The sequence below is a fragment of the Pyrus communis genome, chromosome 11 (assembly GCF_041283825.1).
Source record: "Pyrus communis isolate YQ-2024b chromosome 11, ASM4128382v1, whole genome shotgun sequence".
Classification (NCBI taxonomy): domain Eukaryota; kingdom Viridiplantae; phylum Streptophyta; class Magnoliopsida; order Rosales; family Rosaceae; genus Pyrus; species Pyrus communis.
Window position 1 is genome coordinate 7,639,828 of NC_142575.1, and position 72,089 is coordinate 7,711,916.

Below are 72,089 nucleotides of genomic sequence, written 5' to 3' on the forward strand. Positions count from 1 at the left end.
TAACCATGGCAATAGACAATAAAATATTAATATTTTTTATGTTCTAAAAAAAATTTTATTTTTTAATTCGGATAACTGATCTCGTCACGTCCATGTATCATTATCCGAAAGTACAATTTTTGAATATATTTCGATAAGATTTTTAACCAATTTTGTTGCATGACATGCCCTTCCATGTTTAGAATTGTTGAAAATATTGAAATGTGGTGTAAGGTAGGAGAAAATGGTAAGGTATTTATAGAAAAAAAAATTATAATTTTTTGAAATTTTTTTGAAATTTTTTCAGATTTTAATTATTTTTAAAATTTTATTAACTTAATTTAGCTAAATTGTTGGATTATAAAAAAATTTGAAATCCAACAGTGCAGATTATGACACGTGCCCCTCGAAATATTTATGTTTTTTCATATTTTTTAATTTTTTCAATGGAAAAATCTAGACCGTTGATCTAGAAATCAAACGGTGCAGATTCAACTGCTATTTAGTGGGCTGCAAAGTGGGCCCCACTGCCTGAAATCTTATCGGTAACGCGCCCCCCACTCGTGTGTGTTATACACACACCTGACGCAAAAATTTTTATACTTGCATCACTCTCCCTCAAGCGCTCGAGCCTTGGACTTGTGCCTGAGCTCTCCCACGGGCTCCCCCTTAATCCAATCGCCCAAATGGGTGGCGGGCACTTTGGTAGGGGATTGGATTGCAAATGGGGCCTGTCCACAGGACAAAAGAGCCCGGTAGAAGGGCTCTTAGGTGGATATGGAGGCAATCATATTCTATTTGGCGTTCTCCAACATATAGATATTGTAAGGCAAACATACTTTGTAGCATATTTGGGTAGGCATATTCATGCAATTAGATGTTGGGAATATAGAAATGAAACATATGAATGCTCCCCTACCATTAAACGAACAAGATTCTCATACAACAAGTACAACAACAAACGAACATAAGGTCAAATTTAAAACCACGTATACAACTTTAGAAACTCTAACAACAATCACTAAAATGACCACCAATCCAAGCACTTGAGTAGTTGTTGTGATAGATAGTTGCAACATACTCTATATACAGGCCAAACAACATCAACCTTTCTCACGCCACCCTTATAGGCTAGAATAACAACACATACTTTCTTATCAACAAAAACTTTTTTTCTCTTTTTTTGTTTTCCCTTTCGTTTTTTCTTTTCCCTTATCTCTTGTTTTTTTTTCTTCTGTGGGACAAAGTGGAATGGACTCGATGCGGGTAGAAATGAGGTGTCGCAGCATGCCTGGTGGGTGTGTTAATGCAAAATCAAATTCATGGGTTTATCAGATCACGACACAAGTTGGTCAGATCGCGACACATGTGAGTTTGGTAAGGCAAAAAATGACTGAAGTAGTTCGATGTCATCTCGTTTCGTGGTCTAGCAACAAGCAGTAGTGGTAATTGGGTTCGTCGGGAACGGAAGATGAATTTGCAGCAGCATTATCTAGGCAGCGTGACATGCACAACGACGAATATTGTGTGGGTCGATACGAATGCAGTAGTGCAACCCAAAGTTAGTGGGAACAGTGGGTGCAAGATTGCAATACCACCATATGAAAGCACTGGAGCAACAAAGAGTTCGTCGATCAGCGAATTGGACAAATTCATTAGCAACAGCACCCAAGAAAACCTAATACATAAAAATATCTAAAGGAAAAATTAGTATATAGTCCCTAGTTACTAATGTTCATTAGCTAAAACCTTATTGGTTTTCAAATTTTGATCGAAGTTCCTAACATTAATGTATTAATGAATTTACATGTAAGTTACATAGTTTTTTAAAATAAAATTAGTAATTGATTTAGGATTTTAATACTCACACCCTTATTAACTCCTAATTAATTTTCAATTCAAAACATTTCCAAAATAAAAAAATAAAAAATTAGAGTAAGTTTTACCCATTAATTTTTTTTTCATAAAAAAAGAACTTAATTCTTTAATCTTAAATCTACCCATTCGTATAATTTTTTTAATTTTTTTAATCATGAATGTACCCATTCTTAAATATATCAATTTGTTACATGTGAAATGTATTATTTTTTAATATTGTAACCATTTTTTAATGTAAAATCCATTCATTTTTTTTCCTAATCCATTTTCTAAACTTATATGGGTACACTATATTTCATTTGATTTGATAATATATCCATGTCAAGTTTAATTGAAGAAATTTAAAAATGTTATTAAGCCTAGTATCTTTTCTTTTCTTTTTTTCTTTTTTTGTAGTGTTGAAAATATGTACCATTGTTTATATATACATATAATGCAGTGGAGAGTATAATCTATCCTTTAATATTTCAAATCCCACTAATTATAGATTTTATTTAAAATCTCATTAATATAAACAACTACTGACACACCGCGATCCGGAACGTCCACTTGGACTCCGAATCAAGCTATGTTGGCCGACACCTGGAGGGTGAAGACTCCGTAAAGTGTAGTGAAGTGGAAAATATGATTAAATTTAAACCTAAAAGTGCCTAAATGTAAGAGTGCGCTAGTGAGCGGGAATGAACCCATTTCATGTGATGTCAGAGCATAAGTAAAGTACAATAAAGTAGGATGAGAATTATACCGTTGGGTGTAACAATGTTTGAATGTTTGAATTTGGAGAAACGGACGGCGGATTCGGAATTAGCTCATCGAAATACGTTAAGAAGGGTCTCGGGCAATGTTTGTAAAAAGTCAATGAAAGGTCAACGATCAACCCTAAAAAAAGTCAACCGAGATGCCCCGATGGTCAACCACGTTAGAACTTTGGAATTTCACTAAATGGGTGTCAAAAAGGGACTCGGGACGTCGAAATTAGCCTAGAAGGGTTTCCGGGAATTTTCCAGAAAGTCAATACAAATAATATTCCCTGAAATATTCCTTAGAATATTCCTTATTTTTGGAATTGGGCTAGGCCGGAACAGTGACCCAAAGGTTTGGGCTTAAGACTTGGGCCGGGTTTTGGGCTAAGTTTAGGCTTCGGCCTTCTTTTTTTTTTTTTTTTTTTTTTTTCTTCTCCAACCGGTTGCCACTGCAACCGTCGGATTATGGAAATCCCGCCTAAGAACAAAACGAGATCCAAATAGCTTGATTTTTCAACTATTTTTCACACTCTTCCTATCAAAATGAAGATAAACGAGTTTAGTTTAGGATTATACCTTCCCCTCCAGTCACCTGTGGTCGAAGTTGGCCTGAAAAGGTCTGCAACTCACGGCATACATCATCGGAAAACCGGGGAAGAGTATCTCTGCGTTCAAATGTCACCCAAAATCCTTAAGAGCACTAGAAACGTAAGGTAAAACATAATCCACGAAGATTTGGGTGGTTTTTTGAACCTACCCACATGGAAAATTTTCGAGGTTCTCACCGGGAAACATGGAGGTCATAGTCTGGGTTTGTGTTGGAAACTCGAGATCTGGGTATGCAGCTTCACGACTAAGAGATGATGTGGCTTCGGCTTTATGGTCGTTATGCTCGTTGGAGATGATGGTGGATGATGGACCTTGCCGGAGCAACGCCGTGTGTGGGGGTCTTGGGTTTCTTTGCATTTGCAGAGAGAGAGAAAGAGATAGAAAAAGAGACAGAGAACGGGAAAGGATGAGAGAAGGAGATAGTTTGAGGGAAGAGAGGGACAAAGTGAGGTGGCAGTGTGGGATAGGTCCGAGAAGACTGACAGGGAACACGGGTGTAAGGGAAGGAGTGGGGTGTGGGCCCTAAATGGCTCACAAAACAATACAAAATATCTTCTAAAATGAAATTACCAACTTGACCTCGGTATTCAATGTATCGTAAAATTTTAACCGTAACTCCGATCCCAATTCCGCTTTCGCCTACGCGTTCATCGCGTTTTCTCTCCTCCATCTTCCCTCCTCCACTGACCCCATCCCCGCCCAGTCCCTCTTCCAACAGTGGATTCCACCGTTGCAGTGAGATTGACGGCGACGAAATTTGTAGCTATGTGGGTTTGACGTACGTACATGCCGCCGACTTGCAGCGGCAAGGATTACGAATCGTCGATGGTAAAGGACTCAACGTCATCTTGGCAAGTGAGATCGAGCTTGGCATGGCTGTCGAGGACAAGGTTGGTGAAGTGAAGTCTATGACTTGTATCTTGAAGATGATAGCGGAGCCGACGAGGTCATGGTGGTTGGCTATGAGGATCTTCGCAGACTTGTTGGAAATGAAGAAGACTAGTGTTTGATCACGGGTTTAAAGCATGGATATGTGTTTGGTTACAGAAATGACAAAAGCACTCGGATTGACAAATGTTAAAAAAATTTTAGGCCACACGAATGATCAGTGAAATTGGGTACTGACCAGTATGTACTGACGTATTTTCCTTATTCACGTGCTAAAAAGAGAATACTAATGTTATTAATTAGGCACACAAACTGACCATACATTTTGCAACCGTTAGACCTACATGTGTTAGACAATGTATATTTTTTTTTTAACAAAAAAAAGATACTATTTACAAGAAGGGATGGGAAGTCGTTCTACCTTGAATAAATGATGTAGGTAAACTTCCTTACTTCTCGTTTGACTTCGACTCTCTCTTGTCCGTGGTGCTACAGTCTTATTTTTCGAGTTAAAGAACAAGTAAATAAAAGCATGATTAAATTGATAGAATCTCACTTAGTATTACGATTTAGTAATATTCCTCTTCATTTCTAAGTGAAAGGTCTTAGGTTTATTTCTCGCCAAAGGTGAATTTGAACTACATTATTGCTAACACATTGTGATACTAAGCTCACCCCTTCCTTCTTAGTGTAAATGATATCGTTTGTTAAAAAAAAGAAAAAAATAATAATAATAGAATCCGGTTTTGTTCAGCTGACACCGTACTCTTCTTTCTTTTTCTCGCTGGTCTAACCAATGTTCACCCAAAGAAGTAGATCTTCTTCTGATGCAAAATCTTACATAGGTTCCGATAGTAACCCCATTTTCTTATCTGCACAGTCTTCAAAGTTCACTACAACCCATAAAAACGGAGACCAATTTGATCAATTTCACATATCTCTACCAATCACAGCCACACAATGATGCAGACAAATCGACGAACACAATTCTACATCCATTTCGATCCCACCTATGATCGTGCGAGACTGGGAGTCTCATTGCCAAGAGAGTCCCCACTGTTTTCTCTTTTCTTTGCATTCAAATATAAATTTGTAATCAAAGAAATGTACTTATAAAAATCCATCAAAATCATAAGCCAAGTCCACAAAAATCCTTAAAAATCCATACAGAAATCTCTAAAAATCCATATGGAATTTGTAGAAGCTCTCAAATCCTATCATTTTTTTTAAGCAAATGATATTATTTATAGGGGGAGGGGAGCAAATTCTCACAATGTGCTAACCACAATATGATTCAAATTCGCCTTTGGCGAGAAACGAACCTACGAACTGTCACTTCTAAGTGATGAGGATACCACTATATCGTAGTAATAAATCTATTACTTTAAAGTTTTTTTTTTTTTTTTTTTTTTTAAAAATCATCCTAAATCCTAAATTGACTACACCCCCCTAAATTGGTTAAGGTGAATTTAATTACTATTTTTATGTAACAATAGTTTTCAGATAAAAGTAAATTAACGAATTAGCCATAAGTAATTAGCTTTATGACTCAAACTTGACCATTGATAAGGGCTAATTTCATGGTAAAAAATTTGTGTCTAAATTATGAGAATTGTAGAATTCAGATTCCCATTGTATACTAAAAGTTTTCTAGAATCAGAGTAAGAATAGTACTGATGTCAAATATGTTTTTTACCATTAGCCTTGTGATTCCTTCTCTAGAAAGCATTTCTACTAATAAGCGCTTAACTGTTCAAAACACCATTTTGCATTTTCATCTTTGATGTCGTTTCTAACCAGAGATAACTTTGAAAGTTAATACGTGCAAGAATTGGGAAGTTAATACATTTTAAAGAATTGGACAATCTTAATTAAATTCCATCCAACTAAATAAAATTTAATATGAAAATATTAACAATCGCCTACAAGAATGGAGTTTTGCTCTCAACATTATGCAAATGAAAATACACACTAAGAGAAGCCTTTGAAATTTTCGTTTTTCCCTAGATATGCAGTTCTGACAAAAATGCAGTTTTGCTTGTTTTTAATTGAAAAATTGGAAGGATTGATCGTGTAGAAAATTATGAAAGTTTGACATTATAATTTTCAGTATCTTAGCTTTCATGTCCAACTAGACTTGTGTCCAAATTCGTATGCAAAGTCGATTATCTATTAAAAATCATCCAAGAAAAAATGGTGTGATGTGTGTTATATCGTGAACCATTCTTGATGAATAGGCTATGGTGGGGTATTAAGGAGATAAGTTCTCCATGGAAGTATCTACACGCAGAGCTCAGCGAATATGACAGAATATGCGTGTGGCAGAGCATTATCTTTAGTTGTCATTGGTTAGAGTATTTATAGATGTCTTGAGAGCTCTTGTAGGGAAAGTAATCATAATTAAATTGGGAGACTATCTATGAGGAAATCTACTATAAGATATCCAATCTTCCTAGGATGATGTTGCCTATTTCCTAATATATCCTAATTTGACTTGAATTAGGGTTATCAAACTTGGTTGGCAAGTAATATCTTCAGTGGGCTTAAGCCTAGTATGTCGGACTAAGAATGTAGGACTATGCTTCATGGGCTATGAGCATTTTGATCATTTTTGCTACCCAGGTGCCATGTGTCACGGTTTCAGAAAATTATGGTCCCCCACATTTCAAATGTTTTTCGATGACTCACTTGCATTTTTACTAAAAATTGATTCCAAAAACATTTTCACTAGAAACGCTTTCAGCCATTTTAAACAATTCAAAATAAACCCTTAGTATATTTTGGTTAAGGAATCACTAGCTAGTATAATGTGGCCTAAGGCCATTGATTATCTATGCCAACTTTTTGGTCAAAGCCCACTAAGGGTAAGTGTACAGTTTAATTGAACACTCAACATTCAAAAACATTTATTTTCATAAATAGTACATTACATTCATATGGAATTCAACTGCGGAAGAGGCACTAGCCATAATGGCAACACAAATATAGAGAGACACACACTAAAAACATATACAACAAACTCATAACGAGTTGTTGCAGCTTATTCCAAATCAGAAGGAGTGAAGCTGAAAAAACTAAAAACAAGCCCCACAACATTCATCATTTGAAGTTACACTTGATAAAGAAAATCAGTGTCTCCAACATTATTGGCCAAAATATTTGAACTTCCTTTGCGCTTCTTGAGGAAATTTTTGAACCAATGGGTCGAAAGTTTTGGGTACCTTTGGAGCCCGTCAAAATCCACATAGTTAATACCAAATCGAACTGTGTAGCCTTCACTCCATTGAAAGTTGTCTAAAATTGCCCATGCAAAGTATCCTTTCACATTACTACCCTTCCTGCACCACAAAATAAATAAATAATGACTTGATATCACTGTAAAAATGCAATATAGTCCTAATTAGTATTTCAACAAGCACTTACTTGATTGCTGCTTGAAGGTAACAGAGGTGGCGATTGTAGTAGTCAGTCCTATTGGGATCATGGAGGGCTTCCTCTAGTGATAAGGTGGAATCATTGAACTCATCAACGCCTGCAATATAATTCATTACATATGTATTTAGTACTTTCTCTCAAAAAGAGAGATGTAGTTGGTTTTAAATTTAGATTTGGAATTACTCATCTGTATTTTACATCAATATATACATATATATGTCAAAAATTAAAAAGTGAAATTAAGTGAGGCTTAAAAGCGTCAATTACCATTCTCAGTAATGTAAATGATTGGATCACCATACTTATTCTTCGTGTAGAGTACAAAATCGTGAATTCCTTTTGGATAAACATATAACCAGTCTGAAGCAGCCTGTAATACCATTTGAAGATATTTGAGATGGTTAGGAATTGTATAAAATTAATCCTCCAAATACAAATAACTTAACCTGAAATTTGATGTGTACCTGAGGACCAATAGGAATGCCATCACGTTCAGCTGCCATAACATAAATGAATGCGATCAATATTAGAATGTAATAATTCTAAGATATTAAATAATTAGTCGATAAAAGGTTTTCATTTGTACTCACTCATTGTGATAACATGTGGATCGTATAAGTAACTTGCAGGTTTAGAATAATTCTTAGGTACATCAGTTGCATATAGAGCAGTATAATAGTTCAATCCAACAAAATCAAAGGACCCAGTTAACATCTTGGATTCTTCTTCCGTGAATTTTGGCAATCGTTCTCTAACAAGGTATTGCATGGTGTACGGGTAGTCACCTCTTGTAATTGGATCCATAAACCTACAAAGATGTGAAAATTCCAATAATCAACTTTATAAGTCATAAAAAAGAAACATAACCCACTTGATTTATAAATTAATAATACACTTGCCATCCAAACATAAAATCCATAGCTCGATTTGCAGCATCTATATCTTCCTTTGCATCTGAAGCAGGCTCAAACCAATGTGACAGTAGTGTTATTCCTATCACCCCATTTTGATATGCCTACAAAGAAAATTCAGAAAATGATTTGATGTAGTGCCATACAAACTCCAAACTGTTTACCTCGCTATACAAAAGGTTTCCTCTTGTGGTGGAACCTAATACTAGTCACTCGTGGAGATTTCAGACCAAAAAAAAAAAAGGGAACTAACTAGTTAATTCATTATACCTGAAATTTATCTTTGTACACTTTTACAGTAGCTGCATGAGCAAGGAGTTGGTAGTGTGTTACCAAATAGGGTTCAGTAGCCGAATCTCCACCAAGGCAGGTTGGGTCTTGCCAAGCAGAGCATCGTCCCGGTGCGTACATCCCGATTGTATATGCATGGTTACTGAAGGTGTATGGCTCATTCAACGTGATCCAGTGCTTCACCCGATCACCAAAAAGTGAAAAACAAAGTTCTGCGAAGTCTTTAAAGTCATCGCTGCGTGTCCAAATTTCAAAACATTTTTGTTAGATGTGGTACGTTTTATTTAATTAAGCAAATGACCAATATTACACTTAAGATAAAATTCGTTTACTTACACAATACGAGGGCTTAAGAAACCACCATAAGCATCTTCTAACGCTTGGGGAACATCCCAATGAAAGATTGTCACAAATGGCTGTATGCCTATATATAACATTATCAGAATGAAAAAAAAAAATTCAATACTTTGATTCAATATTGTTTTATGAGTGCACGGTATTAAAATTATATATTAATGGACGGGATGATATATGAGATTAGATGGGATGGATGATATGTGAGATTAAGTAGCTTTATCACCATTGCGAAGGAGTTCATTGATGAGATTGTCGTAGTATTCAATTCCTTTCCTGTTGACACCCCCACTTAGCGTGCCATCTAATAATTAGAACAAAATAGTCAAGTGAGTTAATATACCTATCTATATATCGAAATCGAATTAAGTAAAACAGGTTAATCGATGAAGTAATTGGTCCCAAATCAAGGATATGGAGGCGGATGTCAACATTACTTGGCAACAATCTGGACCATGAGATAGAGAACCTATAAGCATCCAACTTCATATCCTTCATAATTGCTACATCTTTCTGTAATGACAAGAAAGGCATACATAATTATAAGAAAGAAGCTAAAAATTAATTATGGATCTCATGTTCAATGTGCTCTTCAACTTCATAGTGGGAATTTAGGGTTTGGAGAATAATATTATTCCTTGATTGACAACCTTATAGAGGTGGTATTGATCAATGGCGACATCTCCATTGCTGTGATCATCGATTTTTTCTGTCATTAACCGTAGAAGATTTTATTATTTGGAGCATAAAGATGGTAGGACTCATAGAATGCGAACTATTATATATGTCCATGTAGTGCATGTATAGTCCATATGCATCGAAAATATACAGCATATACTGCATGCCCAAGGGTATTTGCTGATAATATGTAGAAGACTATAACCTGGATGGTCGTGGGTGAAGGTGTCCCATATGCTTGGTCCTCTACCATCAACGTTCCATGCACCTTCTACCTGAAATATGCATATGCGCATTTAAACTGAAGATGTCAATATTCATGCTTGGAATCAAACTGAAATGTGCATGTGCATATATATATATGCTATAGTTTTTTCTGACATTGAAATCAAATTAGACCTATGTGATTATATGAAACTCAAATTAATTAAAGGGTAATTAAATAGCTAAGCCCTAGCAGGGACTGGCCTGGTAAGCTGCTGTAGATCCACCAAAGACGAACCCTGGTTTTAGAGCATCAAACTTGGTCCTGTCAAGTGAGTTACAGACAATGGGTTTATCTGGCTTAGCAGCTTTGGTGTTTGTCAATGCAAAGCCATTGAGTAGCAAGACACACAAGAGCAAAGAGCCTAACTCATGCATTGCCATAGTTAACTGGAGGGGTTTTGGTGATCGAGATAGCTAGGTTGGTTCTTCCCTGCATATTGCATGGGGTTTATATAGAGGGCTACGTACCACGTCTAGACGTGAGAATAATTGATAAGCATTTATTTACTAAAATTTGATAAACACGTGCAGGCTTTAAAAAAGTGAAGACCACTGAAAAGTGCAAAGCAAAATATACTTTTGTAACAATAATAATTAAATATGAATACGGTTGGGATAATACATATTTATACAAAAAACTAAATATACTTTTGTAACAATAATAATTAAATATGAATACGTTTGCAATATTATATTTTTTTTTGTAAGTAAACAATTTCTCAAGCATGTATATAACGTAAAACTTTGGTGGATTGGTTATGGGAAATATATCAAGGAATGGAATTAGGTAAAGAGAAATATTTAAAAAAAAAAATTAAAAATTGAAAAGTGGAGAAACGCAGTTCAAGATACTGTAGGATATGACATTTTTTCATCCTTCGACTTTTTATCCAGTTGGGACCTCACTAGCAAGCAGTGGCGGTACGCACATGCATGGAATGGACCAGAAAAGTTAGAATCCGACCTCGCCGGATCTTCTTTATGAAAATAAAAGAGATTATATTTTCTTTTATGTAAAAGAGATTATATTTTTTTTTATATGTCAAAATTGACAGCACACAATCTATATGCTAAATCATGTAGAATTGACAAATCGATTAAAACTTACATCTGCTTTCAAATTTTCTTACATAACATTCTCCTTAGCATAGACATCTCCTTTGAAAATGCTCAAATTTAATAAATTATCATACAATTTATTTGACCAATACATAAATTAATACAATTTCAATATTTCAACGTGGTGTATGTGAGAATTGAAATTTCTTGATCTATTTTGAAAAATCAGCCCATATATGAGGTGTGGAAATGTAGTTTACTCAACATGCTTAAAGATATGGATTGAGGACACTCTCCGGATCCTCTTTGTGAGGATTCCGGAAATTCTTAAATGGCGTCCGTTCATTATATATTGTACAGTCATAAATCATTTTAAATATTTTTATTTAAAATTAAACAGAAACAGTACCTTAAGAAAACTGACCGCACAATATACGATAAACGAAGATGATGCGAGGATTCCCAGGATTCTCACAAAGAAGATTTGGAGAGAATCCTCACAAAGAGGATCTGGATAGGATCGTCATACAAAGATATGTACCAGCTGAAGAGTATTTTCTCTCTTTTTCCTTTCTTAAAGCATTCAAACCCCACTGCAAGTGACACCCATCCGAAGATGGGATTCCATCTAGATTCAAATTGTGGAGACCCTAGGGATGGAATCCCCTCACAAGACATAACCCTAACTCCTTAACGACAATGACAGCTTTGATGTGACTCCATTTTTCATGACAACAACTCATCAACTTTACCAAAAGAAAAGGAAGGGAAAGAGTGGGAATCTGATTCTTCATTCCACATGTGGAGTAATAGAGCTGAAATGCACGTTGAAGAAAAAAGTGTCGTGGCTAGTAATTTTGTGCCGGGGTTTTGTATACCCGGTGATTCGAATGGGTAGTGCGAGGTTTAGAGTTTGCTGGAAGAGGGAAGACTTCGATTGGGAACGGATTTTTCAATCTAAGGGCATCTTGTCTTTGTGCACACTAGATTTGGCCAGATTTTTTATTAAGAAACTGAAAATGGTAGGATAAAAATGTCAATATAGATGGCTCCAAGGGGGTTAGTTTTTAAAATTTCTCTAATAAGTATTGTTTGGAGTGTACGAGAAATGACACAACATGAGGAGGAGATAGAAGTTCCTTCCCAAACAAGAAGGCTAAAGAGAAGATTGCTAGCACCCTATAGAATTATTTACTTACCAAAACGATAACACTAATGCTATTAATTAGGCACACAAACTGAAAACATATATTTGCAATAGTTGGGCCTATATGTATTTTTTTGAACAAACGATATTGTCTACACTAAGGGGATTAGGGAGTGAACTAAGAGCCTAAGCCTCAAAATAGGCTAGTAATAGTATGGTTCAAATTTGTCTTTGACGAAAATCAAACCTAATACCTCTCAAATTCGCCTTTAGAGAGTGTGGTAGTAATGTTGTTAATTTTGTTTGTCTAAATAACTTAACTATTAAAAGAGCAAATGGTTTATTTCTCAAATATCCATGTTTTTAATGAAATACGTTAATTACTATATCGAGGAATACATAATGAGATAACATATCCTGAGAGTGCATAACTAACTTTTAAAATTCTAATTAATTAGGTATATACCATCAGAGCATAACTAACTTTTTTTTTTTTTTAACGGACGATAGTACTCACACTAAGGGGTGAGAGAATGAGTTAAGCCTTACAATGAGCTTGCCATAATAATGTAGTTCAACTTCGTTTTTGGCGACAATCGAACCAAGGACCTCTCACTTACTGGTAAAGATGAATAGTATTAGATCGTAGTACTATGTGGCAGAGTAGAACTAACTTTAACTTTAAAAAAGAAAAATACATAGTTTCTCTTTCCTTTTTTGAAACTCTTCTGACTTCATCTTCCACAAGCCACCAGAATAAAGAAAACCCCAGCAAAACTCTCCTCCCTTGCTTTTAAATTCCTAAGGATATCATTATCCCTCGTAAACTTGGGTTTGTTAATTGGTAGCTATTGGAAGGCTATTAATTTATTCTCGGATCGCCGTTGCATATGTAAAGTGGCCTGAAATGCTTTACTCGTACTTTCCAATAATAAGATTATTGTCTTTGAACAAGGGAAATAGGATTGAAGTTTTGAGTCTTGACAATTTATTAAGAAAAAAATTATTTATTGATACAAAACCCTCCATCCAAAATCTTCTTGGTCAGTACGAAAATAATTTATTTCTATAATTTCGGTTGGTTGGGGTTGGGGAAGATGGGAAGGGGTTAAAATAAAATCTGGTTCTTTCACTCGGTGTGAAAAATTAAAAATTAAGAACTGCAATGGTGAACTGAGGAAATTCGAGGGAAACAACGATGGGGAGTTTTTCTGTTGATAATTTATTTTATTTTTTTTGAACAAAAACTCGATAAACACGGGCAGGCTTTAAAAAAGTGAAGACCACTTAAAAGTCCAAAGCAAAATATGCTTTTGTCACAATAATAATTAAATATGAATACTGTTGGGATAATACATATTTATACGAAAAACAAAAATACACACGCACACACACAGATATATATATATATATATATATATATATATATATATATATGTGATACATTTTCATCTTTAGACTTTTAACCGAGTTGGGACCGTACTCCACTAGCAAGCAGTGGCGGTACGTGCATGCATGGAATGGGGAGATTTTTCAATGTGATCCGAATACGGAATGATACATCATGTGTCATTATACAAATGGTAGGATATGTATGTTAAAAATTTAATAATTCAAAAAATAAAATTTCTCACTACTTATATAAAAACACGTGGTGTACTATCCGTGTGCCAGTCACAATGAAATTTTTTTCCATGGAATAGACTAGAAAAGTTAAAAGTATTTCAATGAATTTATATTGATGAAACCCTTCAACAATATTTTTGGAACGTGGCCATTGATTCTTCTTGCGAAATGTTTTATACAATCTGTTAACACCAATCAACACCCGGTTATCCAACTCGCAATGAACTATATGTAAGCACATGAATGCTTTCTTTAATCAAATCACCTTCGAATAACTAATTAATAGTTTTACCTATTCAGGTTCAGTCTAGAAGTTTTAGAATTGAATTACCGATAAGGTTTTACAAATTTTAAACTGCAGACTGAATATTAAATTATTTTTCTAGTTCAATTGATTGCTTCAATCCGTCAACGGGCACAATTCGTGGTTACCTTACATTTGATAACGGACATAGCCCGTAATAGAATTTGAGACTTTTTATCATGTTCAGATTATTAACGGACATAATGCCCGTGATTGATTGTAATTTATCATGTTCATCGACCGTGGTAGATGAGTTTTTTTCTTCTAGTGTTCTAAGCTTAGATCTGTGTATGTTTTTATATATTTAACGTGCAAGTTGTGTGTTGTAATTGGAATGAACTTCTCTTAATTGTTTTACTATTTTATTCGTAAAGCTTATTTAGGAGAAGGATTTGCATAGAAACGGGGAGGTGTCTCAAAGCAATCATGCAATTGCATGTATAAAAGTTACAACGCATGACGGCCTGCTGGGTTTAGAAAACGGCAGTCGCATTGGGGCCTCTGTTTCACATACGTTCCTCTTCTTATTTTTGGCGGGGCTATGCTATATATAGACTATTTCTGATTATGGTGCTGGTAGCATGTAAGTTGCGAATCGCAGTGGCATAACAGAGTATGAAACTAAGGGTATTGTTTAATCAACCCAAATTTAGCAGAAGAAAAAGAGATTGTTGAGAGGACGACATACTAAGGAAAGCATCTTCGTTGACTCAGTTCTCGTATATATATATTGAGTTACAAGTTGTGTTTATAATAAGTGGCCCTATAAGACTTAATATGCAAAAATATAAAACACCCAAATAATAAAAGAAAGGGGATACTTGATATGAATCTAATTTTGTGAGTCATTTTTGAGATAAGTCCAATTCTATTCCATGACAGTTTTTTTTTTCATTTTCATACGAATTTACTCCTAAAATTACTTATAAGTAATCAACATTATCCCTTGATTTTAGGATTAGTATTTGTGATAAGTTTTACCTATTTGAGGTTTAAAGAATAAAATTCCCTTAATGACAGGATAATTGTTGGAATAAAATTACTTCCTATATATCTCCAAGTGAGGATACGCCTCTTCATTTCTTCTTCATTTATCTATTATTTCTTTTTAGTTTGTTATCTAAAACCTTTTTCTTAGTTAGGATTTATCATTTGCCTTGCAAATCTTCTCCTTCTTAATCATTGTTCAGTTTTCCTCTTCTCTTCTCAGGCTTCCACTATATATGAAATTTGATTCTGTTTGATCAAAGAATGGAGGTCGGTTGGCTTCTTTCATCAAATTGCTTGTTGTGTTAAATTAGTTAATTTCATGGTCAAAATTGGATCTTCATTTGAGTTGTATTTTTACTCAAATTAATTGATTTCATGGCCGATATTAATCTACCTATATCACAAGATTTTGTTATACAACCTACCTCTATTATAGGTAGATTATATTTTTCTGTTTATTATCTATCTCTATCATAGGTTGCTTCTATATGTTTTCCTATATTACGTAGTAATTTATCTTGCTTATGGGTAGGTAAATTGTGTATTTGTCTTGCTTCTATATGTCATCTAAACGACATGAGTTTGACAACAAACAAATGCGAATGCATGCTCCGTTAGAGCACTTCTAGTGTGCAAAGGCACCCATTGGCAATAGGTAATTCAATCCCCTCCAGTGAATAGTAACTGCCTTTAATGAATAGTAATTGTCTTTTGCATCTCTACCCTTAAACTGAATAACCATGGCAATAGACAATAAAATATTAATATTTTTTATGTTCTAAAAAAAATTTTATTTTTTAATTCGGATAACTGATCTCGTCACGTCCATGTATCATTATCCGAAAGTACAATTTTTGAATATATTTCGATAAGATTTTTAACCAATTTTGTTGCATGACATGCCCTTCCATGTTTAGAATTGTTGAAAATATTGAAATGTGGTGTAAGGTAGGAGAAAATGGTAAGGTATTTATAGAAAAAAAAATTATAATTTTTTGAAATTTTTTTGAAATTTTTTCAGATTTTAATTATTTTTAAAATTTTATTAACTTAATTTAGCTAAATTGTTGGATTATAAAAAAATTTGAAATCCAACAGTGCAGATTATGACACGTGCCCCTCGAAATATTTATGTTTTTTCATATTTTTTAATTTTTTCAATGGAAAAATCTAGACCGTTGATCTAGAAATCAAACGGTGCAGATTCAACTGCTATTTAGTGGGCTGCAACGTGGGCCCCACTGCCTGAAATCTTATCGGTAACGCGCCCCCCACTCGTGTGTGTTATACACACACCTGACGCAAAAATTTTTATACTTGCATCACTCTCCCTCAAGCGCTCGAGCCTTGGACTTGTGCCTGAGCTCTCCCACGGGCTCCCCCTTAATCCAATCGCCCAAATGGGTGGCGGGCACTTTGGTAGGGGATTGGATTGCAAATGGGGCCTGTCCACAGGACAAAAGAGCCCGGTAGAAGGGCTCTTAGGTGGATATGGAGGCAATCATATTCTATTTGGCGTTCTCCAACATATAGATATTGTAAGGCAAACATACTTTGTAGCATATTTGGGTAGGCATATTCATGCAATTAGATGTTGGGAATATAGAAATGAAACATATGAATGCTCCCCTACCATTAAACGAACAAGATTCTCATACAACAAGTACAACAACAAACGAACATAAGGTCAAATTTAAAACCACGTATACAACTTTAGAAACTCTAACAACAATCACTAAAATGACCACCAATCCAAGCACTTGAGTAGTTGTTGTGATAGATAGTTGCAACATACTCTATATACAGGCCAAACAACATCAACCTTTCTCACGCCACCCTTATAGGCTAGAATAACAACACATACTTTCTTATCAACAAAAACTTTTTTTCTCTTTTTTTGTTTTCCCTTTCGTTTTTTCTTTTCCCTTATCTCTTGTTTTTTTTTCTTCTGTGGGACAAAGTGGAATGGACTCGATGCGGGTAGAAATGAGGTGTCGCAGCATGCCTGGTGGGTGTGTTAATGCAAAATCAAATTCATGGGTTTATCAGATCACGACACAAGTTGGTCAGATCGCGACACATGTGAGTTTGGTAAGGCAAAAAATGACTGAAGTAGTTCGATGTCATCTCGTTTCGTGGTCTAGCAACAAGCAGTAGTGGTAATTGGGTTCGTCGGGAACGGAAGATGAATTTGCAGCAGCATTATCTAGGCAGCGTGACATGCACAACGACGAATATTGTGTGGGTCGATACGAATGCAGTAGTGCAACCCAAAGTTAGTGGGAACAGTGGGTGCAAGATTGCAATACCACCATATGAAAGCACTGGAGCAACAAAGAGTTCGTCGATCAGCGAATTGGACAAATTCATTAGCAACAGCACCCAAGAAAACCTAATACATAAAAATATCTAAAGGAAAAATTAGTATATAGTCCCTAGTTACTAATGTTCATTAGCTAAAACCTTATTGGTTTTCAAATTTTGATCGAAGTTCCTAACATTAATGTATTAATGAATTTACATGTAAGTTACATAGTTTTTTAAAATAAAATTAGTAATTGATTTAGGATTTTAATACTCACACCCTTATTAACTCCTAATTAATTTTCAATTCAAAACATTTCCAAAATAAAAAAATAAAAAATTAGAGTAAGTTTTACCCATTAATTTTTTTTTCATAAAAAAAGAACTTAATTCTTTAATCTTAAATCTACCCATTCGTATAATTTTTTTAATTTTTTTAATCATGAATGTACCCATTCTTAAATATATCAATTTGTTACATGTGAAATGTATTATTTTTTAATATTGTAACCATTTTTTAATGTAAAATCCATTCATTTTTTTTCCTAATCCATTTTCTAAACTTATATGGGTACACTATATTTCATTTGATTTGATAATATATCCATGTCAAGTTTAATTGAAGAAATTTAAAAATGTTATTAAGCCTAGTATCTTTTCTTTTCTTTTTTTCTTTTTTTGTAGTGTTGAAAATATGTACCATTGTTTATATATACATATAATGCAGTGGAGAGTATAATCTATCCTTTAATATTTCAAATCCCACTAATTATAGATTTTATTTAAAATCTCATTAATATAAACAACTACTGACACACCGCGATCCGGAACGTCCACTTGGACTCCGAATCAAGCTATGTTGGCCGACACCTGGAGGGTGAAGACTCCGTAAAGTGTAGTGAAGTGGAAAATATGATTAAATTTAAACCTAAAAGTGCCTAAATGTAAGAGTGCGCTAGTGAGCGGGAATGAACCCATTTCATGTGATGTCAGAGCATAAGTAAAGTACAATAAAGTAGGATGAGAATTATACCGTTGGGTGTAACAATGTTTGAATGTTTGAATTTGGAGAAACGGACGGCGGATTCGGAATTAGCTCATCGAAATACGTTAAGAAGGGTCTCGGGCAATTTTTGTAAAAAGTCAATGAAAGGTCAACGATCAACCCTAAAAAAAGTCAACCGAGATGCCCCGATGGTCAACCACGTTAGAACTTTGGAATTTCACTAAATGGGTGTCAAAAAGGGACTCGGGACGTCGAAATTAGCCTAGAAGGGTTTCCGGGAATTTTCCAGAAAGTCAATACAAATAATATTCCCTGAAATATTCCTTAGAATATTCCTTATTTTTGGAATTGGGCTAGGCCGGAACAGTGACCCAAAGGTTTGGGCTTAAGACTTGGGCCGGGTTTTGGGCTAAGTTTAGGCTTCGGCCTTCTTTTTTTTTTTTTTTTTTTTTTTTCTTCTCCAACCGGTTGCCACTGCAACCGTCGGATTATGGAAATCCCGCCTAAGAACAAAACGAGATCCAAATAGCTTGATTTTTCAACTATTTTTCACACTCTTCCTATCAAAATGAAGATAAACGAGTTTAGTTTAGGATTATACCTTCCCCTCCAGTCACCTGTGGTCGAAGTTGGCCTGAAAAGGTCTGCAACTCACGGCATACATCATCGGAAAACCGGGGAAGAGTATCTCTGCGTTCAAATGTCACCCAAAATCCTTAAGAGCACTAGAAACGTAAGGTAAAACATAATCCACGAAGATTTGGGTGGTTTTTTGAACCTACCCACATGGAAAATTTTCGAGGTTCTCACCGGGAAACATGGAGGTCATAGTCTGGGTTTGTGTTGGAAACTCGAGATCTGGGTATGCAGCTTCACGACTAAGAGATGATGTGGCTTCGGGTTTATGGTCGTTATGCTCGTTGGAGATGATGGTGGATGATGGACCTTGCCGGAGCAACGCCGTGTGTGGGGGTCTTGGGTTTCTTTGCATTTGCAGAGAGAGAGAAAGAGATAGAAAAAGAGACAGAGAACGGGAAAGGATGAGAGAAGGAGATAGTTTGAGGGAAGAGAGGGACAAAGTGAGGTGGCAGTGTGGGATAGGTCCGAGAAGACTGACAGGGAACACGGGTGTAAGGGAAGGAGTGGGGTGTGGGCCCTAAATGGCTCACAAAACAATACAAAATATCTTCTAAAATGAAATTACCAACTTGACCTCGGTATTCAATGTATCGTAAAATTTTAACCGTAACTCCGATCCCAATTCCGCTTTCGCCTACGCGTTCATCGCGTTTTCTCTCCTCCATCTTCCCTCCTCCACTGACCCCATCCCCGCCCAGTCCCTCTTCCAACAGTGGATTCCACCGTTGCAGTGAGATTGACGGCGACGAAATTTGTAGCTATGTGGGTTTGACGTACGTACATGCCGCCGACTTGCAGCGGCAAGGATTACGAATCGTCGATGGTAAAGGACTCAACGTCATCTTGGCAAGTGAGATCGAGCTTGGCATGGCTGTCGAGGACAAGGTTGGTGAAGTGAAGTCTATGACTTGTATCTTGAAGATGATAGCGGAGCCGACGAGGTCATGGTGGTTGGCTATGAGGATCTTCGCAGACTTGTTGGAAATGAAGAAGACTAGTGTTTGATCACGGGTTTAAAGCATGGATATGTGTTTGGTTACAGAAATGACAAAAGCACTCGGATTGACAAATGTTAAAAAAATTTTAGGCCACACGAATGATCAGTGAAATTGGGTACTGACCAGTATGTACTGACGTATTTTCCTTATTCACGTGCTAAAAAGAGAATACTAATGTTATTAATTAGGCACACAAACTGACCATACATTTTGCAACCGTTAGACCTACATGTGTTAGACAATGTATATTTTTTTTTTAACAAAAAAAAGATACTATTTACAAGAAGGGATGGGAAGTCGTTCTACCTTGAATAAATGATGTAGGTAAACTTCCTTACTTCTCGTTTGACTTCGACTCTCTCTTGTCCGTGGTGCTACAGTCTTATTTTTCGAGTTAAAGAACAAGTAAATAAAAGCATGATTAAATTGATAGAATCTCACTTAGTATTACGATTTAGTAATATTCCTCTTCATTTCTAAGTGAAAGGTCTTAGGTTTATTTCTCGCCAAAGGTGAATTTGAACTACATTATTGCTAACACATTGTGATACTAAGCTCACCCCTTCCTTCTTAGTGTAAATGATATCGTTTGTTAAAAAAAAGAAAAAAATAATAATAATAGAATCCGGTTTTGTTCAGCTGACACCGTACTCTTCTTTCTTTTTCTCGCTGGTCTAACCAATGTTCACCCAAAGAAGTAGATCTTCTTCTGATGCAAAATCTTACATAGGTTCCGATAGTAACCCCATTTTCTTATCTGCACAGTCTTCAAAGTTCACTACAACCCATAAAAACGGAGACCAATTTGATCAATTTCACATATCTCTACCAATCACAGCCACACAATGACGCAGACAAATCGACGAACACAATTCTACATCCATTTCGATCCCACCTATGATCGTGCGAGACTGGGAGTCTCATTGCCAAGAGAGTCCCCACTGTTTTCTCTTTTCTTTGCATTCAAATATAAATTTGTAATCAAAGAAATGTACTTATAAAAATCCATCAAAATCATAAGCCAAGTCCACAAAAATCCTTAAAAATCCATACAGAAATCTCTAAAAATCCATATGGAATTTGTAGAAGCTCTCAAATCCTATCATTTTTTTTAAGCAAATGATATTATTTATAGGGGGAGGGGAGCAAATTCTCACAATGTGCTAACCACAATATGATTCAAATTCGCCTTTGGCGAGAAACGAACCTACGAACTGTCACTTCTAAGTGATGAGGATACCACTATATCGTAGTAATAAATCTATTACTTTAAAGTTTTTTTTTTTTTTTTTTTTTTTTTTTAAAATCATCCTAAATCCTAAATTGACTACACCCCCCTAAATTGGTTAAGGTGAATTTAATTACTATTTTTATGTAACAATAGTTTTCAGATAAAAGTAAATTAACGAATTAGCCATAAGTAATTAGCTTTATGACTCAAACTTGACCATTGATAAGGGCTAATTTCATGGTAAAAAATTTGTGTCTAAATTATGAGAATTGTAGAATTCAGATTCCCATTGTATACTAAAAGTTTTCTAGAATCAGAGTAAGAATAGTACTGATGTCAAATATGTTTTTTACCATTAGCCTTGTGATTCCTTCTCTAGAAAGCATTTCTACTAATAAGCGCTTAACTGTTCAAAACACCATTTTGCATTTTCATCTTTGATGTCGTTTCTAACCAGAGATAACTTTGAAAGTTAATACGTGCAAGAATTGGGAAGTTAATACATTTTAAAGAATTGGACAATCTTAATTAAATTCCATCCAACTAAATAAAATTTAATATGAAAATATTAACAATCGCCTACAAGAATGGAGTTTTGCTCTCAACATTATGCAAATGAAAATACACACTAAGAGAAGCCTTTGAAATTTTCGTTTTTCCCTAGATATGCAGTTCTGACAAAAATGCAGTTTTGCTTGTTTTTAATTGAAAAATTGGAAGGATTGATCGTGTAGAAAATTATGAAAGTTTGACATTATAATTTTCAGTATCTTAGCTTTCATGTCCAACTAGACTTGTGTCCAAATTCGTATGCAAAGTCGATTATCTATTAAAAATCATCCAAGAAAAAATGGTGTGATGTGTGTTATATCGTGAACCATTCTTGATGAATAGGCTATGGTGGGGTATTAAGGAGATAAGTTCTCCATGGAAGTATCTACACGCAGAGCTCAGCGAATATGACAGAATATGCGTGTGGCAGAGCATTATCTTTAGTTGTCATTGGTTAGAGTATTTATAGATGTCTTGAGAGCTCTTGTAGGGAAAGTAATCATAATTAAATTGGGAGACTATCTATGAGGAAATCTACTATAAGATATCCAATCTTCCTAGGATGATGTTGCCTATTTCCTAATATATCCTAATTTGACTTGAATTAGGGTTATCAAACTTGGTTGGCAAGTAATATCTTCAGTGGGCTTAAGCCTAGTATGTCGGACTAAGAATGTAGGACTATGCTTCATGGGCTATGAGCATTTTGATCATTTTTGCTACCCAGGTGCCATGTGTCACGGTTTCAGAAAATTATGGTCCCCCACATTTCAAATGTTTTTCGATGACTCACTTGCATTTTTACTAAAAATTGATTCCAAAAACATTTTCACTAGAAACGCTTTCAGCCATTTTAAACAGTTCAAAATAAACCCTTAGTATATTTTGGTTAAGGAATCACTAGCTAGTATAATGTGGCCTAAGGCCATTGATTATCTATGCCAACTTTTTGGTCAAAGCCCACTAAGGGTAAGTGTACAGTTTAATTGAACACTCAACATTCAAAAACATTTATTTTCATAAATAGTACATTACATTCATATGGAATTCAACTGCGGAAGAGGCACTAGCCATAATGGCAACACAAATATAGAGAGACACACACTAAAAACATATACAACAAACTCATAACGAGTTGTTGCAGCTTATTCCAAATCAGAAGGAGTGAAGCTGAAAAAACTAAAAACAAGCCCCACAACATTCATCATTTGAAGTTACACTTGATAAAGAAAATCAGTGTCTCCAACATTATTGGCCAAAATATTTGAACTTCCTTTGCGCTTCTTGAGGAAATTTTTGAACCAATGGGTCGAAAGTTTTGGGTACCTTTGGAGCCCGTCAAAATCCACATAGTTAATACCAAATCGAACTGTGTAGCCTTCACTCCATTGAAAGTTGTCTAAAATTGCCCATGCAAAGTATCCTTTCACATTACTACCCTTCCTGCACCACAAAATAAATAAATAATGACTTGATATCACTGTAAAAATGCAATATAGTCCTAATTAGTATTTCAACAAGCACTTACTTGATTGCTGCTTGAAGGTAACAGAGGTGGCGATTGTAGTAGTCAGTCCTATTGGGATCATGGAGGGCTTCCTCTAGTGATAAGGTGGAATCATTGAACTCATCAACGCCTGCAATATAATTCATTACATATGTATTTAGTACTTTCTCTCAAAAAGAGAGATGTAGTTGGTTTTAAATTTAGATTTGGAATTACTCATCTGTATTTTACATCAATATATACATATATATGTCAAAAATTAAAAAGTGAAATTAAGTGAGGCTTAAAAGCGTCAATTACCATTCTCAGTAATGTAAATGATTGGATCACCATACTTATTCTTCGTGTAGAGTACAAAATCGTGAATTCCTTTTGGATAAACATATAACCAGTCTGAAGCAGCCTGTAATACCATTTGAAGATATTTGAGATGGTTAGGAATTGTATAAAATTAATCCTCCAAATACAAATAACTTAACCTGAAATTTGATGTGTACCTGAGGACCAATAGGAATGCCATCACGTTCAGCTGCCATAACATAAATGAATGCGATCAATATTAGAATGTAATAATTCTAAGATATTAAATAATTAGTCGATAAAAGGTTTTCATTTGTACTCACTCATTGTGATAACATGTGGATCGTATAAGTAACTTGCAGGTTTAGAATAATTCTTAGGTACATCAGTTGCATATAGAGCAGTATAATAGTTCAATCCAACAAAATCAAAGGACCCAGTTAACATCTTGGATTCTTCTTCCGTGAATTTTGGCAATCGTTCTCTAACAAGGTATTGCATGGTGTACGGGTAGTCACCTCTTGTAATTGGATCCATAAACCTACAAAGATGTGAAAATTCCAATAATCAACTTTATAAGTCATAAAAAAGAAACATAACCCACTTGATTTATAAATTAATAATACACTTGCCATCCAAACATAAAATCCATAGCTCGATTTGCAGCATCTATATCTTCCTTTGCATCTGAAGCAGGCTCAAACCAATGTGACAGTAGTGTTATTCCTATCACCCCATTTTGATATGCCTACAAAGAAAATTCAGAAAATGATTTGATGTAGTGCCATACAAACTCCAAACTGTTTACCTCGCTATACAAAAGGTTTCCTCTTGTGGTGGAACCTAATACTAGTCACTCGTGGAGATTTCAGACCAAAAAAAAAAAAGGGAACTAACTAGTTAATTCATTATACCTGAAATTTATCTTTGTACACTTTTACAGTAGCTGCATGAGCAAGGAGTTGGTAGTGTGTTACCAAATAGGGTTCAGTAGCCGAATCTCCACCAAGGCAGGTTGGGTCTTGCCAAGCAGAGCATCGTCCCGGTGCGTACATCCCGATTGTATATGCATGGTTACTGAAGGTGTATGGCTCATTCAACGTGATCCAGTGCTTCACCCGATCACCAAAAAGTGAAAAACAAAGTTCTGCGAAGTCTTTAAAGTCATCGCTGCGTGTCCAAATTTCAAAACATTTTTGTTAGATGTGGTACGTTTTATTTAATTAAGCAAATGACCAATATTACACTTAAGATAAAATTCGTTTACTTACACAATACGAGGGCTTAAGAAACCACCATAAGCATCTTCTAACGCTTGGGGAACATCCCAATGAAAGATTGTCACAAATGGCTGTATGCCTATATATAACATTATCAGAATGAAAAAAAAAAATTCAATACTTTGATTCAATATTGTTTTATGAGTGCACGGTATTAAAATTATATATTAATGGACGGGATGATATATGAGATTAGATGGGATGGATGATATGTGAGATTAAGTAGCTTTATCACCATTGCGAAGGAGTTCATTGATGAGATTGTCGTAGTATTCAATTCCTTTCCTGTTGACACCCCCACTTAGCGTGCCATCTAATAATTAGAACAAAATAGTCAAGTGAGTTAATATACCTATCTATATATCGAAATCGAATTAAGTAAAACAGGTTAATCGATGAAGTAATTGGTCCCAAATCAAGGATATGGAGGCGGATGTCAACATTACTTGGCAACAATCTGGACCATGAGATAGAGAACCTATAAGCATCCAACTTCATATCCTTCATAATTGCTACATCTTTCTGTAATGACAAGAAAGGCATACATAATTATAAGAAAGAAGCTAAAAATTAATTATGGATCTCATGTTCAATGTGCTCTTCAACTTCATAGTGGGAATTTAGGGTTTGGAGAATAATATTATTCCTTGATTGACAACCTTATAGAGGTGGTATTGATCAATGGCGACATCTCCATTGCTGTGATCATCGATTTTTTCTGTCATTAACCGTAGAAGATTTTATTATTTGGAGCATAAAGATGGTAGGACTCATAGAATGCGAACTATTATATATGTCCATGTAGTGCATGTATAGTCCATATGCATCGAAAATATACAGCATATACTGCATGCCCAAGGGTATTTGCTGATAATATGTAGAAGACTATAACCTGGATGGTCGTGGGTGAAGGTGTCCCATATGCTTGGTCCTCTACCATCAACGTTCCATGCACCTTCTACCTGAAATATGCATATGCGCATTTAAACTGAAGATGTCAATATTCATGCTTGGAATCAAACTGAAATGTGCATGTGCATATATATATATGCTATAGTTTTTTCTGACATTGAAATCAAATTAGACCTATGTGATTATATGAAACTCAAATTAATTAAAGGGTAATTAAATAGCTAAGCCCTAGCAGGGACTGGCCTGGTAAGCTGCTGTAGATCCACCAAAGACGAACCCTGGTTTTAGAGCATCAAACTTGGTCCTGTCAAGTGAGTTACAGACAATGGGTTTATCTGGCTTAGCAGCTTTGGTGTTTGTCAATGCAAAGCCATTGAGTAGCAAGACACACAAGAGCAAAGAGCCTAACTCATGCATTGCCATAGTTAACTGGAGGGGTTTTGGTGATCGAGATAGCTAGGTTGGTTCTTCCCTGCATATTGCATGGGGTTTATATAGAGGGCTACGTACCACGTCTAGACGTGAGAATAATTGATAAGCATTTATTTACTAAAATTTGATAAACACGTGCAGGCTTTAAAAAAGTGAAGACCACTGAAAAGTGCAAAGCAAAATATACTTTTGTAACAATAATAATTAAATATGAATACGGTTGGGATAATACATATTTATACAAAAAACTAAATATACTTTTGTAACAATAATAATTAAATATGAATACGTTTGCAATATTATATTTTTTTTTGTAAGTAAACAATTTCTCAAGCATGTATATAACGTAAAACTTTGGTGGATTGGTTATGGGAAATATATCAAGGAATGGAATTAGGTAAAGAGAAATATTTAAAAAAAAAAATTAAAAATTGAAAAGTGGAGAAACGCAGTTCAAGATACTGTAGGATATGACATTTTTTCATCCTTCGACTTTTTATCCAGTTGGGACCTCACTAGCAAGCAGTGGCGGTACGCACATGCATGGAATGGACCAGAAAAGTTAGAATCCGACCTCGCCGGATCTTCTTTATGAAAATAAAAGAGATTATATTTTCTTTTATGTAAAAGAGATTATATTTTTTTTTATATGTCAAAATTGACAGCACACAATCTATATGCTAAATCATGTAGAATTGACAAATCGATTAAAACTTACATCTGCTTTCAAATTTTCTTACATAACATTCTCCTTAGCATAGACATCTCCTTTGAAAATGATCAAATTTAATAAATTATCATACAATTTATTTGACCAATACATAAATTAATACAATTTCAATATTTCAACGTGGTGTATGTGAGAATTGAAATTTCTTGATCTATTTTGAAAAATCAGCCCATATATGAGGTGTGGAAATGTAGTTTACTCAACATGATTAAAGATATGGATTGAGGATACTCTCCGGATCCTCTTTGTGAGTATTCCGGAAATTCTTAAATGGTGTCCGTTCATTATATATTGTACAGTCATAAATCATTTTAAATATTTTTATTTAAAATTAAACAGAAACAGTACCTTAAGAAAACTGACCGCACAATATACGATAAACGAAGATGATGCGAGGATTCCCAGGATTCTCACAAAGAAGATTTGGAGAGAATCCTCACAAAGAGGATCTGGATAGGATCGTCATACAAAGATATGTACCAGCTGAAGAGTATTTTCTCTCTTTTTCCTTTCTTAAAGCATTCAAACCCCACTGCAAGTGACACCCATCCGAAGATGGGATTCCATCTAGATTCAAATTGTGGAGACCCTAGGGATGGAATCCCCTCACAAGACATAACCCTAACTCCTTAACGACAATGACAGCTTTGATGTGACTCCATTTTTCATGACAACAACTCATCAACTTTACCAAAAGAAAAGGAAGGGAAAGAGTGGGAATCTGATTCTTCATTCCACACGTGGAGTAATAGAGCTGAAATGCACGTTGAAGAAAAAAGTGTCGTGGCTAGTAATTTTGTGCCGGGGTTTTGTATACCCGGTGATTCGAATGGGTAGTGCGAGGTTTAGAGTTTGCTGGAAGAGGGAAGACTTCGATTGGGAACGGATTTTTCAATCTAAGGGCATCTTGTCTTTGTGCACACTAGATTTGGCCAGATTTTTTATTAAGAAACTGAAAATGGTAGGATAAAAATGTCAATATAGATGGCTCCAAGGGGGTTAGTTTTTAAAATTTCTCTAATAAGTATTGTTTGGAGTGTACGAGAAATGACACAACATGAGGAGGAGATAGAAGTTCCTTCCCAAACAAGAAGGCTAAAGAGAAGATTGCTAGCACCCTATAGAATTATTTACTTACCAAAACGATAACACTAATGCTATTAATTAGGCACACAAACTGACCACATATATTTGCAATAGTTGGGCCTATATGTATTTTTTTGAACAAACGATATTGTCTACACTAAGGGGATTAGGGAGTGAACTAAGAGCCTAAGCCTCAAAATAGGCTAGTAATAGTATGGTTCAAATTTGTCTTTGACGAAAATCAAACCTAATACCTCTCAAATTCGCCTTTAGAGAGTGTGGTAGTAATGTTGTTAATTTTGTTTGTCTAAATAACTTAACTATTAAAAGTGCAAATGGTTTATTTCTCAAATATCCATGTTTTTAATGAAATACGATAATTACTATATCGAGGAATACATAATGAGATAACATATCCTGAGAGTGCATAACTAACTTTTAAAATTCTAATTAATTAGGTATATACCATCAGAGCATAACTAACTTTTTTTTTTTTTTAACGGACGATAGTACTCACACTAAGGGGTGAGAGAATGAGTTAAGCCTTACAATGAGCTTGCCATAATAATGTAGTTCAACTTCGTTTTTGGCGACAATCGAACCAAAGACCTCTCACTTACTGGTAAAGATGAATAGTATTAGATCGTAGTACTATGTGGCAGAGTAGAACTAACTTTAACTTTAAAAAAGAAAAATACATAGTTTCTCTTTCCTTTTTTGAAACTCTTCTGACTTCATCTTCCACAAGCCACCAGAATAAAGAAAACCCCAGCAAAACTCTCCTCCCTTACTTTTAAATTCCTAAAGATATCATTATCCCTCGTAAACTTGGGTTTGTTAATTGGTAGCTATTGGAAGGCTAATAATTTATTCTCGGATCGCCGTTGCATATGTAAAGTGGCCTGAAATGCTTTACTCGTACTTTCCAATAATAAGATTATTGTCTTTGAACAAGGGAAATAGGATTGAAGTTTTGAGTCTTGACAATTTATTAAGAAAAAAATTATTTATTGATACAAAACCCTCCATCCAAAATCTTCTTGGTCAGTACGAAAATAATTTATTTCTATAATTTCGGTTGGTTGGGGTTGGGGAAGATGGGAAGGGGTTAAAATAAAATCTGGTTCTTTCACTCGGTGTGAAAAATTAAAAATTAAGAACTGCAATGGTGAACTGAGGAAATTCGAGGGAAACAACGATGGGGAGTTTTTCTGTTGATAATTTATTTTATTTTTTTTGAACAAAAACTCGATAAACACGGGCAGGCTTTAAAAAAGTGAAGACCACTTAAAAGTCCAAAGCAAAATATGCTTTTGTCACAATAATAATTAAATATGAATACTGTTGGGATAATACATATTTATATGAAAAACAAAAATACACACGCGCACACACAGATATATATATATATATATATATATATATATATATATATATATATATATATATATATATGTGATACATTTTCATCTTTAGACTTTTAATCGAGTTGGGACCGTACTCCACTAGCAAGCAGTGGCGGTACGTGCATGCATGGAATGGGGAGATTTTTCAATGTGATCCGAATACGGAATGATACATCATGTGTCATTATACAAATGGTAGGATATGTATGTTAAAAATTTAATAACTCAAAAAATAAAATTTCTCACTACTTATATAAAAACACGTGGTGTACTATCCGTGTGCCAGTCACAATGAAATTTTTTTCCATGGAATAGACTAGAAAAGTTAAAAGTATTTCAATGAATTTATATTGATGAAACCCTTCAACAATATTTTTGGAACGTGGCCATTGATTCTTCTTGCCAAATGTTTTATACAATCTGTTAACACCAATCAACACCCGGTTATCCAACTCGCAATGAACTATATGTAAGCACATGAATGCTTTCTTTAATCAAATCACCTTCGAATAACTAATTAATAGTTTTACCTATTCAGGTTCAGTCTAGAAGTTTTAGAATTGAATTACCAATAAGGTTTTACAAATTTTAAACTGCAGGCTGAATATTAAATTATTTTTCTAGTTCAATTGATTGCTTCAATCCGTCAACGGGCACAATTCGTGGTTACCTTACATTTGATAACGGACATAGCCCGTAGTAAAATTTGAGACTTTTTATCATGTTCAGATTATTAACGGACATAATGCCCGTGATTGATTGTAATTTATCATGTTCATCGACCGTGGTAGATGAGTTTTTTTCTTCTAGTGTTCTAAGCTTAGATCTGTGTATGTTTTTATATATTTAACGTGCAAGTTGTGTGTTGTAATTGGAATGAACTTCTCTTAATTGTTTTACTATTTTATTCGTAAAGCTTATTTAGGAGAAGGATTTGCATAGAAACGGGGAGGTGTCTCAAAGCAATCATGCAATTGCATGTATAAAAGTTACAACGCATGACGGCCTGCTGGGTTTAGAAAACGGCAGTCGCATTGGGGCCTCTGTTTCACATACGTTCCTCTTCTTATTTTTGGCAGGGCTATGCTATATATAGACTATTTCTGATTATGGTGCTGGTAGCATGTAAGTTGCGAAAATCAAACCTAATACCTCTCAAAATAGACTATTAATGGATGGGATGATATAGGAGATTAGATGGGATGGATGGTATATGAGATTAGGTAGCTTTATCACCATTTCGAAGGAGTTCATTGATGAGATTGTCGTGATATTCAATTCCTTTCCTGTTGACACCCCCACTTAGCGTGCCATCTAATAATTAGAACAAAATAATCAAGTGAGTTAATACCTATCTATATATGAAAATCGAATTAAGTAAAACAGGTTAATCGATGAAGTAATTGGTCCCAAATCATGTATATGGACGCGGATGTCAAGATCACTTGGTAACAATCTAGGCCATGAGATAGAGAACCTATAAGCATCTAACTTATAGGTTTACTTACACAATACGAGCGCCTAAGAAACCACCATATGCATCTTCTAATGCTTGGGGAACATCCCAGTGAAAGATTGTCACAAATAACTGTATGCCTATATATAACGATATCGGAACGAAAAAAAAAATTAATAGTTTGATTCAATTATGGGTGCACGTTATTAAACTCTAATTATATATTAATGGATGGGATGATATATGAGATTAGATGAGATGGATGGTATATGAGATTAGGTAGCTTTATCACCATTTCGAAGGAGTTCATTGATGAGATTGTCGTAATATTCAATTCCTTTCCTGTTGACACCCCCACTTAGCGTGCCCTCTAATAATTAGAACAAAATAATCAAGTGAGTTAATACCTATCTATATATAGAAATCGAATTAAGTAAAACAGGTTAATCGATGAAGTAATTGGTCCCAAATCAAGTATATGGACGCAAATGTCAACATTACTTGGTAACAATCTAGGCCATGAGATAGAGAACCTATAAGCATCCAACTTCATATCCTTCATAATTGCAACATCTTTCTGTAATGACAAGAAAGGCATAAATAATTATAAGAAAGAAGCTAAAAATTAATTAAGGATCTCATATTCAATGTGCTCTTCAACTTCATAGTGGGAATTTAGGGTTTGGAGAATAATATTATTCCTTGATTGCCAACCTTACAGAGGTAGTATTGATCAATGGCGACATCTCCATTGCTGCGATCATCGATTTTTTCTATCATTAATCATTGAAGTTTTTATTATTTAGAGCATAAAAATGGTAGGAATCATAGAATGAGAACTATTATCTATGTCCATGTAGTGCATTTATAGTCCATATGTATCGGAAAATATACAGACATATACTACATGCAGAAGGGTATTTGATGATAATATGTAGAAGACTATAACCTGGATTAGGGCTGGAAAAATTTCCCACCAATCCCAAACCAAACCGAAAAAATCCCAAACCCAAACCGAAAAATCCCAAACCGAAATTATCCCGAACTTTGGTAATCCCATACCGAAAAATACCGAAATATTCGGTATGTGATTGGTTTTCAGATTTTATTTTTCGGTAATCCTGAAATCCCGAAATCTTCTTTTCCTTTTGCTTTTGGTTCGTACTTCCCACGCTACCAAAGAACAAAGTGTGCAAAAAAGCAAACTGCAATATCAATTATATATTGTTAAAATAATCAAAGTGTGCAGAAAAGCACATGACTGTTGTGTGCTGTCTAAATTACTATCAAGTAAACTGCAAACATAGCCTATTGTATAATATTAAAATAAGGAAAGATTGCAGAAAGATGTCTAAAGACTCAAGACTCTTTAGACAAAGTGTCTCTCCCATCTCTGCCTTCGCCAAAGTCTCCATCTCTGCCTTTGCCAAAATCTCAGGCTCTTCTGTGTCTCCTCTCAAATTCGAAGACCCACCCATCCTCTCACAATCAGACTTCGACAAACTCTCTCCACTTCGGCCACCATCACGCCTCACTGCTTCATCCCCACCTCTGATTCTCTCCAGTGATTCTTTATATGTGTGGGGTTTCAAATCAAGGTTAGGGTTTCAAATTGGGGCTGAGGGTTTCGAATTGGGGGCTCGGGTCAGGAGAAAGACAAAGGTCTGACTATCTCTGCACTCTGTCTCTCTCTCTTGACCTTCAATTTTAATCGATTCACCACTGTTTATGATTTTAAATTGGGGTTTTCAATTTTAAAATTTTAATGTAGGTTTGGATGATTTCAGGTTCGGTTTCGGGAAATCCCGAAATACTGAAAATATTTCGGGAATCCCGAACTTTGAGAATACCGAAATTTTGGTTTGGGATCAATCCTCAGATTTCCATCCAGAAAATAGTCGGTTTGGGACTTGATATGCCGTTTTCGGTTCAGTATCCCATACCGAACTAGCCCTAACTTGGATGGTTGTGGGTGAAGGTGTCCCATATGCTTGGTCCTCTACCATCTTCGTTCCAAGCACCTTCTACTTGAAATATGCATATGCACATTCAAACTGAAGATGTCAATATTCATGCTTGGAATCAAACTGAAACGTGCATGTGCATATATATATGATATAGTATTTCTCACATTGAAATCAAATTAGACCTATGTGATTATATGAAACTCAAATTAATTAAAGGGTAATTAAATAGCTAAGCCCTAGCAGGGACTGGCCTGGTAAGCTGCTGAAGCTGCACCAAAGACGAACCCTGGTTTTAGAGCATCAAACTTGGTCCTGTCGAATGAGTTACAGACAATGGGTCGATTTGGCCTAGCAGCTTTGGTGTTTGCCATTTCAAAGCCATTGAGTAGCAAGACACACAAGACCAAAGAGCCTAACTCATGCTTGCCATAGTTAACTGGAGGGGTTTTGGCGGTCGAGATAGCTAGGTTGGTTCTTCCCTGCATATTGCATGGGCTTTATATAGAGGGCTACGTACCACGTCTAAACGTGAGAATAATTGATAAGCATTTATTTACTAAAATTTGATAAACACGGGCAGTCTTTAAAAAAGTGAAGACCACTTAAAAGTCCAAAGAAAAATATGCTTTTGTCACAATAATAATTAAATATGAATACTGTTGGGATAATACATATTTATAACAAAAACAAAAACACACACACACACACACACACATTTGCAATATTATATATATTTTTTATAGGTAAATAAATATTTCGCAAGCATGTATATAACGTAAAACCTTGGTAGATTGGTTTTGGTCAAGGAATGGAATTAAGTAAAGAGAAGTATTAAAAAAAATCAAAAATTGAAAAGTGGAGAAACGAAGTTGAAGATATTGTAGGATATCATACTTTTTCATCTTTAGACTTTTAATCCAGTTGGGACCGTACTCCACTAGCAAGCAGTGGCAGTACGTGCATGCATGGAAGGGAGAGATTTTTCAATGTGATCGGAACACGAAGTGATACACTATGTGTCATTATATGAATGGTGAGATATGTGTTAAAAATTTAATAACTCAAAAAATAAAATTTCTCACTACTTATATATAAAAACACGTGGTGTACTATCCGTGTGTCAGTCACAATGAAATTTTTTTTCCATGAAATAGACCAGAAAAGCAAAAGTATTTCAATGAATTTATATTGATAAAACTCTTCAACAATATTTTTGGAACGTGGCCCTTGATTCTTCTTGCCGAATGTTTTATACAATATGTTAACACCAATCAACACCCAGTTATCCAACTTGCAATGAACTATATGTAAGCACATGAATGCTTTCTTTAATCAAATCACCTTCGAATAACGAATTAATAGTTTTACCTATTCAAGTTCTATCTAGAAGTTTTATAATTGAATTACCAATAAGGTTTTACAAATTTTCAGCAGCAGGCTGAATATTAAATTATATTTCTATTTTAATTGATTGCTTCAATCCATCAACGGGCACAATTCGTGGTTACCTTACATTTGATAACGGACATAGCCCGCAGTAGAATTTGAGACTTTTTTCATTTTCAGATTATTAACGGACATAGTGCCCGTGATTGATTGTAATTTATCGTGGACATCGACCGTGGTAGATGAGTTTGTTTCTTCTAGTGTTCTAAGCTTAGATTTGTGTATGTTTTTATATATTTAACATGCAACTTGTGTGTTGTAATTGGAATGAACTTCTCTTAATTGTTTTACTATTTTATTCATAACGCTTATTTAGGAAAAGGATTTGCATAGAAACGGAGGTGTCTCAAAGCAATCATGCAATTGCATGTATAAAATAAAAGTTACAATGCATGACGGCCTGCTGGGTTTAGAAAACGGTAGTCACGTTGGGGCCTCCGTTTCACATACGTTGCTCTTCTTATTTTTGGCGGGGCTATGCTATATATAGACTATATCTGATTATGGTGCTGGTAGCATGTAAGTTGAGAATCACAGTAGCATAACAGAGTATGAAACTAAGGGTATCGTTTAATCAACCCAAATTTAGAAGAAGAAAAAGAGATTGTTGAGATGACGACATACTAAGGAATGCATCTTCATTGACTCGGTTCTCGTATATATATTGAGTTACAAGTTGTGTTTATAATAAGTGACCCTATAAGACTTAATATGCTAAAATATAAAACACCCAAATAATAAAATAAAGGGAAAACTTGATATGAATCCAATTTTGTGAGTCATTTTTGAGATAAGTCCAATTATATTCCATGTCAGTTTTTTTTTCATTTTCATACAAATTTACTCCTAAAATTACTTATAAGTAATCAATATTATCCCTTGATTTTAGGATTAGTTATATAACCCACCTCTATTATAGGTAGATTATATTTTTCTATTTTTATTATCTATCTCTATCACATATTGCTTCTATATGTTTTCCTATATTACATAGTAATTTATCTTGCTTATAGGTAGGTAAATTGTGTATTTGTACCCTTCAGTTCGTTTATCTCCCTATTGATTAAATATATTTTCTTCGTTTGATATCTTACTTATAGGTATATGTACATTTATGTTTTAGTACCTTTTAATTAGGTTGTATATTTTTGCAACTTAATCTATGATAAAAATATTTTATTTTATTAAAGGGTAAAGAATTGAAACGTTTTTTTAAATGTTTAGTGGGTTGCAGATGTTTAAATATTCAAAATTTGAAAACAAGGGGTAAAATAGGTTTAAAAAATAGTTAAGTGGACCTAAATCAGAAATTTCAAAAAAATGGACTAAAGCCAATACTACATCAAAAATACTAATATTTTCAACAATCTAAAAGTAAATCTAAAATACTAATATTTTCAACAATCCCATTACTCATGGTGGTAAACGACATGAGTTTGACAACAAACAAATGCGAATGCATACTCCATTAGAGCACTTCTAGTGTGCAGAGGCTCCCAGCAATAGGTAATTCAATCCCCTCCAGTGAATAGTAACGGTCTTTAATGAATATTAATTGTCTTTTGCATCTCCACCGCTAAACTGAATAACCATGACAATAGACAATAAAATTTTAGTATTTTTTATGTTCTAAAAAAACGATTTATTTTTAATTTCGGATAACTGATCTCGTCACATCCATGTATCATTATCTGAAAGTACAATTTTTGAATAGATTTCGATAAGATTTTTAACCAATTTTGTTGCGTGACATGTCCTTCCATGTTGAGAATTGTTGAAAATATTGAAATGTGGTGTAAGGTAGGAGAAAATGGTAAGGTATTTAAAGAAAAAAAATTATTATTTTTTGAATTTTTTTTCGAAATTTTTCAGATTTTAATTATTTTTAAAATTTTTATTAACTTAATTAAGCTAAATTGTTGGATTATAAAAAAAAAATTGAAATCCAACAATACAGATTATGACACGTGCCCCCCAAAATATTTCCCTTTTTTCATATTTTTTAATTTTTTAAATGGAAAAATCTAGACCGTTGATCTAGAAATCAAACGGTACAGATTCAACTGCTATTTAGTGGGCTGCAACGCGGGCCTCACTGCCTGAAATCTTATCGATAATGTGCCCCTACTCGTGTGTGTTATACACGCACCTGACGAAAAAAAATTTATACTTGCATCACTCCCCCTTAAAATTTTATACTTCCTTATCAACAAAACTTTTGTTCTTTTTTTTTTTTTTTTCCCTTTCCTTTTTTTCTTTTCCCTTATCTCTTTTTTTTTCTTTTGTGGGACAAAGTGGAATGGACTTTATGTGGGTAGAAATGAGGTGTCGCAGCATGCCTGGTGGGTGTACTAATGCAAAATCAAATTCATGGGTTCAGCAGATCACGACACAAGTGGTCAGATTGGGACACATGTGAGTTTGGTAAGGCAAAAAATGACTGAAGTGGTTCGATGTGATCTCGTTTTGTGGTCCAGCAACAAGCAATAGTGGTAATTGGGTTCGTTGGGAACAGAAGATGAATTTGCATCAGCATTATGTAGGCAGCGTGACATGGACAATGACGAATATTGTGCAGGTCGATACGAATGCAGTAGTGCAACCCAAAGTTAGTAGGAACGGTGGGTGCAAGATTGCAATACCACCATATCAAAGCACAATAGCGACAAAGAGTTCGTCGATCAGCGGATTGGACAAATGCATTAGCAACAGTACCCAAGAAAACCTAATCCTGAAAAATATCTAAAGGAAATATTAGCATATAGTCCCTAGTTACTAATGTTCATTGGCTAAAACCTTATGGGTTTTCAGATTTTGATCGAAGTTCCTTACATTAATATATTAATGAATTTACACGTAAGTTACATAGTTTTTAATGTAAAATCCATTCATTTTTTTTCCTAATCCATTTTCTAAACTTATATGGGTACATTATATTTCATTTGATTTGATAATGCAGCCATGTCAAGTATAATTGAATAAATTTAATAATGTTATTAAGCCTAGTATCTTTTTTTTTTTTTTTTTTTTTGTAGTGTTGAAAATATGGACCCTTGTTTATATATACACACAATGTAGTGGAGAGTATAATCTATCTTTTAATATTTCAAATCCCACAAATTATGGATTTTATTTAAAATCTCATTATTATTATTATTTTTTTGTAGTGTTGAAAATATGTACCCTTGTTTATATATATATATATATATATATATATATATATATATATAGATACACACACACACACACACACATATATATACATATATATACATACAATGTAGTGGAGAGTATAAATCTATCCCTTAATATTTCAAATCCCACAAATTATGGATTTTATTTAAAATCTCATTAATATAAACAACTACTGATGCACCCCAACTTGGAATGTCCACTTGGACTCCAAATCGAGCTATGTTGGCCGACACCTGCAAGGTGAAGAAGCCATAAAGTGTAATGATGTGGAAAATGTGATTAAATTTAAACCTAAAAGTGCCTAAATGTAACAGTGCGCTAGTGAGCGGGAATGAACTCATTTCATACATGATGTCAGAGCATAAGTAAAGTACAATAAAGTAAGATGAGAATTATACCGTTGAAGGTAATCTGCAATACCGATGTTTGCCAAGAATCCTCATCGATGCGAAAGCTCAGCTTCTAAAACCTAGAGGGGTGAAAAACAAGGGTAAGTGGGCCTGAACATAAAGTTTTAATAAAACCTTTCTGAAAACATTATAACCCCTCACCGTAAAACAAGTATAGTTTTCAAAATATACGTACTATGTATAGTAAGAAAATACTTACCGTAGCCTGCAAAATCTTAAGAATTCAATACGGCACAATAATTCATAAATAAGTGCATGACGTCAATAATCGTATAATCTCACATAAGCAAACATCTCATATTGAGTGCTTATTGACACGTGTTCATGCAAAGGTATTCTAACATGAATAGGATTGGATGTAACAATGATATACGCTCTAGTACTACAATCACATGAAGACTAGCGCTATGCGCAACACATATGAGTCGGAGTTGGCTATTGCAACCTGTACGACATGACTAGCACCTACAATGGATCCAAAGTAAGCGTACGGTGCGATGTGCACATACACGTGAAAGCCTGGCCCTGACCCGAACAAGTACTAACACCGGTGCAGCAAACGATGAGTAGATAACATAAATATAATCACGCCATAGTGATTCGATAATTCTAATCAGCATATAATATTTGCGGTCGTAAATATAATGAAGGCATCCCATGGATACCTGTGCATCCTGCAGGATTCGAAATAATTTTGTAAATTTCGTCATTTCATTAATTCTTGTAAACATTAGTCTAATCTAGACATACGTAGTAAATTCTTTTTCAAATGTATAAATGGAAATTAACAAATACGTATATACTATATAAAAGAAAAGACCCACTCACAGTTACTTGCAAGGTTGCAATCGTTCGAACTAGGCTAGCCAGAGTCTTCGATAGTAATCGTACTTAAGCATAATATTGGAACCCATTAGTAAAACTATATCAAAATGTTTGAATTTGGAGAAACGGATGGTGGATTCAGAATCAGCTTGTCAAAATATGTTAAGAAGGTCCCAGGCAATTTTTGTAAAAAGTCAATGAAAGGTCAACGGTGAACCCTAAAAAAAGTCAACCGAGACGCCCCGATAGTCAACCACATTAAAACTTTGGAATTTCACTAAATGGGTTTCAAAAAAGGACTCGGGACGTCGAAATTAGCTTAGGAGGGTTTTCAAGAATTTTCCGAAAAGTCAACACAAAGAATATTCCCTAAAATATTCCTTAGAATATTCCTTAGTTTTGGAATTGGGCTGGGCCGGATCAGTGGCCCAAAGGTTTGGGCTTAAGACTTGGGTTGGATCAGTGGCCCAAAGGTTTGGGCTTCGGCCGTCTTTTTTTTTTTCTTTTCTTATTCTTCCTCACCGACCGGTTGCCACTACAACTGCCAGATTATGGAAATCCCGCCAAAGAACAAAACGAGATCCAAATAGCTTGATTTCTCAACTATTTTTCACACTCTTCCTATCAAAGTGAAGATAAACGAGTGTAGTTTAGGATTATACCTTCCCCTCGAGTCACCCGTGGCCAGAGTTGACATGAAAAGGTCTGCAACTCACGGCATACATCATCGGAAAACTGGGGAATAGTATCTCTGCATTCAAATGTCACCCAAAATCCTTAAGAACACTAGAAATGTAAGGCAAAAAATGATCCACGAAGATTTGCGTGGTTTTTCGAACTTACACACATGGAAAATTTTCGAGGTTCTCACCAGGAAACATGGAGGTCATAGTCTGGGTTTGTGTTGGCAGCTCGAGATCTAGGTATGCAACTTCACGGCTAAGAGATGATGTGGCTTCGGGTTTATGGCCGTTATGCTTGTCAGAGATGATGGTGGATGATGGACCTTGCTGAAGCAACGCCATGTGTGGGGGTCTCGGGTTTCTCTGCATTTGCCAAGAGAGAGAGAGAGATAAAAAGAGAGACAGAGGACGGGAAAGAAAGAGAGAATGAGAGAGTTTGAGGGAAGTGAGGTGGCAGCGTGGGATAGGTCCCAGAGGACTGACAGGGAACACGGGTGTAAGGGAAGGAGTGGGGCATGGGCCCTAAGTGGCTCACAAAACAATACAAAATATCTTCTAAAATGAAATTACCAACTTGACCTCGGTATTCAATGTTTCGTAAAATTTTAGCCGTAACTCCAATCCCGATTCCATTTGCGCCTACGTGTTTGTATTGTTGAGGACTTTGAGGATACGCTAAAATAGTAGCTTGTACATGTCCCAAAAAGACGGTCAAGGAAAATCAACAATCTCTATTGTAGGGGCATTTTCGTGAATTCACACTTTTAAAATTAATAAAATCGTAGAATTAGGGACGGGTTATCACAACTACAAATTTCAATTTTTCCTTCTTTACACTTTTAATCCAATTGGGACCGTACGTGCATGCATGAATGGAAGGGACCAGAAATGCTAAAAACCTTCAACAATATTTTGCCATTGATTATCTTCTTGCCAAATGTTTTCTACAATATGTTAACACCAAGCAACACCCAGTTATTGAACTCCCAGTGAACTACATATATGCGCATGAATGCTTTCTTAATCATATCGCCTGACGAATGACTAATAGTTTTAACTTTTCAAGTTCAGTTTAGAAGTTTTAGAATTAAATTACCAATAAAGTTTTCAAAATTTTAAACTGCAACCTGAATATTAAATATTTTTTCCATTCCCATGGATTGCTTCAATTTGTGAAACTGGCACAATCCGGACAATGGGTATAGTGAATGGTAGAAACTAAGATTTTTTATCACGTTCAAATTACTAATGGGTATAGTGCCTGTGATTGATTGCAATTTACCATGGACATCAACCGTGGTAGATGAGCTTTTTCTTCTAGTATTCTAAGCTTAGATCGGTGTATGTTTTTACATATTTATTGTGTAACTTTTGTGTTGTATTGATTGGAAATAATTTTCTCTTGATTGTTTTAGTATTTTATTCAGAACACTTATTTGGGAGAAGGATTTGCATAAAAATGGAGGTGTCTCAAAGCAATCATGCAATTGAATGTACAAAAGATACAAGGCATGGTGGCCTGCTAGGTTGAGAAAACGGTAGTCACATTGGGGCGTCCGTTTCATATATGCTTCTCTTCTTATTTGGCGGGGTAATGCTATACATGAACCATTTCTAATTATGGCACTGCTAGCATACAAGTTGAGTCATACTAGCATCACAAAGTATGAAATTACGAATATTGTTTAATTAACCAAAAAAATAAAAAATAAAATAAAATTGTCGAGACAACTACGAACTAAGGAATACATTTTCATTGACTCGTTTCTGATATATATTGAGTTAAAAGTTGTGTTTATCATAAGTGACCCTATAAGCCCTAATACTTAAAAATCTAAAACACGCAAATAAAAAAAATAGATCTAAAATACTAATATTTTTCAACACTCCTATTGAACTCATGGTGATAACGACATGAGTTCGACAACAAGCAAATGTGAATGCATACTTTATTAGGCGGATATCGAGGCAGGCATATTCTATTTGGCGCACTTCAACATATAGATTTTGTAATGTGAACATATACTTTGCAGCATCTTCAAGCAGGCATATTCACGCAGATAGATGTTGGGAGTGTAGAAATGAAACATATGAATGTTCTCGGCCACTAAACGAACAAGATCTCATATCACAAGTACAACAACAAACGATTATAAATCAAAGGTCAAATAGGACAAATGGTCGATGTGGTCTTAAGGTATTCGGAACATAGCCTATGTGGTAAAAAAATTTAGATTTAAACCCATATGGTATAGTCCGTTAGCAAATTTAGTTCAAAAGTATTAGTTCCGTTAAGTATCCGTTAAATACATGGATAGAATTGTATTTTAACAAAACCTTCTTCCTCATGCTTTCTTTGGAATGTGTATTTTCACAAAACCATGTCTGAGATCAACCGCATCACTGATCTTGATGCCATCCCACTCAGAGCCCTGAATACAACAAATGCAGACATTTCTTTTTCTGAGTCTTACCCACTTCAACTTTCCCACTCTCCTAACCATATATGATATATACTCTCTCTCTCTCTCTCTCTCTCTCTCTCTCTCTCTCTCTCTCTGTCATCCCTCTGTTCATCTTTTCAGGATGCATTAAATTTGCATCAAAGTTTGCTTATCTCATTTTTTTCCAGAAAGAAAAAAAGATGAATACCAAAGTACGGACTAATCTTCAGACCATGAAAGCTGCTGCTGTTATGAACCATGATATTAATAAAGTAAGTTGCTTTTCTTTTTTCATTTTTGGGTTGTAATTCTTCTTCTTTCTTTAAAGCTGAGAGGTCATATCATTGACAAATTTCGAGGCTAGTGTGTTTGTTTCTCGAGAAAAAAAGTAAAAAGAAAATTATGGGTTCTCTTCTTGTTGGGTTGTTACCATTCAATGTACCGGATCGTTCACTACTAAGATCAAATAGACAAATTAGGTACTCACAGGTTTTGTCTGGTGAGTTTAATATGCCCAGTAGCGATAGCAAGATGTGTTGCGATTGCAATACAAACACCAACAGTATTGGTCCTAGGTATCCCTGCCAAAGTTGTAGCAGATGGATTTGTGGAAAGTGTGTTCAGGGCTTTGAGTGGGATCGAGATCAGTGATGAGGTTGATCTCAGACATGGTTTTGTGAAAATACACATTCCAGAGAAAGAATGAGGAAGAAGGTTTTGTGAAAATACAATTCTATCCATGTATTTAATGGACACTTAAGGGAACTAATACTTTTGGACTAAATTTACTAATAGACTATACCACATGGATTTAAATCCGAATTTTTTTACCACATATAATATGTTCCGAATACCTTAGGATTAGAGAGACCATTTGTCCGATTTGGCGTAAATCAAATGTATCACCACATATACAACGTTGAAAATTCTAACAACCATTACTAAAGCGTCACCACTCCAAGCAGTTAAGTAATTGTGATAAACAGTTGCAATAGACTCTATATACAGACCCAACAACATCAATCCTTCTCACGTCACCCTTATAGACCCCAATAACAACAAATACTTTTTTTTATCATCAAAACTTTTACTGTTTTTTTTTTTTTTTTCATTTCCTTTTTTCTACTTTTTTTTCTTTTTCTTTTGTGGGAACGAGTGGAATGGACTTTATGTGGGTACAGCTAGAATATAATAATGGGTACAAATGAGGTGTGTCAGCATCCCTGGTGGTTGTGACAATGCAAAATCGAATTCATGCCAGGAGGATCCTTGCTGGATCCTCTTTGTGAAGATTTTGGGGATCCTCTAATCACATTCGTTCATCATACATCGTGCGGTCAGATCATTGTAAATTTTTTATTTTAAATTGAATATAAATAGTATCTGACAAAAACTGGCTGCTTGATGTACAATGAATGGATGTGATTGAAGGATCGGGCGAGGATCCTCTCTCAATTTCATGGGTTCATCAGATCACGACACAGGTGGTTAGATTGTGACACATATGTGTGTTTGATTAGGCAAAAATGACTGCAATGGTTCAATGTGATCTCATTCCGTGGTCTAGAAACAAGCAGTAACGGTAATTGGGTTCATCAAAAACCGGTTGCTATTTGGGTTTCTGGTTGCAACAATAATGTGCAGATGGATTTGCATTAGCAATATCTAGGCAGCACGACATGGACTACGACAAATATAGTGGGCATTGAGCAGTGCAACCCTAAGTTAGTGGGAACGGTGGGTGAAACATGTTGAAATCCCACGTCGGTGTGGGTGAAAAGAAAATGGGAGTTTAAATATGATTGCCCCACTCTAACTAATATCGAGACTTTTTTGTGATAAAACCACACATATGACGGATTGGACAAGTGATAAAGTTGGGATAGTATTGCTGTTGTTAGAGTGGGGTGTCTGCCGAAACAAAAATCCAACATGGTATTAGAGCCAAGGTTCGGGCCCCATGCAAGCCAATGAGCTTGTCCCCAAGAAGAAACAAGCCATGATTCTTAACATAGAATGAAGGAAACAAAACCAGGATTCCTAATATAGAGCCGGCCTCTGAGTTCTATTGAAAACAAGTATGAACTCTTAACATAGAGCCAACCTCTGAGTTTCAATTGCTTATGTGTGGATCTCCACGTGTGAACAACCAAATGAGGTTACACGTGAGGGAAAGTGTTGGAATCCCCCATCAGTGGGTGAAAAGAATAATGGGGATTTAAATATGATTGCCCCACTTTAATTAATATCGAGGCCTTTTTGTGATAAAACCTCACACCTGACAAATTGGGCTCGTGGTAAAGTTGGGGACAATATCGGTGTTGTTAGAGTAGAGCCTCACGGGCCTGTCGATCCCAAAATCCAATAATACCCTAGAAAACCTAATACTTGAATTATGTAAAATACCCAAACAATAAAATATACCTAAAATTAATGCTAATATTTTCCAACAATGTTTTCTCTAAACAGTCGGGACTCGAACAACTTTAATATTATGACTAACTACATTTTACACCCTACAAGTTTGAGGTGATTTGCAAACTTAACCATGATGTTTCAATCTTCTCATATTGCACCATGATGTTTTCAAATCGCATTAAATTTACACCTTTTGTTTCTCTGAACATCTAATCCTTTATTGAATTGATGAGTGTTTTTTTCTTTTTTCTTTTTTGGGTCAATGTGGTGCAAATGTGTCTTAGAGCATCGATCTCCAATGGAGATGTCAAAAGAAAATTGACAAATGTAAATTTGAAGGCCTATGTGCTAATGTCTCCTATTAACAAAAATGCAGAAAGAGCATGTATCGAAGAATAAGAGAGATAAGGGAACAACAGAGAGAGAGAGAGAGAGAGAGACGAAATCTTGTGTACTGATAATTCTGAATCCAAAAAAAAAACAATTGTATAGCTGAGGTTGCTATATATATTCCTTCAATACTTAACAGTTAAGCAACTACTCTAACTATATAACCGACTCTTAACAATCTTTCTAGCAGCCTTGCTTACATGGCACTCCAATCACTAACAAACATATACTAACATGGCATATTACATTCAACATCCCCCCTCAATCTCAACTAGGGTTGCCTAGTTTAAGATTGTGAAAATGTTTAACAAAAGAAGGACTATGCAATCCTTTGGTCAATGTGTCTGCGATTTGATCTTCTGTGGGAACATACAACACCTCCAAATCTCCTTGTTGTACTCGTTCCCTAACAAAGTGAAAATCTGTATCTAGATTTTTAATACGGGAATGAAAAACAAGATTGGCACTAAGGGCAATAGCAGACATGTTATCACAGTGAAGCCTAGGTGGATGACATAAGAACACTCTTAGATCCTTGAGTATGTTCCTGACCCAAGCTATATCAGCTGCAGTATGAGCTAAGGCTTTATACTCAGCTTTTGTTGAACTCCGAGACACTGAAGTTTGCTTTTTAGACTACCATGAAATAGGATTATTGCCTAAAAATAAGACATAACCAGTAATAGACCTCTTTGTATTCAAATTGGCTGCCCAATCAGAATCTGAAAATGCATTTAACTGTGGACTTGTAGTTGTAGAATACATGATGCCAGTATGTATTGTCCCTTGCAGGTAATGTAAAATTATTTTCACAGCCCCAAAATGAATCTCAGTTGGTAAGGACATAAATTGACAAACTGTATTAACTGCATAAGCAATGTCTGGCCTAGTAAAGGTCAAATATTGCACTGAGCCTACTACACTCCTATACAAAGTAGAATCTGTCAACAATGTACCTTCTGAATTTAAAAGTTGATGATGAGGAATGCAGGGAGTTGGAGTTGGTTTACATGTCTCTATACCAGCTTTATGAATCAAATCTTTGATGTATTTTGATTGATTAACAAAGATATCCCCATTATCCTTATACTAGATTTGTAGCCCCAAGAAATAAGTGAGCTTACCCATGTCTTTTAAATCAAAAACTTCAGACAATTCTTGTATTACCCCTTGTATCTTCACAGAACTGGATCCAATGAGGATTATGTCATCAACATACAACAACAATATGATGAGATCAGATTCATCTTGTTTCACAAATAGACTAGTATTAGATGCAAAAGCATAGAATCCCAAAGCACCTAGATAAGCTGTAAACTTCGAATTCCAAGCTCTTGGAGCTTGTTTTAAACCGTACAAAGATTTAACAAGCTTGCAGACATGTGTTGGATAAGAAACATCAACAAAACCCTGAGGTTGCTGCTTGTAAACCTCCTCTTGTAGATCTCCATGAAGAAAAGCATTTTTAATATCTAATTGTCTCAAATTCCAGTGATGAATAGCAACCAAGGCTAAGACAATTCGAACTGTAGTGTGACGAACAACCGGGCTAAATGTGTCCATATAATCAATGTCGTGTGCTTGAAAAAACCCTAAGCTACAAGTCGTGCTTTATATCTTGAGATTGTACCATCTGGATTCTTTTTCATTTTATACACCCACTTACTGCCAACTATAGCTCTATCTGGTGGTAAAGGAACTAAAACCCAAGTGCCTTGAGCCCTCAATGAATCATATTCTTCCTACATAGCGGTCTGCCATTGCGGAATTGTAGATGTTTTTCGAAAAGAAGAAGGCTCTTCTACATCAGCTATCTCAGAAATGAAGGAATAACCTCCCGTGAATGGATCTTCTTCAGTAATGTGTAAAGATTGAAGCTCAGGAAATGAAGCAACTAAAGCAGCATAATTCTTTTTCTCAAGCACTCCACTTTTTAGCCTTGTAGTCATAGAATGTGTATTGATCCCTGTATCACACTGAGTTGATTCACAATTAGAAGATAGAGGAAGGATTACCTCAAGCTGATTGGAGGAGTAGACATGCAACATTGATGTTGTACCAGAATGATGACTTGGGGAAGAAGCTTGGACATTGTTGGACCCGGACTGAATCAACTGTGAATCACAGGTATAAGGAATAACCCTATTCCTGCCTGAAGCAACAAAATTATGACTATCACTGAAATCAGAAGATTGAATTGCGCTGTCATTTGACCCTGAACACTGACTTCTTCCATATTAAGAGATATTACTCCCTTCTGGAACCATATTAAAAAAAGGAGACAATAGTTGAGACCCTGCACTTGGTATATTAAGATGCATAATCACAGGAGAATGTGACTGCTGATGTGCAGTTTTAGAGCCATTTGTATCACACAATTGCTTGAAAGGATAAACCTCTTCATCATGGATGACACTTCTGGAAATGATAAACTTCTTTGTATGAATATTATAACACAATACTCCTTTGTAACTGTTGGAAAAACCCAAAAACACACATTGCACTGATCATGGTTGAAGCTTATGGTCATTAAAAGGTCTAAAAAAAGGATATACTGCAGTTCCAAAAATCTTAAGAGAAGTAATATCAGGAGCACTTTTAAACAACACTTGATAAGTAGACTGCATATCCAAATTCTTGCAGGGCATTCTATTTATCAGAAAAACGGCATATGCACAACTGTGGTACCAAAATTGAGTTGGTAACTTGGCATCTGTCATCAAGGTAATTGATGTTTCCACAACATGCCTACGATTTCTTTCAGCTAGACCATTTTGTTGAGGTGTATGAGGACAAGAAGTCTGATGTACAATTCTTTTACTTGCAAAAAACTGATGAAACATATTGCTCATATACTCACCACCACCATTTGATTGAAAATACTTGACATGTGCATTGAATTAAGTAACAATAAAAGCATAGAATTTGCAAAAGATGGAAAAGGTGTCTGATTTATTCAATATTGGGAAAATCCAAACAAATCTGGAACAATCATCAACAAAACTTACGTAATATCTAAAACCCTCAACAGAGTTCACAGGTGCAGGTCCCCACACATCTGAATGGATCTTCTCAAAGACTACATGTGATCTAACTTGTTTTATAGGGAAAGGAAACCTACTCATCTTGCCATGAATACATGCAGTACATAAGAATGGACTAGAATCTGAAGCGACAGACAATTGAGCAACATTCAAAATTTTATTTAATATCTCCTCAGAAGGATGACCCAATCGTTTATGCCAGATTGAGCTCTTTATCTTCTTTCCAACAAAAGCAGTACTACGCCCAAGTTGTGCAGCAAACGATCTTGAAAACACATTAACCGGAATCTGGAATAACTCCCCATTATCACTCTTTCCGTGGTACAACACCATCCGAGTTGCCTTGTCCTGTATAAAGAAAACCAAATTATCACAAATGAACCAGCATCCATTATCTTTACATAATTTCTTGACAGATAACAGATTCATGGCAATCTTTGGAATATGCAAAACATTTAAAACTAGAGTGTGCTGAGGTGTTTTAAGAAGTGAAGAGCCAATATTTGAAAATGGCAAACCTTCTCCACTACCAATAGTGCTCTTTGCATCACCATTATAAGGAGTAATATTAGTTAAGACATCAAGAACTGAGGAAATTCGAGGGAAACAACGATGGGGATTTTTTCTATTGATAAATTTTTTTTTTCTTTGAACAAACGATATTATCTGCATTAAGGGAGTAAAGGAGTGGATTAAACCTCACAATGGGACAGCAATAATGTGATTCAAATTCACATTTAGCGAGAATCAAACCTAAGACCTCTCACTTACAGCAAGTGAAGAGGAATATCACTAAATCCTAATTCTAAGTGACTTCTATCGATATAACTTAAACTCACACCTTTAAATTAGTTAAGGTTCATTTAATTCTTATTCTGTATATAATAACAGTTTTTCGGATAAAAGTAAATTAAATATTTAGTAATAATTAATTAGCTTTAAGACTAAATATTGACCATTTATTAATGGATAATGCTAAAGATATCAAATTTTTAAATCGCATAATGTGGATGTTGATGATTAGATTATTACTTAAGTGTTGATTAATGTGCTTATTTTTTATTTGTGGCACATTATTTGATTTGCAAATTTGGTTTAAAATTTTGGTCTACGTAGCATCATCCTTTATTAATCTCAAGGCCAGAATGTCTAAATTTTGAAAAATTGTAGAATTCAAATTTCCATTGAAGTTCTACAAATTTTCTAGAATCAAAGTAAGAATGATATTGATTTCAAATAAGGTCATTTTGGTCTCAGTCTCTATTCCTCAATCGAAAGTGACATCAAATCTTGGATGAAAAGATCCTAATTAATTTCAAGTGAATCTTCGAACCAAACTACTTCTTTGCCAATTGACACGGTAAACTGAACTAATTTATGAGCTACCCCATTACATTTTCTAGGAACATACATGAACTATTTAAATTGATAGACAGCCGCTACCTGCAACACGCTACTTCAAATAAGACAATGGCAAAACAATCCCTACATTGGTCGTTATTCGTAGCAAGAGCATGAGTAAGAGTCACTCTCGACCACTCGCTGTTGTACACCTAAACGCTCTGCTAACCGGAGTCCTTCCCAAATTTCCATCAATTCAATGTGGACGCTATGCCCTCTTTCCTCCAAGCGCCGGCTACCACACAAAGTGTCCATACGAATCACGAATTACAACCCCCCACACCGCCTAAGTTATTTGCAGATCGAGTGGCTCTGTGAACATTAATCTTAACCCAACCCTCCCTTGGCACTTGCCATTTAACCAGCACGAGTTGTTTATTCACCTTCGGCTTGGTGTTGAAATGTTGGAATTCCTGATACCACACTAGATAGAGATTTAGTAGAAAAATTAACTCATCGAGATAAGTAGTTTTTGGTATTGAATTTCTGTAGTGCATCACTATCAAATGTACTTGACTAATTAGTGAAGCAATGTCTTGAACTACTTAGCAGTTCGTGTAACCAAGACAATATTAATCACACTGCACCATTCCAGACACCCATAATTGCTCAGTTATGTTCATTTCGTCCCTGTCATGAGTACTCTAGAGAACTAAGCCCTTCATAATTCTCATATGAACTGCCTCATTCCACCCTCAAGGTAGACTTAGAATTAAAAGTATCCTGCAATAACCCACTTGAATTTTTAAAAATTCCAAGTTATAGGAATCCTTAAAACAAAGCTTAACATAACCCCACTAGTAAGCAACACTGTTATCCTCAAGGGGTCACGGGTAAGAGAGTATACCTCTGTAGTGCTACATAATTCGAGTTATCATAATTTAGTTGTCATGTTTGAACCTAAATCTTTGAATCTCCAGCCAACTAGGTTGGGTTTCCATTATGATGACGGGTTTGTGACCCATTTCCCTCGATGAGCAACTTACCATCTAACAAGCCTTTGATAATTGATACCACTCGGTTGACTATCTCCTATGGTGTGCCTTCCATCTGATGAAATTATACTTCATTCAGGAATAGTTGTTTTGTGACGTTAAATCCTTCAAACAAATATTTTAGGACTTACAAAATAATTTGCTAATACTCAAACACATTCCTCCACATTTAAGGTATTTGCCAACAAGGTTCTCTAACATTTTATTACTTTAAAATACCTCAATCAACATCCTTACAAGACCAAAGTAACTCATTCAAAATTTGACAAAGGACAACACCACTTGAACGGATGAGTAACATGGACCGGTAAACTTATTAGCCGCTCCATTACATTACTAATCTTTCTAGGAAGTACTCATCATTCTCCTTCAAAAATATTTGCAAAAGTATTAAACACACTAATTGTGAAAGACCATTTTTTTTATGGCAATTTACTTCTTTGGCTGTCAAACTGTTGAATTCTTTTGAAACTCAAATACTCACGTGCTGTCGTTGTAGCTTTGACTGTGCAACATATTAAAGAATTGGACCATACTAATTAAATTCCATTTTCAACACTTGCAATAAAAATTGTAGATTTTTATTTTACTTTTCCCTTTTTATGTTCAGAGTTGAAAATACTTGTTTTTATTTCTAAGGGCGTTAGTTGTGCTAGATTATTTCAAAGGAAAACTAATGAAAATGGCTTGAAAACTTTGAGTTTTAACGATAAGGACAAAATAAAAGGTAAAGTGAATAGTACCAGGATTGACTTTTTAGTGTAAAAATGTGGTTTTTCGTTAAAGTGAACAGTATCTTGGGCTTTTCGTTAAAACTCTCTTATTTCAAGCTAGACGAACTTTAGGGACTAAGTTAGACTAGCTGAGAATGTAGGCTAGATTGACTTCGTGAAGCGTTGGTGCTTTGTCTGACTACGAAGCAGGACAATGAAAATAGTATGCACTACATTTTAATTGCTTTTCTATTAAAGATATTATCAAAAGTATTAGTACTGAATGAGAGTGAGACTCAATCAAAAAGAGAAACCGAATTTCTTGCCAACGAAAGGAATATATATGGTTCAAGGGTAGCATAATAATTGATAATGTAATATTCTGCAACATACTTACAAGAGCTAGCTAGAATTATATCATTCAAAAATTGATCCACATGATATACAAAAGGTTAATTTACATTAACCAAAATACTTCACAGTGTTAAGGCTAAGTTGGAAGCCGGTACTTAATGTCGTACGATCAACAAAACACAATCCATATCAAAGACACCACATAATATACTTATCAGCTTGCCTTGTTGCTTAGAAGATTTTGAACGAAAACTTTTTTGGGTTTGGCATCTAATGACTTGAGTACTTCCACATTTTTGTGGTTTTTCTATAATGAGACTTGAGTACTTCCTCATGTCCATATCTATTCAAACTAAATAAATAAAAATAATAAAAATAAATAAAAAAAGAACCCATGATATATAACAGAAGAGAAATTTTATTTGAACTCATTTATCTTATCTTTACACCCAACTTAAGAACTTATTGAATAAAATTCCAAATGTGCCATGAAATAAATAGAAAGAATTTCAAAACATAAGAACTTGTATATGCTCCAACCAACCCCATGGGGAAAACGCAAAGGGAGGCTTTCACGCTCCCCGACAAGCCACGACATCCCTTTTTTCCGGCAAACACAATTGAATTAGTGTTGACGGAGAAGTGAGGAGTCATGTTTAGGGTTATTGGCTGTAGACAGAAAAACACCCATTTTTCTTTTCTTTTTCTTATTTATTAAGGGCCAATTTGAGAGTTTGTTGGACAAAATTGTTAAGTTGGGTGTCGAGATAAAACAAATGAGTTCAAATAAAATTTCTCATACCAAAATCCCACTTGAAAAAGAAAAATCCAATTCAAAAAAAAAAAAAAAAAAAAACGATCCCTTCAAGAAGAAGCAGAAGCAAAGAAACCATCACAACAGAAGAAGAAGCCATCTGCAACATAAGAAGCAGAAGAAGAAAAAAATCCAGCTCATAATCAAACACTAAACATGGAGAGATTGCCCAATTGATCCGAGAAAACGGAGAAATCGGCCAATCGATCCAAGAAAACAACGAGAGAAATGAGACCTAAAGAAAGAAATTGGCTCCAGGCAGAGCACAGCCAATCGATCCCCCTTACCAAGTTTTGGCGAAGCTGACAAGATTTCCAGCGATGGTCTTACCAATCATTTGCTTTTCGGAGGGTCTCGGTAAGACGTTCTAGTGAGCCATTTAGTCGAAACGAGTCCTTCGTATTCCTATTAAGGTAGTCCATGCAGATACAAATCCAGGACTACACTAACCCTTAATCCAATCCAATGAAGCCTAACTATGGCAAACAAACGCACCGTGTCGGCTGATAATTTTATAGTTTTGTACTCGCGTTTGAAGGCTATAGGCTTTTGATTCTTAAAGCCCAAAAAACATTACCTAGCAAGCCCAAACAGAACGCGGCTATATTAGATTACAATTTGTTTGGCTTCTATGACTCGAGTTTGCGATTTTGAAAGTGAATTAAATCGAACCGTACTGTGTCCACCCCTACCCCTATGTATAAGTAAGCAACACACATCCCCTTCCATTTTCTTTACTAGTAACATAGATTCATCCCAAGCCAAATTCATTCAACATTTAACCTAAACATTATTCATTCAGGCAAAATAGGTTGATGCATCTTTTAAACTGCCGTCCAAACTTCGCAATGCAAACAGAAACAACGGACATTTTCGTGTGAACCCACGCTTCAGTCACCACACTGAAACTGCATTTCGAACATGCACCCAAAACAGATTCAGCAAAAAATTCTAGGATACTTCTAGTCGTTAGATCATAATTGCAATGATGGAGAAATCAAAAACTGCATGGGTGGGGTTTTTTGTACGTTCAATCTGCAGACTCTTGACAAATAAATGAACAAAAACTGCATGTAGCATAATCCCCTCCCAAGATATCCCACCAGTCGTTCAAATGAAGTTAAATGGTCATGGCAATTGAAGAGAAAGATAGAGATGAATAGGTGTTCATGCTCATAGCAATGCGGTTTTGACAAAAGCCAAACAAGTAGGGGATCATACACATGGATTTGATGATATTCGATAACAAAAACTTGATTGCTTCTTCAAAAGAATTGAGTTCTGAATCTCCGACAGCAATGCAACACCATGAAAATTTTGCAACTACAATTCAACTTTAATCTGAGTAATCAAATAGAAAACCAAGTAAAAAGCCTTCAAAACATAAAAAGTGAAGCAATAGAGGCAACGAGTAAGAACCCCCAATCAGTTCAGTTGGGCATTTCATCAAACACCTTATAAACCATTAAGGATTATATGAACCATAATACTTCATTTCCTACCAAGATAAAGATCGAGTTCCAAATCAACACAAAGTCACAAAAAATAGAAAGAAAAATGCACATTTACTAATTAAAACCCTAACCCTAGACCCATAGGGCTCGATTTCAAATACCAGACATTGAAATCCACAAACCCTAAGCCCTTTCAAGAGCTGGTGAACTTAGTCACGGCCTTTGTCCCTTCCGAAACGGCGTGCTTGGCGAGCTCGCCGGGAAGCACGAGCCTCACGGCGGTCTGGATCTCCCGAGAAGTGATGGTGGGCTTTTTGTTGTACCTGGCGAGCCTGGACGACTCCTGGGCTAGCTTCTCGAAGATGTCGTTGATGAAGCTGTTCATGATTCCCATGGCCTTGCTGGAGATTCCGATGTCAGGGTGGACCTGCTTCAGGACCTTGAAGATGTAGATCTTGTAGGTCTCCACGCTCTTCTTCGATCTCTTCTTCTTCTTGTCGCCGGCGGCGGCCCCGGCTTCCTTGGGGAGCTTCTTCCCGGCCTTGGGCTTCTTCTCGGCGGGGGCTTTCTCCGCCACGGCAGACTTCTTCTCCTCTGCTGGCTTCTTCTCCGCAGGCTTCTTCTCGGCTTTGGGCGCCATTGATAGAGTTGCGAGAAAAGTTTGGGGCTTTTTCGATTTGGATTGAGACTGAGAGTTGGATATTTTTGTGATGACCGAAGTATGAGGAGATTGTGTTTTTATAGATGGTGAGCGGTTGGATTCTATTGGCTGCTGGGATTTCACGAGGATCGCTGTCTTGGGGTGTCGTTTAAGCCGTGGCTTGGGTTTGGTAATCTTCGAAAATTGACGGTTGTGATGTGTTAAGCTGATTCAAGCGGATTGGTGCCGGATCGGTGAGTTTAAGTGGAATTGGACGGTGGATACTTGTTGCATGGAATTGGTAATGGATGGTTGAGATGATGGGTGGATCGATGACATCATCTGGGTGTAGTTTTTTAAGGAAAAGGATCATCGGTAGATTCTTTTTCTGTGGATCATAGGAATTCCGTGATCGTGACCGTTTATCGTACATCATGCGGTCAGAAATCATTTTAAAATTTGAAATTTAAAATTAAATATAAATAGCACCTAACGAAAACTGATTGCACAATGTACGATGAACGGTCACGATCGCAGAATCCTTAGGATCCCCAAGAAAGGGATCCGGCAAGGATCCTTTCCCCTTTTTTAATTTCCTTTTAGGGTGAACTGCAATTTAGTCCCTGAATTATCACTTGAGTGAAAATCCTAAACTATTTTTTTAGAAAAACCAATCTTTGAATTATAAAAATTTGTCAATTACATCCCTAATATTATATTTGAAGCTACTATATTCAATTTTCCGTCAATTTAAGTCACATTACTTGCATGTGATACACATTAGAGAGCAGATTAGTACTTTTTCAAAAAAGTTGCATATGGAGTTAACTTTGGAGGGTAAATTAAACGTTAGATTCACAACATATATGAAATGTTAAGGGTTTATAAGCGAGAAAATGATGGTATTAAAGTGTGTCAAATGACCTAGGTTGACGAAAATTTGGATAAAATAACTTTGAATATAATAGTAGAGATTAAATTAGCAATTGTTATGAATTTAAGGATTATTTTACCAAAAAAATAATTCAAAGACCTAATTTTTACTAAAATGATAATTCATGAACTATATCAGCACTTCACCCTTCTTTTTATGAAAAATATCAAAAGGCAAATTAAAATCCCAAATAGTAAATTTTGGGGACATCTGTTGAATTTTCAAAATGGACCACCTGAAGCATAAGACCCTTGCTGAAGTAGTTTATGTTAGGCTATGAGAGTGTTTTTGTTCTGTTTGAACTTTTTTGGATGAATTGTCTTCTAGTCAAGAGAGCAACTTACAAGAAACAGGTTCACTACCATTGTGGCGTCATTGTCCAATAATGCATTGATATGTGTTTTAGACTGGCATGTCATGTGGAAGTTAATCTGTTCCATGTAAGTCATTCTCCCCGGTTCGAGTTAGGTGAAGTGTTTGTCTGCCCCCTCTCAATAACCACTCTTACCAGCCACCCATTATTGCTATTAGAAAGAGAGGTCTACTTTAGAGATTTCTTAGAAATGAAGCTGGACTAATTTTTAATGTAAAGTCAGCTATGTTTGAAGTCAATTACTCTGCTAATTAGGTTGATACATGCCAACAATTTTATGGGAAGTAGGAAGCAAGGTGCTACCCTTAATTTCTACTTAAAGATTTAGAGACACCAGTCACCAGCAATTAAAAGTAATTGTAATTGTCTGTGATAATGGCTTTCTCTAGAGCTCCAGAAGCCTCGTCTTCCAATTCTTCTCCCTCTCATGTTGATATGATGTGTTCTTGAGTTTTTGTGGCGAAGATACTCGAAAGACTTTCACTGAATTTCTCTATACAACCTTTGTTGAGAAAGGCATTCCCACTTTCCTATATGAAGAACTTGAGAGAGGGGAAGATATTAAGCCAAATTTTAAAAAAGCCATCCAACAGTCGCAGAGTTCTGTCATCGTATTTTTAAAAAATACGTATCTTCTAGATGGTGCCTTGATGAGCTTGTCATGTAGGTTATATTTCAATAGGCGATTTCTAAAATGACTATATTTTCAAATATCTCGATAGTCACGGCACATTATTTTCAAGTTACGAAGTGAGGCATCCTGCTTGTGCGTGAAACCACTGATTCTTCTTTTCATGTGTCATTTTTTAACATCTATAAGCAGTGGTGGATACAAAACTTCCATGTGTCATTTATGTTGGCTGTGAGTACTATGTTTTTTTTTTTTTTTATATATATAATTATCGACATTCTATTAGGAAAGTGGCCACCCCCCCAGTTAGAGTTAAATAAAGTGTTTGCGTGCTTAAATTGCTGTGAAATAGAAGCAAAAGGGAGTTGGTTACCTTTGAAAATCAAAGCCAAGAAGAATCTGAAAGGGGAGATAGAAACCAATAACAGCGAAGGGGATATTTCTGTGAATGGTGTGCGCGGCAGGCAACTAACAGAAGAAGAAGAGAAAGGGATTGGTGATGTTGGACTGAAGCCCATCCGGGATTATTTTCTTGTCCAAAGGAAATCTTCTTCTAAGCTTTAGGCATAGCAATCTGGTTTTGCTAGTTTTCAGCCTGTTTCAACTTATTGGCTAGCTCTAGGCATTCAAATGCCTAACATAACCATGGCATGCCCATCTGCTTTTATACAGCAATTTCAACACTTAGTGCTGTCTTTGTATATTTAATAAGGTCGTTTTCAACAGCTCATATGGGATTGAAGGCTTCGAAAGCCTTTGTCTCGGGTTTCATCGATGCTATCTTTAAGGCCCCAATTCTGTTCTTTGACTCAACACTGTTGGCCGGATTTTGATACGAATAAGTAGTCAAAATGCTACTTATGAACTCTGCTAACTGAATTTCAATCACTTGTTATCACGGCCATTCGATATCTCCACTTTTACAGGCTTCATCTGATTTAACTATTTTGGATTTTGATGTACCTTACTTATCTTACTTCCCAAGGATTTTGATGTATTAGAGCAATACATCTTGAATTTCAGGGTGTTTATAGGTGTTTAACATGGAACAAGTTTCTGGATGTCTGCAGGGCTTATAGGGCTTTCCCTGTCATATACGTTAACGCTAACGGGAACACAGATTTTTATGACTCGGATAATACCAGCCACAATTATTGTCCATTCTTATTTACGTTTCACAGTAAAACCAGCTGATTCATTAAAACCAATTGATCATATGAATGAACCAACTATTTATAAACACATGCAAAATTCATTTTTTGCTCGATTTGATATTTATACTCTCAACAGTTGGACGTGTTTATATGTTTTCATTTCAGTTAAATAGATTCAAGGACACAATGGACATTTTAAAAAGACAGAAAAACTGGCCTCAAAAAAGAATAATAATAATAAATAAAATACAGCTGACCCATCAAGACAATACCAGCCACAATTATTTCTTTAACAAAGAGACGTCGTATCTTATTTGCTTGGCCAAGAATTCGTCGTGGCCTATTGCCTTTAGAAAGTCAACTCTATCTAAGATCAACTATGTTTGAAGTCAGCTATTCTGCTATTCGATCTGTTACATGCAAACAATTGTATAAGAAGTAGGAAACCAAGAGCTACCAGAAATGAAATAGTGATTGAAATTGTCTGTGATCATTGCTTCCTCTAGGGCTCGGGAAGCCTCGTCTTCCAATTCTTCTCCATCTCGATATCGTTATCATGTGTTCTTGAGTTTCAGTGGCGAAGACACTCGAAAGACTTTTACTGACAATCTCTACACAGCTTTTATTGACAAAGGTTTTCCACATTTCGAGATGAAGAAGAACTTGAGAGAGGAGAAGATATTAAGCCAAATTTTGAAATAGCAATCCGACAGTCACGAAGTTCTGTCATCATATTTTCCAGAAGCTACGCATTTTCCAGATGGTGCCTTGACGAGCTTGTCATGATACTTAAACGCAAGAGGATCTCAAACCATGTAGTTTTACCAGTCTTCTACGCTGTTGATCCTTCAGATGTGAGGAAGCAGACAGGAAGCGTGGAAGAAGCATTTGCCAAACACGAAAAACATGGTCAACCATCCAACAAGATAAACCAATGGAAAAAAGCACTTGCAGAAGTTGCAGATCTAGCAGGGATGGTCCGAGCAAATCAAGCTGACGGGTAACATTTTTCTAACTAGCCATGTTCTATAGTGATGTTTAACGTTTGATTAATTACTTAGTCGGCTTATGCTGTGAATTCAGTATGTCAATTTATGATTGCTCCAACAGATGTACATCTCACTTCTATGAAAAGGATTATTAGATATCTTCAAGGCACTGCAGAATGTGGAATTACATATTTAGCTGATACTGATATTCATTTAACAGCATTCTCTGATGCTGATTGGGCGGCCGATTTGAACACAAGACGATCTGTGACTGGATATGTAGTCTATCTTGGGGGAAATCCAATCTCTTGGCAATCAAAGAAACAATCCTCAGTCTCTCGAAGTTCTTCAAAGGCAGAATACAAGGCTCTTGCACATACTGCAGCAGATGTGGCATGGCTTCGGTTGCTTTTGAAAGATTTGGGGGTTGCATTACCTATTCAACCAACAATATTCTGTGACAATATGTCAGCAATAGCACTTAGTGCTAATCCAGTATATCATTCAAGAATTAAACACCTTGATATGGATTATCATTTTGTCCGAGAAAGGGTGCATAATGGTGATCTGTTGGTTGACTATCTACCTACCGATGACTAGACAGGCGATGTTCTTACTAAAGGCCTCCACAGTCCAACGTTCACTCAACATTGTTTCAATCTCAAACTCGGTTACCCTGGTTGAGATTGATGGGGGAAGTTGACTGATATTGACTCAAGGAAATGCCACATAATCTGCCATGTCATCAATATTACTGTTGAAAGTTTGTTAGGATGGTTATTAGTAGCTTACAGAGTAAGAAAGGTTGTTAGGCTACTAGAGAGGTATAAAAGGCTCATTGTGGCTTAATGTTTGTATTCAGAAATCATTCTATCAATACAACATCTTTCATCTTCTTTCTAATTTCTCTCTAATCTTTCAATACTCTCTGCACTGCTTTCTTCTTCTTCTCTCTGCAACTCTAGTTACTTTTGTTAAGAGGTTAGTCCTAATTCATGTCTTAGCAAGCCTTTTCTGATAATTTAAATATTTTGCTATCAAAAGCTCATAAACTATGTGCAGTAAAGTATTTTCACATATACTAATCAATATCAGCTAAATTCCCTTTGAATATGTACTATTTTTGGTTTCCTGTGTTGTCGATATACTTATCTGGTTGTAAGCATTCATTCATTGTTTGAACATTTTATAACATTGGCCTATTATTTGCATTCAACCTTGTAATTTAATTTTTTGAAACATGTGTGACATGTCAAGTAATTTGATTTATTTTTTGTTTTAATTCTAATGTTTAGGTACGAGTCAAAGTTTATCAAGAAAATTGTTAAAGTGATTGATGATAAACTAAGCCGCATGCGCACACCATTTACTGTTGCACCCTACCTGATTGGAATTGATTCACGAGTTCAAAATATTAATTCATGGTTAAACGATGGATCAACCGATGTTGGCATAGTTTTAGTTAACGGGATTGGGGGAATTGGAAAGACAACCATTGCAAAGTTTGTTTATAATTTAAACCATAGAAGATTTGAAGGAAGCTGTTTCCTTGAAGATGTCAGGGAAACTTCAAAGAAACCGAATGGTTTAGTGCAACTACAAAGTCAATTTCTTCATCCTATTTTGAGTGGAAGAAAAGTGAAAGTACATAGTGTTAGCGAAGGAATAAACAAGTTTAGAGATGCCATAATCTGTAAAAGAGTTCTCCTTGTTCTCGATGATGTGGATGATATGGACCAAATTAGAGCAATATTTGGGAGACGAGATTGGTTTATTCCAGGAAGTAAAATAATCATAACAACTAGGTATGCACAATTGCTAAGGGAACGTGAATTATCCATCTACAACATTCATAACGTGTCTGAATGTCGATGAATCACTGGAACTCTTTAGTTTGCATGCTTTTGGACAAGATCAACCAATAGAAGGTTACATGAAACTTTCGAAAAGGATAGCAGACCGAAGTGGAGGACTTCCATTAGCTCTTCAGACTTTGGGTTCTTATCTATCAGGACGAGCTATGGATGTATGGGAAAGTACACTGAAGAAATTAATAGATGTGGAGTCTTTGAAAAGCTCAGAATAAGTTACGATGATTTACAAGATAACCACGACCAAAGTTTGTTCCTACATATGGCATGTTTCTTTGTCGGAAAGGAAAAGGATTATATTGTTAGAATACTAGATGGATGTGATTTCTTCACAATTGTTGGCATTGAATATCTTGTGGATAGATGTTTGGTAACAATTGGTGAAGATAAAGTGGTGAAGATGCATCAAATGATCTGTTCAATGGGCAGAGAAATTGTTCGCCTAGAATCAAAGGATCCTGAGAAATGCAGTCGATTATGGTGGGATAAGGATTCTATTACACCCGCCCCTGCTTATCAATGTAATTCTGTATTTCTCCCTAAAAATTTATAGAATTATCACTTTAATCCTTAATTTTTCACCCAATCAGGATCGGGAAAAGAGATTTGTTCCTATCCCTAAGCTGCCACGTGGCAGTACCCCAACACACCTCTCTTTTCTCTTTCTGTCCCCTACCCGCCGTGACCCCTTCTCTTTCTTTCTCTTTCTCTTTCTCTTTCTTCTCTCTTTTTCTGCACACCCTTTCTTCCCTTTCTCGAAACTCTCTCGTCTCTCTCCTTCTCCTACACCGTGACCATACACACGCACCTATAGCTACACCTGCTCAGGGAGATCATCATCATCATCGCCATCAAACCTCATCTTTCTCTCCCTTGTTCTCGTCGCCGTGAGGAAGTAAGAACCAAGAACTCTCCGGCGAGTTTCCTTTGTTTTTTCCTGTTTGGTAAGCTTTGATTTTTCCCTTTATCCGTGTTAGTTGTTGCCTGAATGTGTTTTACTGAGTTTGAGCTCGTTATTTCCAAGTTTTTAGAGTTAGATCGGCACGGGTGAAGGCATACCCATCTCTGACGAGTTTCGTGGTTGTTGAGGAGTTTTCCGACCACCACAAGCTGTTTTACGACGAACCAAAGGTATAAAAATACTCCTCTTGTCTAGTGCTTCATTTTGATACCTAGATCGGGGTCTAGAGTGCATGTTTACAGTTGGCCGGAGCTATAGAAGCTCCGACGTTCTTCTCCGGTTCGCACCAAGCCCTTCAGGCCGTTTCTCCACCCACGGGCCTTAGGCCTGTGTTGGTTTCAGCCTAAAACCCTAACCCTTTTCCTTTTTATTTTTATTTAATTTCTTTTAAGACCCAAAAGCCTTAGGGCCGTGTTAGCAAACCCAAAACCCTTTCTATTTGGGTCTTTGGGCCCGTGTTGTTTAAGCCCTAAACCAGCCCACCTAAAATCTAAACCCATTTTCCTAACCCAAACCCTAGGGCCCAAACCCGGATCCAATACTCAAACCCTAATCCGGGTGACCCGAGTTGACTGACGGGTTGACCCATGACCTGTTGACCCAGTCAACGGTCAACGTTGACTTTTAACTTTGACCACCGTTGACTTTGACCTCGGGGTTGACTTTTTGGGTTTTCGTGCGGGACCCTTTCTAGGCTAATTTCGACGGCTTGAACCCATTTCTGATGTCCGTTTTCCTAAATTCAATTGTTTAAGTAGAGTTTGACTGAAGGTACCATTTGTGTGAATAGGTACAATTCATAGCAGTGATTCCGTTATTCCTGTTTGGTACGGCTTGCACCAACGGTGTACGGTGAGTGGACCCCTTCTAAAAATGCATATTTTAATGGTAGAAATGCATACATAGAAAAGCATGATTTCACAATTATGTTTTATGAAACGCTTTGAGATAATATGCTTACTGATGCTATTTTGAATTGTTACTATTTTTCCTATAACCCATGTTCTTATAGAATATCCGATGGATGACGATATGATATTTAGAACATGTTTAGAACACTTCTTTATAGTATAAATGATGGATGACTTTATACTATGAAGTTGTTTTTCAATGTATGTATGTTCATTGGTTTTGTACTTACATAGTGGTCCTTTTTGCTACGGGACGTAGGGATAGATCCGGTCCGTCCCGGGCGACGGTTTGGTGTTGGCATAGGGCCTGAAGTGTGTTTCCTCTGGCTATTTAGCACAGGGACGGGGAGCCAACATGGGGCCTGTAGTGTGTGTTCCTCTGACTATCTGCTCAGAGACGGGGAGCCGGCATGGGGCCTAAAGAGTTATCGGACATTCACTAGTGATTATTATTTATACAAATTATGATTTGAGACATTACATGGCATGCTAGATTTCGGAAAACCTATGTTTATCATAATATATGTGTTTTCATAAAACCTGGGGGTTAGTACGTTGATAACTGTTTACTATATTTATATATCAACTTGGTCAACTCATGTTTGTTTTGCGCTCCCTTCAGGACCTATGAACGAGGAATACGATCTGAGCTACGGGGCATTCCCATACCAGTGATATTGTGCTATATTCTCTCTGCTTCGACATCTATTGTAATAGCACTTCTCTATCTTAGTTTCTGTTTGTATTCTGTAATAGACTTATACTCTGGAAGTGTTATGTATTTTCCTAATTTTCAATACTTAGTAGTTGAACTTTTATTTTGTGTAATTAGCCCCTATTGCATGCTTTAGTTTTTTTCTCAGCTTTTGTTCAAATTAAATGGCTTTCGTCACCCTTCGGGTGTCGGCCAACACGTGACCATCTCGATGTCCCCAGGACCTCGGGGTCAAGATGTGTCAGATTCTTTTGATGTACTGAAATCAAAAAGTGTAAGAACTATTCTCCTCTTATATATGTGTGTGTGTGTATATGACTCTTTTTGGGAATGCATACATCCTTGTTTTACTTATCAAACTGTATCTTTTTTTTTACTTTCTGTCTTTTAGGGTACAGATTCCATTGAAGGTCTTAAGTTGAACATGCATGTGCTCTCGGCAAGCACTCTTTCAGGAAATTCAAATGAGATAGTCTTGCACACTAATGCATTTGCAAGGATGAACAAATTAAGACTACTCTAGCTTAGTCATGTACAGTTCAAGGGATCGTATAATGAACTCCCGAAAGAGTTAAGATGGTTGAGTTGGCTTGGATTTCCTTTGAAATATATAGCCAGTGATTTTCCTTTGGAGTTCTTGGTTTATCTTGAAATGCATCAGAGTAACTTGACGCAAGTCTTCAACCGGAAAACAGACTTGAGACAAGTCTTGAAGGGAAGAAAGGTATGCTACTCCAGGCTTATGCATTCTTTTGTGAAAAGGTGTTTTATGATTAATTGGATTTTTCTAAGAATTAAACTTTAGACACTTTTCGTTTTTTTCTTTTTTCCACAGCACCTTCCCTCATTGAAGACCCTTGACCTAAGTCATTCCCATAGCCTAACTGAAATTGGTAACTTCTCGCTGGTTCCAAATTTGGAAAGACTTATTCTTGAAGATTGTCCGAGCTTGGTTGATATCCATGATTCGATTGGAAAGCTAAATAGACTGGTTTACTTGAATTTGAAAGATTGCATAAAGATTATGAAGCTTCCAAGGAATGTTTTTGCACTGAAATTACTTGATACACTTATTGTTTCTGGTTGCTTAAATCTGGATCCATTTCCAGCGTAGTTGAAGATGATGGAATCTCTAAAAGTGCTAGATGTGGCTGATATTTCAATAACTACCACTGGGGAGGTCAAATCACGCCTAAGGAGAAATCCAGAAACTTTTTGGGCTTCTTTACCACGTTGTTTAGTACATTTAAAGCTCACAAGTTGCAATCTTTCTGATGATTCTTTTCCCAAAGATTTTAGTAACCTATTCTTTTTGGAGTTACTAGACCTAAGCAACAATCTAATTTCTGGTCTACCAGATTGCGTCCAAGGTCTTACAGGTCTTGATCAACTCATCTTTTCCAATTGCAAGATGCTCAAAGAACTTGCAGAGCTACCAAGGGTAACATACTTGGGTGTGTTTGATTGCACATTACTTGAGAAAGTAATATTTCAATCGAGTTCCTGCATACCGTTTGAATTCCTATGCTTTTATAACCCTAACCTAGTTGAAATTGAATACACGTACAAGTTTGAACCCATTGAAAGATTTGATATGGAACTCATCCACCTTTTGGGTTTGTATAACTTGGATCCCACGGCAACCATCCAAATGATCTTCCCATGTAGGAGTGCATGTCTGCCTAGGATTTTGAGGCTGGAGGATTGGATAAGGATGTATCCCATTCAGGTGCCTCTCTCTCTGTCTTTCTATCTCTCTCTCTCTCTCTCTCTCTCTCTCTCTAACAAACAAACACACACACACACAAACAAACATCACATGGAAGATAAGACTTGACTAGGATTCTGATTTGTATGACATGTTGTATGCATAGGGACTATATGAATATGGGATATTTAGCACGTTTCTTCTTGGGAATGTGGTGCCAGGCCAGTTCAGCCATAGAAGTTGAGGCTTTTCAGTATCTTTTACCGTGCCTTCTTGTTGCTTTTCAAAGATTGATTTGTATATTTCTTATGTTGTTACAAGAGAGTGAGAACACTCTTATAGAGAAACACAACACGGGGATGCCCGGGATAAACAAAACATCAACCCTAAGAACCTGCCCTAGTTCCGAGAGAAGCAAAAGAAGAATAAAATAAGGAAAGAAGGTAAGGGACAAGACAAGGTATGGAAGACACAAGAGTAGGGTTAAGACCATCACTTTAGCCCATAACTTAGCTAAAGTGAGGATGCCAACCCGCCAACCCATACTTGAGATGCTTACACAATACATTGGAAAGCAAAATATCCACTCCATGAATTAAGGAGTTGACAACATGTCACTAAGAGATCAAACTCAGCCATGCATGAATCCATGAATCCGTGCCCTAAAGTACAAGTGACAAATTCCAATACTCCCCCTCAAGCTGGATCCAGAAGATTGATGGATCCAAGCTTGGACAGGAGGCGCTGAAACTGATGAGAAGGCAAGGGCTTTGTGAGAACATCAGCCAGTTGATCAGAGCTTTTGGTGTAGTGTGTCCGAATTACTTGATCTTGCACTTGCTCCCGAATGTAATGACAATCAACTTCAATGTGCTTCGTTCGTTCGTGAAACACTGGATTGGAAGCTATATGCATAGCAGCTTGGTTGTCACAGAATAGAGACATAGGAAGAGTTGCAGAAAACCCTAAGTCGCTTAGAAGACCCTTAAGCCAGATTAATTCACAAGCTGTTGAGGCCATTGCACGATACTCAGCTTCGGCACTTGATCTGGCAATGACAGTTTGCTTTTTACTCTTCCAGGTGACCAGGTTTCCACCAACAAAGGTGCAATAACCACTAGTAGATTTGCGATCAATAGCATTGCCTGCCCAATCTGCGTCACAGTACCCCATGATATGAGTGGGATCATTCTTTGTCATGAGAATGCCACGTCCCACAGATCCTTTCAAGTAACGTAAGATCCTCTTTACAAGATTCAAATGATCAACTGAAGGATTGTGCATGAATTGGCTGACAATGCTCACTACATATGAGATATCGGGTCTGGTGATAGTTAGGTAGATTAGCTTACCAACAAGCCTCTGGTATGAACTGATATTGGAGAGGGGAGTTCCGCCCATTGTAAGTTTGAGCTTGTTGTCGAGAGGGGTGGTGGCAGGCTTTGACTCACTCATGTTAACATCATTGAGAAGATCCATGACATATTTTCGTTGATTGAGAAATAGACCCTTGTGAGAGGATGCCATTTCAATCCCAAGAAAATATTTTAACACCCCAAGATCTTTGATTGCAAACTTTTGTTGTAATGACTGTTTGAGTTTGAAGATCTCAGAAGCATTGTCACCAGTAATTATTAAGTCGTCCACATAAATCAGCACAACTAACTTTCCACCAGCTCCAGTACGTACGAACAATGATGAATCTGCTCCACTTCTTTTGAAACCAGCACTGTGAAGAACTGAGCTTAGTTTAGCATACCAAGCATGAGGGGATTGCTTCAGTCCATAAATGGACTTATGCAACTTACACACCAGATCAGGGACCTGACTTTGAGGATGGCCAGGGGGCAATCGCATGTAAACTTCTTCTTCGAGATCACCGTGAAGAAAGGCGTTTTTCACGTCCATTTGATACATAGTCCAACCGTTATTGACAGCAACAGACAACAACACCCTTACTGAGTTCATTTTTGCAACTGGCGCGAATGTTTCTTTATAGTCCACTTCAAATGTTTGAGTGAACCCTCGAGCCACTAACCTGGCTTTATGCCTCTCGATTGAGCCATCTGCATGAAATTTTATCTTATAGATCCACTTACATCCCACTGCCTTTTTTCCTTTTGGAAGTTTGGTGATGCTCCAGGTGTTGTGCTGGTCTAGAGCATTGAGTTCATCTCTAATTGCTTTCTGCCACACTGCCTGATGGTTAGCCTCATGGAAACTTTGAGGCTCCCTGTAACTGGAGATGTTGTTAAGAAAGGCTGCATGCGAGGGGGTCACTTTTTGATATGATACATAACTTGATATTGGATGCTTTGGTTTGTATATATCAAAATCGTGAAACCGGTTGGGAGGCTGCCTATCCCGCCGGGGATTGCGTCGGGGTGCTGGAAGAGAAGGCTCACTCTCGTGCAACCCTTCTGCAACATTTGGAGGGTTGTCTTGGTTTTCACTGCCTTCATCTTGTATGAACTCATCTGGTTGAGGGTCTTGAAGATCAGTGTCTGTGTTGTCATGACTGAGATTGAGCTCTTCGTGATGTAAATCCTCAGATCCAATTCTTGGTAATGGAAACAGGTCCAGGGTGTCATCCCCTTGGTCTATGTTTTCACTTGGTTTAAAAAAGGAATTAGTTTCATGGAATCTAACATCTTTGGACACAATCACTTTCCTTAGTTGGGGATTATAGCACTTATATCCCTTTTGAGTAGATGAATAACCAAGAAAGAGACATTTAGCAGCTCTGGGATCCAATTTGTCTCGGTGTTGAGACTGAACATGCACAAAACAGATGCAACCAAACACTTTAAGATGTGAGACATCAATTTTTCTTCCTTTCAAGACCTCTAGGGGGGGACTTGTGTTCCAAGACTCGACTAGGTAACCTATTGATGATGTATGCAGCTGTCATAACACCTTGTGACCAAAACCTCTTAGATACATGCATTTGCAGCATCAGTGCTCTTGTTTTCTCAAGAAGATCTCGGTTTTTACGTTCGGCTACCCCATTTTGTTGAGGGGTTCCAACGCAACTCGTTTGATGCATGATGCCATGAGCACTTAAATAATGTTTCATGATATGGGACATGTATTCGGTGCCATTGTCAGATCGCAAGGTTTGTATTTGAGATAAAAAGTGGTTGTGTTACAAGGTTATGAAAATCTTTAAATACTTCTATAACCTCACTCTTAGACTTTAGTAAGTACAACCAAGTAACCCGAGAGAAGTCATCCACAAAAATCACAAAAAACTTGTAACCATCAAACGATTCACTAGTTGGTCCCCATACATCGGAATGAACAAGTTCAAAACACTTACTTGTTCTAGAAAGAGAAGATTTAGAGGGTAATCTAGTGTCTTTAGACAAGTGACAGGTTTCACAACTCATATCATCCTTTCCTAAATTTGGAAACAAAGTTGACAAAATGGGAGAGGAAGGATGTGCTAAACGTTGATGCCACAACCAAGCATCATGAGTGGATTCGAACTTGGTTTGAAGACCTCTGGGATTGCTTTTTGACAGGTAATAGAGACCGTCTAAGTAAAACCCTTCACCAATCGTCCTTTTTGTGACACAGTCCTGAAAAATCACATTGTGAGGAGAAAAAATGGCTAAATAATTCAAGGTATTTGTGATCCTTCCCACAGATAGAAGTTTAAATGGAAAGGAAGGGACATACAAAGCTACAGACTCGAGTTCATCTGACATCAACCTAATTTTTTCTTTTCCTAAAACCTTTACTTGGTTTCCATCTGCTATTGAGACTTGAGATGGTTTTGTCAATCTTTCAAATTTTTGAGAATTAGACACAAGGTTGGTCATATGATCTGTGGCACCCGAATCTATAACCCAAAAATCATGCAACATATTTAACTTTAGTGCAGTTTTAAAGGCTTTCATAATACCTGGCATGTCTTCTTGGGGCACAGGATTTGTGTCTGTCAAAAAACCTGTGAACTTGCCAAGCATTGCTGTTGATGTTCCTTCTTCCATGCCCTTGGTACTGTCTCTTTGATCACCTCATTTCTTGCCTTGTAGAAATGACAGGAACTCATTCATGAGTTCTGTCGGGTTGGCTGTGAAATTCTTGAATGCATCTGTCTTATTGGAGAAGGAGGTGGATGCAAAATTAGCTCGATGTGGGGTACGATTCACCCTTGGTACATTCTTCATGAAGTCTGGCTTTAATTCTGGATGTAAAATCCAGCATGTGTCCCTAACATGACCTGTGTTATTGCAGTGTTGACACTTTAGGTGAGGGTGCTTTCCTTTGTACCTTCTTTCGTTAGTTACATATGCCCTAGACTCCGGGACATTTGGCATAGTACTTATGTTCATGACTTTCCTCCTTACTTCCTCACGTTGAATCGTTGCACACACGCTTGGAAAGGAAGGTAGTTATGTGTTCATGAGTATGTGACATCGAAGATCTTCATATGTTGAGTCAAGACTGGACAAGAGTTGGAAGATCTTGTCTTCTTCTGCCCTCTTTCGTAGCAACGCTGCATCTGTCGTATGAGGTTGATAAGTTTCCAACTCGTTCCACATGGTCTTCATACTTCCCAAGAGTTGCACGAATGGCTTCCCATCTTGTTGTAAATCGGAGATGTCTTTTTTCAATTGGAAGACTCGAGCAGCATTATTTTGGCTGCCATACATCTCTCCCTGACTGCTTCCCATAGTTGATAAGAAGATTCTGAGTAGCTGAAAATTTCAGCTAATTTTCTCTCCATGGAATTTAAGAGCCATGACATCACAAGTTGATCTTTGCTCAGCCAAGATTCATAGTTTGACGAGGAAGCATCAGGAACTTTGATGCTTCCATTTATGAACCCTAACTTGGACCTACCACCCAGCACCAATGACACTGCTCTCGACCATGGCAAGTAATTAAACTCATTCAATACGACTGAGCTTAACCTTTGATTTGGGTTGACATCCACTTCATGCATATTTACGGAGGAAACTTCCGGGGAGCTATCCGCCGTTGAAGCTGCCGGATTTTCTTGCGACATTTTTGAGATTGAAGAATTTTGGAAAGCAGTATAGCAGGAGCAGGTTAAAGTTCCTGCTCTGATACCATGTTGCTTTTCAAAGATTGATTTGTATATTTCTTATGTTGTTACAAGAGAGTGAGAACACTCTTATAGAGAAACACAACACGGGGATGCCCGGGAGAAACAAAACATCAACCCTAAGAACCTGCCCTAGTTCCGAGAGAAGCAAAAGAAGAATAAAATAAGGAAAGAAGGTAAGGGACAAGACAAGGTATGGAAGACACAAGAGTAGGGTTAAGACCATCACTTTAGCCCATAACTTAGCTAAAGTGAGGATGCCAACCCATACTTGAGATCCTTACACAATACATTGGAAAGCAAAATATCCACTCCATGAATTAAGGAGTTGACAACATGTCACTAAGAGATCAAACTCAGCCATGCATGAATCCATGAATCCGTGCCCTAAAGTACAAGTGACAACTTCCAATACTTCTACTTCTAATCAACGGGTTCGCGGCTTGAATATCTTCTGTTTATACACGTTTTGATGGTGGTTTTTTGTCCTGGTTATCATTGTGATATAATTAGTCCAATAATCACTAAAGTTAGCAACAAAAGCACTGGTGTGAAGTTTATCTATGACCCATCATGCTTCGGCGATCCAGGTCATTCGAAGACATGATATTCTTAAGCCATTGGAATTTGAAGAATAAATTGAAGGGTGGTGACGAATTGAAAGTTTCCATATTTATGAGAGCATGGTTTGAATGAAAGGAGTGTGGTATCCAGCTTGTGTATGAGAAAGAAAAGAAGATGATTACCCAACAAGACACGACAACTCCTTCTTTTGCATCTGTCAGTTTTGAGCGTTTGGAATACGAGTTGATGCCAAGAACATACTTTCTCTCTCATGGACCAGTAACAAGGAGAATATTGAGGTTTAGGATGTGGAGGAATTCGGTTTTGTTCAATGATATATTTATGGATTCTGATCAAGAAGCAGGTGTGTCTCACATTTATACTTTTACTTATACTCTTGTTTTTCTCTAAAATCGATCACCATTCTTATCCAAAATTTTGGCATGGATTTGCATGGTTAACAGACAGCAGTACTGCAACAAGGCGAGCTGAGGCTTGCAACCACACAGCAGCATCCCCCGCACCTGAAACGCGTCATATTTGAAAATAGATATGTACATAATCGCTTGTTTGGATCAGTGAGATCATATCGCTTGTTTGGATCAGTGAGATCATGGTCAATAAGCCCTCTATGAATTGTCTGTGTAGTTGGTTCAGTTATCTTTGAATTCTGTTTCAAAGTATATCTGAGATGAGAGATATGCTTTACTCTTTATGCTGCACAGAACAGTTTCATATTTTTGTCTATTTCTGTTACAAATTTCCGAATGCAATTGTGGTTTAAATCACTCAATTTCTTGTTGGAAATTGCTGATCATATTCATCTCATTGATAAAGATTTAGCTTCGACATTTAACAAAAATTGGTCTTCGATCCTGTTTTACAATTTTGAGACTGGTTACAGTAGCGTGCTTCTCTTATAAAATCAATATTGGAAAATATTATTTGGTAGTTTGGTATAGTTGTTTGACAAACTTTATAGGTCTACCATGGCCCAACATCAACATCGTTGATATTATTCCCACTTTACCACTTATTGTTAGGTGTGCAGTTTTATCATAAAATGTCTCAATAAATGGTAGAGATAGATTTTCTCATATATTAATTGTATATTATTTTTTCATATGCCTGAAGGAGGATTCTATTCTCTGGAAAGGGATCCTCTCCAGATCCCTTCCATCAAATTCTCCCCATCAACTAATCCGAGCCCTTGAAATTGATCAAACAGCTACAAACAGGGGTCCACTTTAAAAGTTATAATAACTTTAACCGTTAGATCAAATTTCAAAGGTCTGGATTGTTTGATAGAGAGAATTTGGTGGAAGGGATCAGGAGATGATCCCTTTCCCTATTCTCCAAAATTGTTTCTATAAAAGAAGGAAAGACCATGAGACAGAAAGAAGGGATACCTCGACCTCGAGGATGTAATGTTGTCGTCTTCCTCACTCGCAACTTTTTGTACAAGCTATGGGGAGCTTACCGTCTATTGGAGGAGGCTCTTGCTTGGTTGTATCCCTTGCTTAATTGTTTAATGAAATATGCATTTTGATTGAAAAAAGAAAGTGTATAATCTCTAAAGAGTCTAAACTCGTATCTATCGAACTCCGCTAAATTATTAGCAGCACAGCTTTTATCCTGTTTCTCTTGGGTGTTTGATATGGAGAACTTTAAATTGATAGTGTCAAATTTCTTTCTCTGATCTTTGACAACAACAGTGAGGTGTGTGCATTGCTTGAACAAGACATTGATCATGACTTGCTGTTAATTTAATTCAATTGCAATTGAATGATTAACAAAAATAAAGGGGCGGCTAGACTATCCTAAATTTATTTATTTGCCAACCGAGATAATTTAGCCTTAATTTTCATACTCTTTAGACACTAGCAATGAAAAAGTGATTTCATATTTTTCTGCTATCATGGCTTTTTCAAGAGCCCAAGAAGCCTTCCCCTCTAATTCTTCTTCCCCTTTAATAATCACGAAGAAAATCACAGTAATGTATAAAGCTAA

The 72,089-nt window shown here is 36.2% G+C and overlaps 3 protein-coding genes, 2 long non-coding RNA genes and 1 pseudogene across 6 annotated transcripts; 1 reads left to right on the plus strand and 5 right to left on the minus strand.

Moving 5' to 3' along the window:
- Positions 1–866: 866 nt before the first annotated feature.
- Positions 867–3,476, minus strand: LOC148692826 (uncharacterized). The gene is made up of 3 exons (XR_015953687.1): positions 3,386–3,476; positions 3,177–3,265; positions 867–1,589 (listed from the first exon to the last, which is right to left on the minus strand). It is a non-coding gene; the product is annotated as an uncharacterized LOC148692826 (long non-coding RNA).
- A 3,516-nt stretch (positions 3,477–6,992) lies between these two features.
- Positions 6,993–10,502, minus strand: LOC137741814 (beta-glucosidase 13-like). The gene is made up of 13 exons (XM_068481532.2): positions 10,235–10,502; positions 9,972–10,041; positions 9,739–9,797; positions 9,526–9,601; positions 9,315–9,392; positions 9,071–9,158; positions 8,714–8,969; positions 8,432–8,547; positions 8,123–8,340; positions 7,997–8,028; positions 7,800–7,902; positions 7,521–7,629; positions 6,993–7,435 (listed from the first exon to the last, which is right to left on the minus strand). Exons 1-13 carry the CDS (start codon positions 10,412–10,414, stop codon positions 7,207–7,209), a joined length of 1,614 nt encoding a protein of 537 aa, XP_068337633.1. The 5' UTR covers positions 10,415–10,502; the 3' UTR covers positions 6,993–7,206.
- A 6,258-nt stretch (positions 10,503–16,760) lies between these two features.
- LOC148692827 (uncharacterized) lies at positions 16,761–19,513 on the minus strand. The gene is made up of 3 exons (XR_015953676.1): positions 19,280–19,513; positions 19,071–19,159; positions 16,761–17,483 (listed from the first exon to the last, which is right to left on the minus strand). It is a non-coding gene; the product is annotated as an uncharacterized LOC148692827 (long non-coding RNA).
- Positions 19,514–22,889: 3,376 nt separating this feature from the next.
- LOC137741744 (beta-glucosidase 13-like) lies at positions 22,890–26,399 on the minus strand. The gene is made up of 13 exons (XM_068481466.2): positions 26,132–26,399; positions 25,869–25,938; positions 25,636–25,694; positions 25,423–25,498; positions 25,212–25,289; positions 24,968–25,055; positions 24,611–24,866; positions 24,329–24,444; positions 24,020–24,237; positions 23,894–23,925; positions 23,697–23,799; positions 23,418–23,526; positions 22,890–23,332 (listed from the first exon to the last, which is right to left on the minus strand). The coding sequence occupies exons 1-13, from the start codon at positions 26,309–26,311 to the stop codon at positions 23,104–23,106; spliced, it is 1,614 nt and encodes a 537-aa protein (XP_068337567.1). The 5' UTR covers positions 26,312–26,399; the 3' UTR covers positions 22,890–23,103.
- Positions 26,400–53,569: 27,170 nt separating this feature from the next.
- On the minus strand, positions 53,570–54,328 carry LOC137741745 (putative histone H2B.1). The gene has a single exon (XM_068481467.2). It carries the CDS (start codon positions 54,189–54,191, stop codon positions 53,745–53,747), a length of 447 nt encoding a protein of 148 aa, XP_068337568.1. The 5' UTR covers positions 54,192–54,328; the 3' UTR covers positions 53,570–53,744.
- Positions 54,329–57,757: 3,429 nt separating this feature from the next.
- LOC137743107 (disease resistance protein RPV1-like) lies at positions 57,758–70,661 on the plus strand (annotated as a pseudogene). The gene is made up of 7 exons (XR_015953563.1): positions 57,758–58,283; positions 59,568–60,632; positions 62,974–63,004; positions 63,122–63,454; positions 63,566–64,459; positions 64,605–64,713; positions 69,915–70,661. The product of XR_015953563.1 is annotated as a disease resistance protein RPV1-like (transcript).
- The last annotated feature ends 1,428 nt before the right edge of the window (positions 70,662–72,089 follow it).

Coding starts and splice junctions, on each gene's coding strand:
- LOC137741744 (XM_068481466.2), bottom strand. CDS start 26,311: ATGGCAATGCATGAGTTAGGCTCTTTGCTCTTGTGTGTCTTGCTACTC. Junction 25,290..25,422: donor ATGGTCCAGATTGTTGCCAA/GTAATGTTGACA, acceptor TCTAATTATTAG/ATGGCACGCTAAGTGGGGGT. Junction 24,445..24,610: donor TGTACAAAGATAAATTTCAG/GTATAATGAATT, acceptor TTTTCTTTGTAG/GCATATCAAAATGGGGTGAT.
- LOC137741814 (XM_068481532.2), bottom strand. CDS start 10,414: ATGGCAATGCATGAGTTAGGCTCTTTGCTCTTGTGTGTCTTGCTACTC. Junction 8,548..8,713: donor TGTACAAAGATAAATTTCAG/GTATAATGAATT, acceptor TTTTCTTTGTAG/GCATATCAAAATGGGGTGAT. Junction 7,903..7,996: donor GCATTCCTATTGGTCCTCAG/GTACACATCAAA, acceptor ATGGTATTACAG/GCTGCTTCAGACTGGTTATA.
- LOC137741745 (XM_068481467.2), bottom strand. CDS start 54,191: ATGGCGCCCAAAGCCGAGAAGAAGCCTGCGGAGAAGAAGCCAGCAGAG.